General features: G+C 55.6%; 1 protein-coding gene and 1 pseudogene across 1 annotated transcript; both read left to right on the top strand.

Moving 5' to 3' along the window:
* The first annotated feature begins 705 nt into the window (after positions 1-705).
* On the top strand, positions 706-1,508 carry LOC143394887 (methylosome subunit pICln-like; annotated as a pseudogene).
* Positions 1,509-6,968: 5,460 nt separating this feature from the next.
* On the top strand, positions 6,969-40,763 carry Rspo4 (R-spondin 4). The gene is made up of 5 exons (XM_076849456.2): positions 6,969-7,047; positions 33,950-34,138; positions 34,744-34,884; positions 37,544-37,729; positions 40,657-40,763. Exons 1-5 carry the CDS (start codon positions 6,969-6,971, stop codon positions 40,761-40,763), a joined length of 702 nt encoding a protein of 233 aa, XP_076705571.2.
* The last annotated feature ends 25,458 nt before the right edge of the window (positions 40,764-66,221 follow it).

Consider the following 66,221-nt stretch of genomic DNA (forward strand, 5'->3'; position numbering starts at 1 on the left):
CTAAAATTTAGATGTGAAGTCAAAGGAACTAGAAAAGATAGTTAGAAAAAGACATTAAGAATTAATTGAGATGGATTGGCCAAATCAATTTCAAGATTTCATGTTACAATAATAAACAAAGTGTGGTACTGGCAGACAGGAAGATACACAATCCACAGAAAAGAATACATAAACCCCACATAAATCCACAAAAATGGGCCCAACTAATTTTTGACAAAGGAGTAAAAGCAACTCAGTGGATGTAGGGATAACCTCTATATGGAATCCCACTGGAGCAAAGGGACATTCACAGGTAAAAATATGTACCTGGACCTAAACCTCACACCTTACATAAAAGTTAACTGAAAATGGAGAGGAGACTTGAATGTAAACTTATGTAGCTTTTTAGAAAGAAATAGGAGAGAAAGTCTTTGAGACGGAGGAGTGGAAAATGTTCTTGGACTTGACACCAAACCGGGGTTCCATATCAAGAAAAAAAAAAAAAGTGGGCCCCTGCCCCATAGAAATTAAACACCTTTGCTCTGTGAAAGACTCTACTAAGAAGATGAAAAGGAAAATTACAGACCAGGAGAAAATATTCGCAAATCATAAGTTTCTCTATCTAGGGTATGCAGGGAACTCTTAAGGCCCAACTATAAACAAAAACACCAGGGGTATTGCTGTGTCTTAGCTTTCTGAGAACCTGTTTCGATGCTCCCGGGTACAATGAGCTTCCTAAAGAGTTTCCCGCCGCCGGGGCAGGATGAGGGGCTTCGGCAACAGCAGCCAGATACAGAGGCTGTGCTGAACGGAAAGGGCCTCGGTATCGGCACTCCTTACATCACAGAGAGCCGCCTTGGTTAGATGTTTCTGGATTAGGATTCTCACTGGAATACCCCACCATTAGTTTACATGCGGTGCCCAGGGACCTAAATGCTTATCCTCGAGAGCATTTGTATGTTATGGTGAATGCCAAATTTGGAGAAGAATCAAAAGAATCTCTTGTTGCTGATGAAGAGGAGGAAGACAGTGATGATGATGTTGAACCTATTACTGAATTTAGATTCGTGCCTCGTGATAAATCAGCATTGGAGGTGATGTTCACTGCAACGTGTAAAGGCTAGGCTTTGCATCCAGATCCTGAGGATGAAGACTCAGATGATTATGGTGGAGAAGAATATGATGTGGAAGCACATGAACAAGGGCAGGGGGATAGTCCTACATTTTATACCTATGAAGAAGGATTATCCCATTTAACAGCAGAAGGGCAAGCTACACTGGAGAGATCAGAAGGAAGGCTTTCTCAGTCTGTGAGCAGCCAGTATAACATGGCTGGGATCCCCAGGGAAGATTCAATGAGAGATTATGAAGATGGCATGGAGGTAGGCACCACACCAACAGTTGCTGGACAGTTTGAGGATGCGGATGTTGATCCCTGAAAATGATTTATGCTGCTTAAAAGTTCTGCTTATAACTAGGAGAGAACCTGGTGCCTCTTCCACTTTGGAGTGGGGTTGATGAAAGTCTTTCCTTCTCCAAAACTCAACATTTAAACCAGTTCTTTCTCCAGACAGACTCTACTGAGACAGCAAGTTGTCACCAGCAGAAGGAACTACGAACTTTATTAACAAAGGGGAATTAATTCATCCAAGGGGGTACTTGTAGTTTATCATTTACCCCAAAACTTTGTGTTAGGAACCCTATGAGTGAGCCTATAATTCCTGCCTTTGCTGTATGAATCATCTGTACAGTAGCAGGCCTGTGGTAAACATGCTCAGGAGCTTGGAGTGTGGGAAGAAAAGGCAAATATCTCAGAGGGATCAGCCTTTGTTATTCTCCACAGAGTCAAGAGTCTTTTACTGATTTGGGGGCCAAATTAATTAATTCAGGCCTCTGTAGTAGCCTCTTGGGAAATATCCTAGCGACAGATCCTGCCACTGACAAGAGTGTTTCTAGCTACCTTCTGCTCCTTCTGCCCTCTTTTACCAGTCTACCCTGTAGGGCCTCTTAGGTCATATCATTTAATTTCCACCCTCTTAGGTTAGTTTTCTGTAACAGAACAGTGAACTGAAATGAAAATCCTCCAAGTACTTCTAATGATAATTGTTTAGTCTTTGTAATAACATAATAAATAAATCTACATTTTCTATTAAAAAAAATTCTTAGACACAAATTGGTGAATTGATGTCAAAATTCTTTATATACAACCAGAAATATGAAAAATTATGCTGTATATATGTAATGAGAATTGTAATTCATTCTGCTGTCATTTATTTTTTTAAATCAATAAAAAAATCTTAAAATGTGCAAAAAATATGTATACACGCTTCACCAAAGAGAACATACAGAAACTTATACACAAGTATTTAAGGTAGTTTATCCTTTTTTTTTTTTTTTTTTTTTTTAGTAAATGTTGAAGTAAGCACAATTCCACTTTATTGTTAATAGCCAAATATTGGAAATTACCCAGTGCCCTTCACTGGAGGAATGGCTACACAGATATAATGTCTCCATACCCTGGAAGATGACTCAGCACAAAAAAGCAACTAACGACAAATACATGCAAAAAATGGAATGGTTCTCAAGGAAATTATGCTGAGTTAAGAAAGCCAATCTCAAAAGGATACAAACTGCATGATTCCATTATAAAACAAAAACTTGTGTACAACATAATTACAGAGATGGAGAACAGATGAGTGGTTGCTAGGGAGTTAGGGCTGGAGAGGAGAGAGAGCAGAACCATAAACAAGTTGTGTGAGGAGTCTTGTGGTGGTGGTGGAGTTAGGCATCTTGACTTGGTGGTGCTTATAACAAACTCTACGTGAGAGAACTCTGCATCCCAGGAAACCACTCTTCCCTGGGAAATATGAACAGGTCACCTTGGCAGGACCCTCAGGTGGTTCTGGGGAAGAGCTTGGTCTTCATCAGGTGGAAGATCCAGGTTTTCAGGTTGCTTAGCCAAAAGAACTTGTGGGGGCCAGAGAAGACACAGGCAGGCGAAACTGTTATCACTAGGACAAGGAATGAAGGCCCAATGTGACCAATGAGCCAGATGTTCACCAGACTCATTTGCTTTTCCTCTGGGGTAGAGTCCAGCCCACATCTAGACTACATTTCCCAGCTGCCCTTGCGGGTTCACGTGGTCATGTGACTGAGTTCTGGCCAATAGGATGTGGGTAGACCAGCTCTATCCCTTCCACAAGCCCTACCCCTTCTCAGTGAGCTTTAAACCACACAGAAAAACTGCAGATGTGCTGAACTCTTTTTATAATATTTTTTCCTATATATACACACCCATGGTAAAGTTGAATTTATAAGTTAGGCACAGTAGGAGATTAACAATAACTAGTAAAAAAAAAATAGAAGGATTATAACAACATACTATAATAAAAGTTATGTGAATATGATCTCTCTGAAAATTTCTCACCATGCTTCCACCTTTTCTTTTTAAAGGAAGTACTTTACAGGTTCTCTTTTGGCAACATCACTACACTTGCACTTTGAGGCCATTTACTAAGAACAATAAGGGTTATACTGAACATGAGCACTGAGAGATGATAATAGTTGATAATAGTCCGATAACCTAGTCAGCTACTATGTGATTAACGGGCTGGTAGCATATACAGAGTGGACATGCTGGACAAAAGGGTGGTGTGCATCCAGGGCTGGATGGAACAGGCTGTGTGAGATGTCATCACACTGCTCAGAACAGAGCACAATCTTAAACCTATTGTTTGTTTCTGGAATTTTCCATTTAATATTTTCAAATTGCTGTCAATTGCAGTTAACTGAAACTGTGGAAAGTGACACTGTGGATGAGGTGGGGCTCCTGTACTGAAGAGGGTGGAGCACAAGCTGGAGGGAACCCGAGTCCCAGTGATCCCACAGAAGCCTGACCTATCAGGAACACATGCTACAAGCTTCGAGTGCTTGTCCTCCTCTGCTGCCAGTGTCTAGTGTTTCCTTAACTGACATCCCTAAGATGCACGCTTCCTGGGCATGCCATCGGCATCACAAGCCCCAGTGTCCTCCCTGGGGACTGTCATCGGGGAATATTTGGGGTGAAAAGGGAGAAGGGTGAGGCAGGGAGGAGACTGGGTCAGCTTCTCACTCACTCTCCTCAGTTTTGATGTGTTGGGTCCCCTCCCGGAGGGCAGCTGAGAAATCCAAATAGCCCACCGTAGCTCCAGAGAATCCAGCGCCTCTGTGCATCATACGGGAGGGGCTTGAACCCCAGACCTTAGAACCCTAGAAATCAGATTTTGGAAAGACTGGAAGAGGTGCACAAAATTCCATCTGTGCCATTGAACTAAAAGGGAAACGGATCCTGACGTCCCCTAATAAATCAAGGACGCACGTGTTCTCTTCATCCATTCATCTATTCTTTCATTCAATACACCGATATTTATTAATTCCTCATGGATCAGGCACACAGGGATCAAACAGAAGGTTCCTGTCTCGTGGAAGCCACCCACAAGCCCGTTCCCCGCACGAGCAGGCCAGCAGCACTCAGCAGAGAGGAGACTAAGCGAGAGAAGGTGTTAAGGGAAACCGTGTGCTGTTTTCCTGGCGCCATGAGAGGAGGTGTCCCTGAAGAAGCAGCACTGACCCAGACCAAGCCTTGAGGGCCCCTGGGGAAGGGTTTCCCAGGATGAGAGAACAGAAAACCCCTGTGCACACGTAACAGGGGTCTGGGGAATAAGAGGAGGCCAGGTAGCTGGAGCTGAAGGCCTGGGGTGGGGAGGAGAACTGGGAGAAGGGGAGAGGGCTTCATCCTGCAGAGCTGTGTGGCTTGGAGTAGCCCTGGTCTCTGCGTGACTCACTGTCCCTCTTGGACCTGGCTCCTGTGGATGCTGCCCCCCTGGATCAGAAATGACTTGGGGCTGGGGGAGAGACCTCGTCTCTGACTGGGAAGAGTGGACAGTGTAGAGGGAGGGACAGATGCAGCCATAGTTCCCAGCTGGTGGGACCAGAACTGTCAGAAGGCATGGGGGAAGCCCGGAGGTGGTACCAGGCCTGGCCTGAGAACCAGGGAAAGAGCGGGCATTAGAGGACTGGGCCTGAGTGAGTCCCAGGAAGTGGGGCAGGGACTTAGGCCACCATTCTGTGAAAGCCTCAAGGTGAGAGGCCTGAAATACTGCAAGAAGGGGGGGCTCTTTGGGGTGAAAGGGGAGAAGCATGAGGTGGGAGAGAGACTGGGGCCAGAGATGGCAGACCATATGGCCTTGCAGGCCATTGTAGACAGCACACTGGGACACCGTGATGCCCACCCCAGCTCTGACCTGACCGAGGCACCCCCAGGCCTGAAGCCTCTGTGGCTCCATCTGTGAAATGGAACAGTGACCCCTGTTGTCCTCCAGTGTATGTGGTGCCCCAAAGGAAGGATGGCCCAGCTGGGCCGTATCACACACCCTGGGTTTCCCTCTCCCACACATTCTCAACTGTCCTCATTGCACTGTGAAAACTGGAAGAGACACTCTCCTTTTCTTTTGGATCAAGCTACACAAGAGCTGGGTGTGGTGGTGCACACCTGTAATCCCAGTGGCTCGGGAGGCTGAGGCAGGAGGATTGTGAGTTCAAAGCCAGCCTCAGGAAAAGCGAGGTGCTAAGCAACTCAGTGAGACCCTGTCTCTAAATAAAATACAAAATAGGGCTGGGGATGGGGCTCAGTGGTTAAGTGCCCCTAAATTCAATCCCTGGTTAAAAAAAAAAAAAAAAAAATCCACACAGGTAGATTATGCAGCAAGACAGTGTCAAGGGTGAGTTCTTCTGGCCCTCCAAGGCTCTCACTCTTCTGATGGACTGTGCCTTGAGAGTGCCTAGGAGAGGCAAGAACTGCACCCAGGTTGACAGCTGACCTGCTGTGTGGTCTTAGGCAAGTCACTTGGCCTCTGAGTTTCTCTTTCCTCCCCTAAAAAGTAGTTTGTCAAGTCAGAAACAATCTGCGTGTAGAATAACCATCTATAAAGTGTGTCGCCTATCACCAAGCACACAGGGCTTGGAAATGATAGCTAGCATGTTGTTCTCTATTTTGGTGAGAAGACCAATTGGAGGCAGGAGGGAGCTGTTGGGTTGGAGGAGCAATTTGGCACCGACAGGGTTAAAATGGGACCAGCTGCCCCCAGTCCTGGTGATAAGGTTGGAGGAAACACAGTCCAGGTCCTCTGACCTGTCACAAGCGAATTTATGAGGTGCTGGACACTTTGAGTCCAAAAGTGGAGGCGCCCAGCAGCTGCAGCAGGAAACACTCAGGGTCAGTGGCCAGAAGGGGCTCAGGACCCTCTTGAAAGAAAGAGAGAGGAGGGCAGTAGGCGCCGCGCAGACGGCCACCCAACAGGCTGGGAGGTGGAGAGGGATGGGACCCAGGCAGAGCCAGGGCCCTCCAGGTGAAGGAGGGAGACGTGAGGCGGAGAGGGACACGCACACTGGCGAGAGTGAAGTCACCAAGACCGAGTCGGGAAAGGGGCCGATTCGCTCGGGGGAGGAGGCAGATGCAGAAAGAGGAAAGGAAGGAAGGCCACAGGCGAAGAGCGGTCGGGATGCCGCCGGAGGGACTCTGGGGTCCGTGCGTCTGTACCTGCGGGTGCGTGTGCGCGTGGCACGTGTCGGGGGCTCCTGGCTGCGCGGCTGCGTCCACGTGCGGAGGACAGCGGGGGGCATGGGGTGGAGGGAGGGCGGGGACCGGGCGCTGCGATGGGTTGCAGGACAGACCAGGCTCAGGGACCCGCCAGGCGACCCCCCTGCGCCCGGCCCCGCGGACGATCGCACCGCCCCCGCGCGCCGGCTCCTCCCCGCGGGGGCAGTGCCCGCTGAGCCGACGCCCTCCCTCGACCTGGCGGCGGCCCCTGGGCGGACAGCGGGTCCCTGGCGGCGGGAGCCACTCCGCGCCCAGCGGATGCGCCCCGCGCTCTCCGAGCAGCCCCAGCGCCACCGCCGGGGCCGTCGGGTCGCCCGGGGAGCCCGGCGCCCGCCTGGACCAGGCTGCACAGATGCGGGCGCCACTCTGCCTGCTGCTGCTCGTCGCCCACGCGGTGGACATGCTCGCCCTGAACCGAAGGAAGAAGCAAGGTACGAGGCGCGACGGGGCAGGCGCTGCGGGGCGATCGGGGATGTCCCTTGGGGCCTCTGCCTGTTGCCTGGTTTCTGGGCTAGTCACTCCTCTAGGAAGACGTCAGACCCAACTGACAGATGGGGAGAGTGAGGCGCCAGGCATCTGGTAAGAGAGCCATTGAGCAAGCCGGACCTGATGGCTCTCCAAGGAGGAGAGAGACCAGCAGGGCTTGCTCCCTGTCACCCCTGCCCCTCCCCTACCGTAGCGACTCTGAGCCAGCCTGGGGGATCAGGGGCTAGGAGACAGTTAGTGGTTGAGAAGCCATCCTAAGCATTCACGTCGAGTCCGGAGGTGACATCTAGAGCTCTGGTCTGAGAATCCAGATGTCCCGCTCCCAGCCTCATCACACACCCTGTCTCCTGGTGTCACCTCCCAGAAGGCAGTGATCCCGGGTGGGCCTCCTCTGGTGAGCTCAGCCAGACGTGAGACCTGAGTTCAAGTTCACTGATTCTGGGATTGACCTGGAAGGAATTCAGTGCCTCCAAGAGCCTCAGTCTTTCCATCCTTCCTCCCAGGGCCATTAAGAAGAAGGACCAAGGTTCAGATTCTAAATGGGGGCGGGGGCGCTATGTGCAGGGTCACCCCAGGGTCTTATCCCAAATGTCTCACTACTACAGTCAGATCTTCAGGAGGTGGGTGTGAAGCTGCCCCTGCAGGGTGACAATCTGCAGAGTCAATTAGCAGAGGAGAGCGGAGGAGAGCAGAGCAGCAAATGTCACACCTGAGCCCTGGCGCCCCAGGGTGCCTGTCTGAGAATCAGCTGGCAAGTGCCACTGTGCCGAGGGTGTTCCATGCTCTGTTTCGTGGAATCCCCACTGCATCCTGTGTCATAGGTGTCATCTCGTTTTATAAAGCAGGGGACCCGAGGCTCCCCAACACCTGGTGGGATGCCGTGTTTTCTGTCTCTCCAGCTTGGATCTGAGCTGGGGAAGAGGGGGAGACAGTTTGCCCTGGGGGGGGGGGCTTCTCATGCTGTGCAAACTCTGTCACTCCTGGAATGCAGCAGGAAGGAGGGGGCTGTGGAGAGCTGGTGGGGTGCACTGCAGGGGATACACAGAGATGACAGGCAGGGAGTGAAGAGATGGGTGGCCTCAGGGGAGCAGGGGAGACTTGGGAGCTTCTGTGGCATCCTTCTTGAATGGCCTTTGACAGTGACTCAGAGCCATGGACTCTGAAACCTGGGTTCAAATCCCCTTGTCCCCAGCTGCATACCCATGGGGAGGTCACCTTGCTGCTCTGAACCTCAGTTTACCCACCTGAAGGTCCTGTAGGAGATCTCTAAGAACTTTCTCAATTGTAAAAAAATGTTGTTGCTGTTGTTGTTGTTTTTTAAAAAAAAAAAAAAAAAGCTTTCTCCTCCCAGACTCATCTTTAAAATGGGAATAAAAATAATTTTAAGGCCGGGTGCAGTGGCACACACCTGTAATCCCAGCAACTCGGGAGGCTGAGGCAGGAGGATTGCGAGTTCAAAGCCAGCCTCAGCAACCGTGAGTCCCTAAGCAACTCAGTGAGACCCTGACTCTAAATAAAGTGTAGAAGAGCCCTGGGATGTGGCTGAGTGGTTAAGCGCCTCTGGGTTCAATCTCCAGTATTAATAATAATATAATTTTTTAAAGTATTTGACTCATCAGGAAGATGGTGGGTGAGTCTAAACCAGTGAGTGTACATAGTCATTCATTCACTCGTTCATTCAGCAAGTGTGACAGGGCAGCCTCTGTGCCAGGCCCTGTGCTGGAGACCTCGGGGACGCCACGGTGAACACACCCGGGCCTGCTCCGAAGGCTGCCAGGATGCAGGGACAGCCCTGCCCTGGCTTCCCCACTCTCCCCGCAGTGCCACAGTCCGCGACCTCATTCGAGAGGTCAGGGGGAAGGACTTGCAGGACCCGCAGCCTCCCCGTCTGAGCCTTCGCCCTTGGGGCCTGGCTCCCGCAGACCCGAGCCTCCTGGGGTCCCACGTCACTGTTCCTTGATGAAACCCAATTTTTCTGTTTCTAAGACAAAAAAGAATGAAAGAAAAGGCTTGAGAAAGGTTCTTGGATCTCAAGTGTCTCTTACAAAACATTTTGATTAATTAAGTGTAAATGAATCAGAACCAGATGGGGACGTTTCTCTTGAAACGTGCCGGGGTGTCCTGGCTGTGCAACAGGCAAAGTGAGGGGCTCTGGCTTGTATCCCCTCCCCACAGATCTGGAGCTTAATTTAGGTGATGAGGAGAAGCCAGACTGTGACTAGCTTTCCCCAACATGCCAGGCCTGCAGGCGAGAGGTCCCCATGTTCACAGGCGACTTGTGGATCCTTCTAGACTGGAGGCAGCCAGGGGGCAGAGGGAGGAGCCCTGGAATTCAGGTAGATGGGGATTCACACCCTGAGCCCCTCCCGCCCTGGCCCTGTGATCTTGGGGAGGCCCACACCTCTCCATCTGTGAAATGGGAGCCGCTGTATCTGCCTCTGGGCAGTTGGGAAGATTTAGCACCATCCAGAGGGAAGGTTCTAGAAGTCACCCAACAGGAGCTTCACGAGGATTCGGCCACTTCCCATCTGACAGCAGAGTGGGATGCACGTGGCTGGGCGGAGGGGCGTCTCACACGGGTTGAGTCACCTGTGTCTCTGGCTCATTTTGTGACGTCACACAATGCCGCAGTCCAGCTGCAGCAAAATAACCGGAGGGTGACGAACAACTTGTGTACATTGATATAGCAGGAGTGGGAGCCGTTTATTGTAGGACAGGAGGGGTATATATACATTCCACACAGCTTATCTAATTAACATAAACTAGGTACAGCAGTCAACCAATAAGGAATCTCCACACTTAATGGCTCGCTGGCGTTACTTCACAAACCACTCCCCCTGGCAAAATGCCAGGCGCCATCCTGACTTGTTTACAGACCCTAACAACACAAACCTTCATTCTCTCTGAGCTTCTTTTTCATGTACCGCAAAATCACGGGCCTTGGAGGCCTGAGAGGTGGACAGCAGGCGACACTTCTGTGCACAGTGCAGAGCCCGTGTGCAGGGCCCACTGTCAGCTGTGCACAGAGCAGGGGCCGACACCTGGGCAAGCAGGTGTCTAAAGGCCGGACAACAGGTCTTCAGACCAGGCCATGACTGGGCACAGAACGAGGTGTGTCCCCTGGATGCTGACACCCAGACCCAGCCAGGTCCAGGTGCACATCAGCAGCGTGCAGAAGGGAAACGCAGATGGCTACAGGGCTGAGTAGAGGGGGTCACCTGGACAGCAAGGGCTGGGCAGGTGGTCCTGTCCCCTGAGGGTAGGGTTTCTTTATAAATAGGTCCAGTTGAGAGCTGGAAAGCAGATACTCCACGTGGGCGTCCAGCTCCCCCTCCCTCTGAAGCCAAGCAAAGGGGGGGCTGCTTCTACCTCCTGCTGCTGAGCCCTGGGGAGCGCGCCTCCCTCTCCCAGGGATGGAAGCTGTGCAACTCCTGAGCTCCTTGAGTGTGAATCCACACTCGGTCACACCTGGTGTTACACCCATTTCCCCGACGTAAGAAAGGGGCCCTGGCCTGCCCTGGAGCTCACAGCCGCGGAGCTGGGCCATGGATCCAGGGCTTGGGAGGCTCCATGGCTTGTGCCTGGAAATAGAAATGACTCCACAGAGTGGCTGCAAGGGGGGTGTCTCTGACCATGATTTAGCCAGGTAGAGGTGGCAATAGGGTGGGGACTCCTGCAGGACAAGGGGAGAGTCTAGCCACCTAGGAAGAGCCCAAGGGACCCTGTGGCTGGAGGAAGAGGAGGTTCCATGGCAGACGGGGCCAGAGTCCAGTCATGGAGGCTGGAGTGGATCTATCTGCCACTTTCATCATGAAGATCTATTGATTGGGCCTCTCCTCCCCTGAGCGGGGCACTGAAAAGGACAGCAGAGATGGCGCCCCAGGGTCACTGAGAACGTCACCGCAGGACCCTGTTTCTCCTCCACGTAGCCCAGAGAAGCAGGCTGGCCACAGTCCCAGGCTCCGCTGGGGAATCTGAGGCACCAAGAGGACACTCCGCTTGGCTGAAGTGTCACTTGGATAAAGTTTATTCACCCATCTTCCACCTGGGGAAAAAACCGAAGTTCACATTAATCCGAATAGGTTTGAGCTCATCGGCGGGTCAGGGAGATAAACTTAGTCAGTGGCAACCAGGATTTCTGAACCAAGTGGAATGGAGCAGAACAGAGAGAACAGAACAGGATAGACTAGGAGAGGAGGAGAGGATAGAGTAGGTCAGCAAACTTTTTTTGTTGTTTTTTAAACTGGGGCTTTGTGGATCCCTTAGGATGTGTCACATACCCCACTGCCTCAGCTCCTGGGCTTGCAAAACCACCCAGATCTGGCCTATAGGCCTTGGTCCGTGAGCTTGCATTTCAGAAAATATCAGGATGCATCGCAACCGTTAACGCCAATTATCATTTTGAGAAATGTACTTTGGCTTCTGTGTCTATGTGACTGTGTGTGTGAGGGGGTGAGGTGGGTGTGTGTGCACACATCTGTGGATGCCAATGAGTGTGTGAATGGTGCTGTGCGTGTGTGTGCACTGTGTCTGCCCCAGGTGCTGTGTGTGAGCTGACACAAAACTCTAGTTCTCACCATTGTCCAAAAGTGTGGACGCCACTCAGTCACCCTTGCTGCTTCTACACCCCCACGTCCAGCCAGGTGACCAGCGCAGGTCCTCATGAATGCAAGATGCAGGGCCTTGGGAAGGCAGGAGGATCCCCATACTCCAGATGAGGAGACTGAGGCCCAAGCAGGTTACATGGGGACAGGCAGGGAGCTGGGGGTTGAGCCCTTGGTGTCTGTCCCAGGGACGCTGGAGGTACTGAGTTTAGCGGTTTGTTTCTCATCACCCTGAATCTGGCAGCCACATCCTTCCAGCATATTTTAGCCCCTGGAAGGTGGAGGGACTCATCAGGGCCCCCAGTGTCCTCCTGCATCACACACTGCGTGGCACGGTACCTTCACCTGGTCCTCGCCCAGGCCATCTGGTGGCCACAGTTGCCCTTCTCCTGCCTGTGGAAGATGAAGGCCACTGTGGACTTCTCCAGAAGCCCACCAGGGCTGCCACTAACCAGCATCACTTCATAGTTTGAAGACTTCCATGTGGGGAAGGATCATTGACAAGTGGGGTGTTGAGGCCAAAAAGGTCCATTGAGACCCTAAGACCCATCCCTGTCCAGCTGGAGACCCAGACTGTGGCGTGGACACAGAAGACAGCCCTCCAGAGCCCACAGGGAAGGTGGACCTTACAGAACATGTCTCCCCCGCGTGACTCAGGGGGGCTCCGTCTGTTTCACCTCTCCCCCCCCCTTGCCGACCGCGGGACGGGGTAAAAGTCAGACCAAAAAAACGAAAGGGCTTTCTGCAGATCAAGGCTCTCTGTGGAGATGGCCAGGTAGCAGGGGCTGGCCAGGGTCATGGCCTCTTAAGGGCCTCTCCAGTTACCTGAGCCATGTGGAGCCACCGCGGGGTCTGTGGCATAGCTGTGTGGTCCCCAGGAGGGACGGTGCAGAGGCCTGCGCCAGACACAGAGCCATGGTGGCCTCAAGGTGGCCCTTCCCTCAGGTCCTTGGACTGTGGACTCTGCCTGGACACAAGGGCCCCAGGCTTGGTGGTGGACAGCCAGAGGCCCAGGCCTCACCGGTATCTCTATACGCATCTATGTGTTCTTAAAAATGTGTTTTTGTTTAAATTCTTTAAAAAGCTGTCCCTCGGTATCCTTGAGGAATTACCCAATTTATCAACCTACAGGGATGGCAATTTCATGTGCTTCAACCCACACTCCTCTCCCGCAATTCTGTTTCATCCTCTGAAAAATGTGGCTAATAATGGTCTCCTCAAGGTCAAGTAAGGACAGGAGGCCTTTCAGATGACAGATCTGAGGACGCTCAAGTCCCTGGTATAAAACAGTGGAGTCATTTTGCACATAACCTGGGTACAGTCCCCATCTACTTTAAATCTTCTCTGGAATAATTATAAGACCTGATGCAATATAAGATGTCTATAAATAGTTGGCACACTCTATTGTTTTGGGAATGATATCAAGAAAAATGTCTGTTCATGCTCTTTACAGACCCAATTTCCTTTTTTTGTTAATATCTGCAACTGGAGGTTGGTCAAAACCTTGGATGCAGAAACTGACTCTACTTAACTTTCTCTGGCATCGAAAGGGTAAAAGGCTGTTTTTATGGTTGGGCTTTTGCTCTGTGCCAGGTCTTGCCAGCATTATTTTATTCTGTTTGGCAATGTCAGATTCTGTTCTAGGTCCATTCTAAAGTATCAAGTTAATTAAATTCTCTTAATAAACCTGTGAGGTGAGCGCATTATTATGCCTACTTTACAGATGAGGAAACCAGGGCAAAGAGAGGGTAAGTAACTTTACCTAGTCCAATTCTGCCTGGTCCCAGAGCCTGAGCCCTGACTACTGAGATTCACTGCCTGGTGGCCGCCTTTGCCCCTCATTGCTCCCCAGTGAGGGACCGTTATTATCCACATTTTGTAGAAAAGGAAATAGAACTAAGGGAGAGGATTATTCACCGAAGTCTATGAGATTGTCATGTTTGTAAGTTGAAAACAGTCAAATGTTAGCAACTTCATATTTCAAATGCTTGACAGAATGAATTTGGCAAAACCAGAACTTAAATCGATAATCAAGGGCAGGGCTTCTTGGGTCCAAAACTACCATGTCTGGGCTTCTCCCAGTCCATCCACATCACATCACATCCCCTGAGGTGGCTTGATCCTATTATTCTCCCTGTTATTCTACAGATGAGGCCACCCATGCTCAGAGAGGGGAACCAACTTGTGGAGGTCACACAGCCTGGGCGGGGAGAGGTTGGAATGATGGCCCCACATCTCCGTGGGCCACAGGAAAAGGTCCACTTCCTGCCTTGGGATGGGCAAGGCTAGCTCTTCCCAGGCTCTGCTGTCCCAGGCTGGACCGCCGCATCTGCCTGGAATGCTTTCTTGTAGTGAGGTTGTGCAACTCCTAGGGCCACTGCTCTGTGTTCCCCAGGCTCTGATGGCCTGCTGCCGCTGGGGGAATATGATTCAAAAGAAAGGCACCCCGGAGCCAGGGGACCCAGACCACACCGGGAAACTGCTTCCTTTCACCAGAGGACTCCACTTTCCCTGGAGCCTGATGGCAGAGCCACATCCACCAGGGTGGGGACACGAAGAGAAATGTCACAGTGACTCTTCAGAGCCAGCTCTGTTGTAGGGAGTGGGCACAGCTGTCTCAGCACATCCAGACGGGCACTGGGGGACTCTCCACTCACCAGCTGAGTGGCTCTGGGGAGATCATCCGGGCCTCTGTTTGCTGATGTGCAACACGGGACATGAACCGTGTGTTCCCAGCACATAGGAAGTGAAGCATTCGGCCATGACTGTTGGGAGTGCCTGGTGCCAGGCCGGGAGGCTGGGGTTTGGAGTTTGTCAGGCCTGGGCTCAGCTCCCAGCTCCGCTACTGCCCAGGCTTGGGTGAAAATATTTCCCTCTTGAAAGTCAGTGTCGTCCATCAGGATGTGGGCCAAGAACAGCATCTGCTTCCCAGGTCGTCCTGAGGATGAAGGCTGTGCATGTGACCCGTCTGGAAGACAGTGGGTACTTAATTCATGGTCATAATGGTCATGCATCATAGGAGGTTGATTTTTCTCGTGTGCAGAATGTTCAAGCCTGATGTCACACATGGCCCTAGCTGTGTTTGAAGGTCCTCAACAGACCTGACTCATCAAAATGTCATTTTAAGAAGCCTAGATTCCAAGATAAGTGTGGTCCTAAGTGCGGTGCAACTGTGTCATAGTGACCCACCCTCTCTGAGCTTCTGTTCGTTCCTCTGTGAAAATTCCTCTTAAGGATGACAAGGAGGATAGATGGTGCAACGTGGTGTGTGTGTGTGTGTGAGAGAGAGAGAGAGAGAGAGAGAGAGAGAGAGAGAGAGAGAGAGAGACAGAGAGAGACGCTGACACATTACAAAACGTATAAATGATATGATGGCTGTTTGCGGCTGGGGCTACGGTGGGGCCTGACTTCTGCCCGCTGCGCACAGTCAGAAGGATTTATTTGGGACACGCCTTTCCTTCCTCCTCCCCTTTCAACCACCAATCACCTCCAGGCTTCTGAGTCCATCAGGCTCCGCCCACCCCAGGCATTTGAGCCAATCAGGCTCCTTAATGCATAGCACATTATCAGCGTCAGTCCGCCAAGACCTCCGTCTTGTCTTGGGTTTTCATTTTATTTTTCTATATTTTTATAATTGTCACCAGTAGCAGGGTTTTCTTATTTTACTCTTAAGATTTTACTTCGTTTATTTAAAAACTTTTATTTAAACCTATTAAAGTTATTTTTAAAGTTTTAGTTTCTATTAATTTTAAGAATGATTTATTTAAATGTCTTTTGCAGAATTTCTTTTTTATTTCACTCTTACATATTGTTTTTAGGTTTTTATTGCTTGATCTATATTCGATCATTTAACTTTGCTTTGAAATGCTATTTTATTGTAGCATTCTTTTAATTATCCTGATTTCATTTTTAATTCCTCTTATTTTAATATGCTTATTTTTTGTTTTTCTTTAAACTTAATTTAACTTTAATTTTGCCCTTTTAGGGACGACTACTGGGGACTGAACCCAGAAGTGCTTTGCCACTGAGCTACAGTCCCAGCTGAGACAGGGAGGCTGGCCTTGAACTTGGAATCCCCCTGCCTCTGTGGCTGTATAAGGCTTCCCTGGACTGGACGGGGTGGCCGTCGGGGAGAGGGAGAGACCCGCTTCCGTGTTGTCTGTTGAGTTAGATGAAGGACCTCTAGCCCATGCTTGTACTAAATCAATTAATTAGAACAAGGACATAATCGACTTAAGTGTCACTAGATTCAAACCCCTACACAATATGCGCACAACTGATTCATGGTTTGACGCTTAACCTGGAAGAAACATTCTGAACCCCAAAGAGCAAATGATTGACATGGGATTTGACTTCCACATTAAGTTCACCTGGGAATCTGCCCATCGCCCCCACCACCACAAGAAAACTCTTCTCTATAGTCAGAGAGTCAACACTGGGCGGGTCCCTGTGGGGCTCAGCACCCTGCCTTGCGGGGGTGGGGGGGTGGAGGGTGCCTTTGCTTTGATGACCTTTGAGGAGTCCGCTTGGGCCTTGCTTTCAACACATCCTGAAATTGGTGTCAGTCAAGAACCTGCGAAGGCCAAGCTGAAGTCACCGTCCCCTTGGAGCGACCTCATCTGACCCCTGTCCAGTGACAGTATTACCCACGTGCCCAACACCCCGTTATGTTGACATGGACAATGTCTTCCTTCAGTCTGACACCGTCTACTGTCCCTTGGAGAGGAGAAATCACTACATATGACTGGGAATGTGGTCAAAGCCATCGATTTTGCTGTGGGGAGAAGGAAACTGTCCCTTCTGGGACAAAAGTCTGGGATCTTTGATTTAGAACCCAAATCCTTATAAGAAGGTTTAGAAGAACGCCCACTGGATGTGAGTCCCCAGTTTCCCATCCCCGACAGGGACCTCCCTTCTGGGGAGGGGTTCTTCCTGGGCTCTTCCTGGGAGCACCCACGGCTCTCCCTGTGCAGGACCCTGTCCTTGGGGTTCTCAGACTGCGATGGAGGGGCAGGCCCAACAGCAGCGAGTCGGGGTGTGAAAGATCACCACTGGGGGCTCCCTGCCTCCAGAGACAGGGGACCTTGCTGGCCCGCGGCCGCAGGGCTAGGGCATCCAGCTGTGGGCTGTGCACTTCCTGCCGGAGGCGGGTACCTTCTGGCTGAATCACTTCGGTTTGTGATCCCCACCCTTGCTAGCACCCACAGCCTCCCACCCCCACCACAAAAGAAAAAAGAAAGCAACAATGAAAATACACACTGAGGACATTTTCCCACAAAGTGGACTTTATAGAAAGTCTGGGCTTGGCTATTAAGGGCCGCACCCCCAAGTGCAAAAGGTTCCAGAATAAAGATGGCTGTGAGTTGGCCCGTAACCTCCCTCTCCTCCTGGCCTTGGGGGACATAATCTTACATCTCTCCTTGCAGACAATTTGGGGGCACCCCTGGTGGGCCTCAGGCCTGAGAGAGGTTTGGCTTTAAATGCAGTTCCTAGCTTTAGAAAGCCTACCAGGCAGGAGTCAGCGGAGAGAGTGACAGGCCACCAAGCAGGCCGGCCTAGTGTTGGGGGCTGAGGCTCTGCTTTGCCTCTCATGCTGTGCATGCTGGAGCCACCCCTTTGACCTCTCTGAGCGTCAGTTGAGAATGGGGTAAGTGAAGCCCCAACCTTGCAGGACTGTGGGGGCCTGGCCTGGCCAGAGGTCACTGCGAGTCACCACCTGTTCTCAACTTGGAAGGTGACTTAGGGAACCACCTAGACAGGGTCTCGAGTGTCACCCTAGGCTGGGGCAGCAGGTATGCAAGCTGCTTAAAAGCCACCACCAGAGGGAGCCCAGACCAGTACCTGGCCCCAGCAGCACGGGAGGTCAAGGGTCAAGGAGGCGTGGCGGGAACCGTGACAGGGAGAAGCCGAGGCGATTCACGGAGGCTCGGGGAGGCTGGGGTGGACAGTTGTGGACTCAGGTCCCTTTAGTGCAAGGACAGGTCACATCTGCCCAGTGCCTGCTCCCTGTGACGCTGCCGAGGCCATCTGCCCTTCTGTTCTTGCAGTAAGCCACGGGTGACATGTGGCTGTCCTCCTTCCTGGGACCCTGTTTCCCTCACTACCAGCCTCACTCTCAGTGTCCCCGGGCCTCCACCCCGTGGCCCATCCCCCCAGCACCAGAGGGAGCCTTCAGGGTGGCCTTCAGCCTGCTCCCAGGAAGTCCCGGCACCACCAGACTGCTCCAGAGCCACCCTGGGGCCGGCCGTCCACCCGTCCACCCGTCCACCCGCCCAGCGCTGTCCCCTCCACCTGCGCCCCGGGTCTCGGGCCCTCTCTGGGCTGAGCTCTCTCCCGCCTTGGGGCTTTGTGCCTGGTCCCTCCGCCCTGAGCACATCTCAGAGAGGCACTTCTGGTGGCCCAGGCCTCCTGTCACTCTGTTTGCTCTAGTCAGCTCCGTGTCACTGTCTGCAATGACCCTGTCCCTGCTGGGATGGACACTTCCTGAGGGTTGGGGCTGTCGTGTTCACTGGTGTCTCCCTGGTGCCTAGAGCGGAGCCTGGCCCACAGTGATCACCCCTCGATGTCCCCAGGGACGGGCTCCAGCACCCCCATGGGTCCACCAGCCCCAGATGCCCAGTCCCTTTCACAGGTGGCATCAGATCTGTAAAACCCACGCACATCCTCCCCTCTGCTGCGAGGCAAATGACGTGAAAATAGCTGTTCTGTTATTCGGGGGGTGGCAGGAGCGGGCGGGGGTGACAGTGAGAAAAGTCTGTGCATATTCAGTCCCGACTTTTTATTTGTTTTTGTTTTTGTAGTTGTTTGTGGTACAGGGGTTTGAATCCAGGGGCAGCCCACCACCAAAACACAGCTCTAGGTCTGTTTTTGTTTGTTTGTTTGTTTTGTTTTGCTACAGGGCCTCACTAAGTTACTGAGGCTGGTTTCGAAATTGTGATCCTCCTGCCGCAGCCTCTCTAGTCAGTGGGGTTACAAGCGTATGCCTCCTCACCCAGCTAGACTTTTTTTTCCCCAAGTATTTTTGACATGAGCCCCATGGATAGGAGGGATGACTATTGTGAGCCCCCCGTAAGTATTTGTGGAAAGAACAGTCTTCCAGGGTGGGCGATTGTCTCAGTTTCTATATGAGCAAGCTGAGGTTAGGTGACTGTCCCAGGGTTCAGGAGTGGGCTGGGATGGAGAGCAGGTTTATCTGGTCCCAGACCTTGGATTCCCCTTTCTCCCTCTGCCTCACCGCCTCACTCTCTCTGGGGGACGGAGTGGCAGAAGGAGAGACCCCAGCCATCCTCAGTCCCAGAGCAGGGAGCAGCAGTGGGAAGGGCAGACCTGGTCTCCCCAGTCAGGGGAGAGGCCAAGCTGGGTACAGTCCCAGGCAGGAAGGAACAGCCAGAGAGAGAGAGAAGCCCAACACACCCATTCAGAGACCTGAGTCCTCCCCTCACTGTGTGGCTCTGAACACGTTTCTGCCCCTCTCTGAGCTTCAGATCACCACCCATCAAGTGCCATTACTACCCTGTGTGTTCTAGTGAACAGACACTGCCCAAACTCCCTTGTTCAATGGGAGACCCGGATGCTATTCCCCTTTTGGATCCTGCCTATCTTGTGGGCCATATTAATATTTCATTCTTGTTTTCATCTTCAGTTTGGAAAACTAGTGATTTGGAGCAGCTTCTCATGTGGTTACTGGCTGATTTATCTTTCTTTCTTCTTTGAAATATTGGTAATATCTTTGTCCATTCCCACCCTCTTTCTTCTTATTGATTTATAGGAGCTCTTTGTATATTAAGGACAGCTACCCTTGGCTTGCTTTGTGGGTAACTGGCTTAATGATCAGGAAGTTATAAACACTGCATGTGCTTTTTTTCTTCTCCAATTCTTATTTCTAAAACCCAATCTTTAATCACTTTGGCCAGACCTCAGAGCTTTTTGGTAACTTTGAGGCATCAAGTAGCCCAATCCAGTGCTAAAATTTTAAAATATAGGTCTGATCCAAAGCTCTCTCTTCTTCCCTTCACCGCCCTGCCTGTGGGGAGCTGGGCCTCCTCTCTTACTCCATCCCCTCCTCCTCCCAGGCTCCTTCCTCCCCGGTGCTAGGCAGCTTTTGTCACTAGAATGAAATACGGGAGGTAATTAACTTGAAAGAGAAATGTCTTATTTCACTCAAAATTCTGGAAGTTCCACTCCAAACTGGGTGAGCCCATTGCTTTGGGTGCTGGGTGGTAACGTGGGAAGCAAAAGACGAAGAAAGAGAGGACAGGGTCCCATCTCCCCCTTTAAGGGAACTCCCCCCGCCCCCCCACAGCCCTCCAGGCCCCACCTCCCGGGAGGGACAGAGCCTTCAGCACAGGGACCTCTGGGGGACCCTGGTCCCGGCCATGGCACCCTGTGTGTTGGGGAGCAGGAGCAGGATGGGAACAGAGACGGCTGTCACCTACCTCCCGGGTGCTCCTGTGGCCTCCCAACCCGGGCCCCGTCACCAGAGAACAACAGACGGGGCCAGGCCCACGTGTTCGGGTGCCCTCTCCGTGCCCCCTGCCCTCGCCCATCTGGGCTGGGAACCTGCAGCTTGGGACAACCCCAGCTGCCCCCTTCAGTGACCCTTGACTGGGACAGGAAACGGCCCAGGGGTAGTGCCGCTGCCCCAGGACTGGCCTCACCCCTTCTGCATCTCTGCTAAGGCCCCTCATCCTTGAAGGCACAGGGCGGGGCCGCAGGTGTCATCCCGGCAGGTCAGAGTGCCCGCCTGGGGAGGGCCTGCCCCGCCCCCTGGACAGCCCTGAGGTGCTCTGGGCCAGAGCTGCCAGGCTGGGGCGGCCAGGGGGCAGGGGCAAGGAGCAGGAGGAGAGGTTGATCCCCTGCCCCAAAGTCCAGGAGGGGGTATCGGCCCCAGTTTGGGATTCATGAGGCGGCTTCCTTTACCGCATAAGTTGGGAGGGAGGGAGGACTCGGGGCTTTGTTTCCAAGACACAAGTTCTGCAACTGCAAGGTTAGTACCATTCGTTCATTCATTCAACAAACGCTGGCAGGCCCTGTACAAGGTGCTGGAGGGTCAGTGGCGAGCAAGACAGAAGTCCTGGGGAGGTTCATCTTTCCAGTCTAGTATTACTGCATGTATCTTTCCACCCTTTTGTTCCTGGAGTCTAAAACAGAGCCTGGTACGTAGTAGGTATTCAAGAAATATTTGCTGGATGGCTGAGAGATAAGTCTAGTAACACCAAGCTTGGCCGGGCACAATGGCACTCGCCTGTAATCCCAGCAGCTCGGGAGGCTGAGGCAGGAGGATGCAAGTTTGAGGCCCTAAGCAACTTAGTGAGGCCCTGTCTCAAAATAAATAAATAAATAAAAAGGGCTGGGGATGTGGCTCAGTGGTCAAGTGGCCCTGGGTTCAATCCCTGGTACCAAAAAGAAAGAAAGAAAAGAAAAAGTCATGAAACACCCCGAGTGTGACCTTCCATTTGGCAGATGGAGAAACAGAGACCTGGAGACGGGGAGGGAGAGAAGTGGACAGGAGTCCTCCTCCAGGTCTCTCCCTTGTGCTAGGGCTTGAGGGGAGGCACCTGTGTGGACAGACCAGACTCATCATAGGAGCCCTGAGATGCTCACCCACTCCCGAGGTGGCAGTAGGGCTGAACTGGATCCCCAGCTCCCTGACACCTTGGGCCCCATGGGTCCCCAGCGGGTGCTGCCTCAGAGGGGCTGGGGCTGTTCTGACTGACAGGGTCCAGGGCTGAGGCCACCCTGGCGCTACCAGCCCGGCCTTTAGACCAGGCCCCGCCCTGGTGCTTAAAGTGGACCTGTTTGGTGGTCTGTGTTCTTCCTGAGACGGCCTGGCTGGACATCCAGCCACTCAAGGCTGTGTGAACCTGGGTAACTCACCTTCCTTCTCTGTGCCTTACCGTCCCTGTCACTCAGATGAGTTCATAACACCCACTTTCCAGGGTTGCTGGGACAGTGTGGCCCATGTGGGAGCTCACAGCTGCTCACTGCTGTGACCTGCCATCTGCCAGGCTGTTCTGGGGTGAGTCACAAACACCCCGATGCAGTGAACCTTCAGGTCGATGTCTGAAGACAGTTTTATCCCCATTTTACAGACAGGGAAACTGAGGCTCAGGGCGGTTAGGTTAGGTTTGCATCCAGCCTCTCTGTCTCCAGTGCTTCCAGCTGCTCCAATCCTGCAGATGTCCTCTCCTACTGCTGTGACCGCTGTGGGGCTCTGGCGGGTTCCCAGGCCCTCCAGGGCTGCCCTCAGAGGTGGACAAAGGGAGGCCGAGGGACCGGGCACAAGGTCCTCACTGTGACCCCCTCCTTGCCTCAGCCACAGCAGCTCGGCGCTTCTCCGCTTCATTAGTTGAGCTCCCACCCCATATCTGGGCCACGGGGGCTGAGAAAGAGTCCCAAAGCCCTTCATGGAGACAAGCCTTTGTGTTCAGGTGGGGAGACCGAGGGCCAGCGTCACGGGGCTCTGCCGAGGGTCACGGGGTGGCGCGGCTCTGCCAGGACAGGAGTCCTAGCGCTGAGCGCCTGGGAGGAGGGAAGCGGGTGAGCAGACTGCAAAATGGGGGTCTTTCTCGGGCGGGTCTGGGGGCGCCTCGCTCCTGCCTCCAGGGGTCCTGGCCCTGCGTCCTCCCGGGGCTCCTGGGGCTCCCCGGGTTTGGACCCTGGAAACGCCCTCATTCCCTACTTGCAACACGGAGCATCCTGATTGGCCGGACATGTCCTGCCAGGCTCCTGAGAACTGCCAACACCTGCTGTCCCCGACAAAGCTCTGACACTTCTCAAGGAGCCACAGAGACACAAGAGGGGGCTCCACCCTACAGAGCCCGGAATCGGACCCCATGGGGGGGGAAAGGGGTGAGTGGGGGGTGTTTCTTGTCCCCCAGGGCTGCCCGGCCGGGGTCTCACGGTGTTTTCTGACTGCCAAGGTTAGGTGCAGAGAGGATCGAGAGGCAAGGTCACCACCAGGCCACCCTGCTGTGGGACAAAGCCACAATTAGAAAGAGCCAGAACCCGTGGGGATCTCTGTGGCCCTGGAGAGTCACTCAGCAAGTGCTCACTGAGACCCACTGTGACAAGGTGGGTCATTGCAGGAGAAGCTGAGGCTCAGGGCCCAGTAGCCAGTCACTCGGACGTGACAAGGAACAGGCTTCTCGATTATCCCCTGGATGAAGGGCAATGACACCCGCCCGACCATGTCACGACAGTTTTGCCCTCGGGACAAGACGATTCCTTACGTAGTGTCACAAACTCGACCACATGGTGACTCTTTTGCACACCAGACACTTCTGGGACATCTCCAGAGACAGACCGATGCTGTGAGTTTTACACTCAGGACAGCTTGGTGACAGCTCTGGGTTCTTGGATAACCGGGTGCTGCTCTCCGGAGACGCGGCTCTGGCTCCCTCCCCCGGGTCCCAACCTCCTCTGCCTCCAGCAAAGTGCACTAGTGACAGGAATCCCAGGGCAGCCGTCCCCTCCCCTGCCCCCATCCAGTGCCTCTGAAGGACACGGTGGCTGCTCTGGGCTGCTCGCCACCAGGAGCACAAATGTTCTTCCCCTAATGAGGACTCAGCGCCGGCAGTCCATCTGGTAGGTCCAGGGCGGGTCCCTACAGCAAGGGGAAGCGGAGGTCGGCCTGGGAGGGAGGGAGCCGGGTGCCGCAGCTGCTCTGCCTGCCACTGTCCCCACATGGGTCCCAGAAAGGCCTGACAGGGGCAGCTCAGGGCTGGGGTCAGGCCTTCTCGGTGCTTCAGCCCCGGGCACCAGGGTCCTCACCCCACGCCTGCCACTGTCCTGGGGCACTTGGGGACCCGCCAACCCTGTCCTTCCTTCCAGTGACAGCAAGGACTGCAGCCAACTCAAGCCACTTGGGAAAATGACCCTCCCATGGGTGGTGACAGGAGTCAGGTTGCCCTCCCAAATATCAGCCCAACCTGCCCCCCTCCTGCCATCAAAGGACACAAGGGCAAGGCGCCGTGACCTGGTAGAGTCGGGGTCCGGGCAGCGAGGGTCCAGTCTAGCTCCACCACATGCAGTTTCGGTCTTTGAGCCTTTGCTTTCCCAGCTGTGAAGTGGGGAGTCACAATAGTGTCCCACAGCGAGGCCCGGGAGCCACGCCACCCACTTCCCTGGGGCTTGGGAGCAAGGGGGACTGGCAGGCCCGGCCTTCGGTCATCTGCATCAAACCCACCTTTAAACCCTTGGCTCCCGAGCTTACTGTGTGCACATGGCATTGTGGGAAGCCCGATGACCCCTAGAATGATTTTTGAGGATCTCACAAGTTTATGCCCATACACCCCCAGGTACACAGGGTGCTCTTGCTGTTCCACCTGGGCTTAGAGAGGTGGGATGGTGGACGGTCCAGCGAGAGTCTGTCTTTGGACCAGTGATGGAGAGGGCCATGGTAGAGCCAGGGTTCAAACCAACTTCTGCTGCTCTCCAGGCCAACGGTGACCCTCAGATTAACATCACGTCAGAATCACGTGAGGTGCCAGGCGCGGTGGCACACGCCTGCAATCCCAGTGGCTCAGGAGGCTGAGGCAGGAGGATCACGAGTTCAAAACCAGCCTCAACCAAAGGGAGGCCGTAAGCAACTCAGCGAGGCCCTGTCTCTAAATAAAATACAAAATGGGGCTGGGATGTGGCTCGAGTGCCCCTGGGTTCCATCCCTCAGTACCTGGCTGGCTTTGCCCCCCAGGCTTCTCCTGCTGGTGGAATGCACCCTTGACCTCTGCGGGGGGGGGGGGGGAGAATGCAGGAGAAGAAAGGTCAGGGGCCTGTCCTTACTGGGCAGCCTTTCTTGCCTCCGTTAAGATCACGTGGATCCTGAGGGAGGCAGTGGCCTCAGCCCAGCCCCAGGCAGCTGGGCTGGCAAGGCCTGTTGCTCGGCATGGGGATTAAGGGGGCACCCAGGAGGCACTGGCTGGAGGCAGCACGGCTGGAGGTCACACCGTCTGCTGCACATGTGCCCTTCAGGGACCACCAGTCCGGCCCTGGGAAGAGGCCCGTGGCCTAGAGGCCTCGCACTCTGCGTCCTGGAGTCTCCTGGGGGGACTCATCTCCAGGACCCACCCCTGGCTGGGGATGGCGCAATCTGCCCCCACGGCGGGAATGTGGGGGGGGGGCCCTCTGAGCCAGCCCCCAGTGGTGGCGACTGCCTCCAGATGTGGCTGTCTCGCGGGCCTCCAGATGTGGCTGTCTCGCGGGCCTCCAGATGGTGTTCATTTCCCTTGGTCATCAGCGACAGGCGTCCCCACTGCCAGGAGGGAGCCGGGGTGTGCTGCCCGGCGCTGTCTGTGTGGCGCCCTCTTGTGTGGCTCGGCGTCCTTCCCAAGGACAGAGCAGGACGGGGCAGGCAGGGCCACGGCCTCAGGAGGCTCACGCAGGGGTCCTTCTGCCCGCTCCCCCTCTCAGCCCCAGGGAGCCCTTCAGGACAGCTGCGGGACATCCCTAGTCCACCATCACTAACGATGTTCTCATGCAAGACGCGCTTCCCTGGGCACACCCCAATTATGAAGAAACTCTGCCCCCAAAAATGTTGGCTTCAAAGAAAAAGCACTGATTGTCAAAGGCATCCCAGAGTCTCAGCTGCCCCTGGAGGCAGGGCAGGTGGAGAAGGTCGCCGTAGTAACAGTGATGTCATTGAGACCCTCTCAAAGGGTCAGACCATGCCCGGCTCCTCATGCCTCGGAAGCCTGCCAGCAGGGTGACAGACAGGTGGGAAACCTCTGGCCCAGAGAGGTTCACCCAGGAGTACCAGGTCACATGGGCAAGGGCTAAGGGACAGAGCTGGGATTGGAACCCAAACTGTCTGACCTTTAACCCTGCTCCACACTCGTGGTTTCCAAAGTGTGGTTCTGGGATCAACAGCATCGCCATCCCCTGGGAACCCATTAGCAATGCAGACTCCCAGGCTCGGCCCAGTAGCCAGAGCAGCGGGTCTGAGGGAGGCCCAGTGCTTTCCACAAGCTCTGGGTGAATCTGGTGCGTGCCCAAGGCTGAGGACTCCTACCGCCCAGCCCAGTGGCTCACCTGTAGTCCCAGCCACTCGGAGGCCAAGGCAGGAGGACTGCTAGAGCCCAGGAGTTTTAGGCCATGTAGCAAGGCCTGTGTCTTAAGAAAAAGAAAAAAACAAGAATCCCCGCTGGGCAGGATGAGCTCCTAAGGGTGAAGAGGGCGCAGGAGGCAGCTCAGGCAGGAGAACCATCAGCAGTGACCTTTGCCCTCAGCGTCAGGAGCGTAGGAGGGAGTGGGAGGTCTGCGGCTAGCTGGAGCGAGCACCCTCCAGTTATGTAACTGCAGCCAATCCTGCCCTGCGAGGATGCAGCCCAGCAGATGTTCTGGCTTTTTCCAGAGAAATCCAAATTCCAACTTTTTATTTGAAATCTCTTGATTTTATAAATGTTGGCAATCTGTCCAAATTAGTCCTAAAAAAAGTGGGGCTGGAGGCCTTGGCCTGGGCACCGAGGATATGCCCGTCACAGGCTTGCCGGGTGGCAGCGAGGAGCTGTCTGGGGTAACAGGTCATTCACAGGGTCCCGGGTGCCCACCCCCACCCCCCCACCCCCGCCTTTGCAGCCCTCAAGGGAAGGGCTGCAGGGTGGAAGTTCATGTGGCAGCGGTGACTTTAGATCCACCCAAAAGGAAAAGAACACAGAGGTCACTTGCAAACGTTGAGGCACCGATTCCTGGAAAACAAGGTGCTGAGGCCGTTTTCAGGATGTGGCTGACGGGAGGCTGGGGATTTGTCTTAAGAGCAACAATCTTTCCTTGTTCCCAACAGGAGGAATAAACCTAGCCGGGCACAGTGGCCCACGCCTGTAATCCCAACGACTTGGGAGGCTGAGGGAGGAGGATCACAGGTTCAAAGCCAGCCTCAGCAACTTAGCGAGGCTGTGAGCAACCTGGTGAGAGGCTGTCTCTAAAGAATAAAAAGGGCTGGGGATGTGGCTCAGTGGTTAGGCACTCCTGGGTTCAATCCTCAGGACCAAAACCAAACAAAAAGAATAAACCTGTCTCTCACCCAAGACCAACACTGCCCGCAGGGTCTCTGCCAGGGACTCTTCACCCTTCATGTCCTTGGTCCCTGCTGTTCACCTTCCAGCCTCACCAGTGTCTCTGGCCTCTGTGAAAGGAGGGAGTGGACAGAGGGTGGTTCCCAGTCCTACTGTGTGTCATAACAGTGCGGGAGCAGGAAGGGAGTGTGGGTGTATAGAGGAGCACCTACTATGTGCAGGACACTTTCTGAGTCATTGGCAACTGTTGCTGTCACAGTTTTTCACATGGGGAAACTGAGACCTTCAGAGATAAAGGGACTTGTCCAAGGTCACTTGATGAGTGCTGAAGCCACTGGGCACCTGCACCGTGACACCTGTTTTGGATTTTTAAGACCCTTGCAGGCAGGAAACACATTGCCTTCAACATAATATCAATACTCCAATGTGTTGGGTGCCTGCCATGTGCTAGGCTCCAAGAGTTTTCCGTGTACTTCTCCTTTAATCATGACAATCCTGCAAGGTAAGCTTTATTATCCCCATTTTTAAAAATTTTTATCTTTTAGTTGGACACAATACCTTTACCTTTATTTTATTTATTTTTATGTGGTGCTGAGGATCAAACCCAGGGTCTCTCACATGCTAGGCGATTACTCTGCTGTTGAACCACACCCCAGCCCTATTATCCCCATTTTACAGCTTGAAAAACTGAGGCACAGTAGAGTAGCAGTGCCCCAAAAGCCAGGGAGCCTCTAACCCTGAACCTGACCATGATAGAGGTCCAGAACTACTTGTTGAATGAATGAATGATCACTCAACCTGGGGGGTAACCCATGCGGTCAGAGGTGCGGAGCTGACGTTGCTGTGGAAACTGTCAAGTCCGGCATGATTATCATTCTCTAAAATGGACATCCAAGTCTCAGCTCATCCCCCTGGGTGCTTGGGGGAAGACAGAGTGACTCAGATGTCATTCAAGCCTCTGCAGCTGCTGGAGCCATGCAGGGCCATACATAGTGGGCCAACTGGCATCTGGACTTGGAGAAGACGGGCTTGGTTATGGCAGACAGTTGCTAAGTTACATAAGGTGCTGTCGTCTCATGAGGCCCCAAGAAAACTCAGAAGGTTGCAATTAGAGCTTAAAGGCTTTTATCTAGAAACACACATCTGAGTGGGCAAGAGAGCAGTGATGAGGTCAGGATTCCCCTGAGGTAGAGAAGGATCCAGTGGTTTTCAAGGAACCCCCAGGTTCCTTGGGACACTAGGTTAGGTGGGTGAGCTCCAGACCCCTCTATCCTGCAGAAGCAGAGCTGCTCCGCGATGATCTGTTTCCTATCTAGTGAGCTCCATGCATTTGATTGTAAGCTGACAGAACAGAATTAGTTCAAATGGAAAAGTGACTTTCTGTAAAGCCACAGGGCAGGCCAAGCCTTGGGAGGGACTGGAAGGTGTTCAGAAGCTGTGTCTGTCTTTTGGAGCCCGGGAGGTTTCTGGTTGTTGCTTCTCCTTCTGCATCTGATTTGTTTGTTCTCTGCCTCTCTCTGCTTCTGTATTAGTCAGAAATCATTTGGTTGCAAGTGACAGAAAAGCGGCTTGAGGAAAGACAAGCAGGTCTGGGTTGCCTGCGTCAGATCCGCACTCAGATGGCTCCTTCTGGAATCTGTCTTCATTTCCTGGCTCTGCTGCTGCTGTGTGTGTGGCCTCGTTCTTGGGGGGCTCTTACTTAATGTGGTGCCACCTACCACCTCTGATCTGCATCCTCTAGATCCACAGGGTGGACGAGAAACACACACACACACACACACACACACACACACACGCATGTGCAAACATATACACCTACTGACTTAAGCAAAACTTCCAAGACCACCTCTGGTTAAGACACATGCCTGTATCTGAACCTATGCCACTGAGGCCAAGGGGACCTGATGCCCATTTGCCCAGGTACAGTATGCCAGAGTGGAGATGGCCCCACATGAACCTCAAAGTCAGGGAGCATGGAGGATGAGCCTCGGCTAGCCAAGTGAATGGCCTGCTCACTTGGTGCTGGGGCCTGCTGGTGTCTTTTGGCCGCCTTACCTTGGGGAAAATGTGTACAGGCTGTCCTTCCCACCTGGGACTGTCCTTAGGTCAAAAGGCCAGTCCAGATGATTGCCTTATTCATCCTCGAGTCAATCTCAAGACAGATGAACTAACTGGACCAGCCTGGATGAGCCACCAGTCAAAGTCAAGGTCATAAAATACAAGCATGGTTGCTAGTACCAGTTCTCCAGGCAGGGAGACTGATCAGAGAAGACATCTCTCAGATACCTATTACATTTATTTTGAGCTTGTTAAAATGCACATTCCTAGACCCAAACCAGATACTTTGTAAACCTCCCTAGGATTCTGATGCATGATCAAACTGAAGAACGACTGAGTTTGGATCTTTCTAGAGCAGTACTGTACGAATTCTAGTTGTCACCACTTATCAAAATAAAGTAATGACAGCTACACCCTGACCCTGGGCAGATATCATTGCGTTTTCCTAATGAGTTACAGAGATGGAATAAAAGGCCAGAGTAAGGCCATCTTTTGGAGCCCGGGAGGTTTCTGGTTGTTGAATTCAGTTGTCAGAGATGCCATTACAACTTGGTGGCACTAGAGGGCACCCTACCAACTGCCGGGCCAAGGATGCAGCAGGAGACAGCCAACTCCCTTCAAAATGTTAAGATCCATCCCGCGCGCAACACACGCGCGCGCAACACACGCACGCGCAAACTGATACCCTCCGAGGTCAAAGAAAAGTCTTAATTGGTCTCTTGCCTTCAGCACGTTGAGTCATCATTCCATAAATAGTGCTGTCGCCTAACTGGGGCTTCCTTGGGGAAGGCTGCACCCCTTTCAACTGGGTCCCCAGTGAAATTGCAGGGATCAGGCTGAGTGATACTTCACCTCTTAAGCAATGTAACAGTTTTGCCTTGTCCTGATCTCGGGGCCCTTAGCTCAGCCTCTTTGCTATCTCTTCTGTGTCCTGCCCATCGGGTTGTGAGTCTGATGGGTCAGAGGCCCTGGGTGGCTCACCCCTGCTGCCCCAGGCTCTGCCTGAAATGCTCCAGGAGAGCTCCGTGGGGCAGACTGATCTGGGACCCTGCCCCAATTGATTCTGCATGACACAGGGTGGCATTTTACCTCCCTGAGCCTGATTTTCTCAGCTGCAAAAATGGCCAACACACCCATGTCATGGCATCTCGGTCCACGAACTCAGTCTGCAGGAAACACCACCTTGTTTTTTTACAACTGAACGTTAATTTGAACTCCTGTTCTGCGGGGTGACAGGGATCACCTCAAGTCAATCACGGGAACCCTTGCCCGTTGTCAGTGCCCTGGAGCATCTTAGCTCCAGGGGGCATACACACTGCCGAGGCACAGAGGAGGGCACCCTGATCCCCACTGATGGCACTCTGACCTGCCATCAATCATTCTATGTCACAAAGACCCAGTAACCCAAACAGGATGACCACGCTTTCCTCCCAGTGCCATGAAAGAATCTGTGCAGCAGGCAGTACCGGGCTGGTGGAATTGCACCGTGATGTTGTGGCAATCAAATGTCCCTGCTGCTCGCTATTCTTGTAGCGACCAAAACTCCGGGAGCCAGGAGTTGGTGGAAGAAATCGGGTCTTATTCAAAGCCCTGGAGAAGATCGAGGGGCTTGTTTTCACCCCAAATCTCTAACGTTGGGGGCTCAGGGCGCAAAACGCTTTTTAAGAGAAAAAAGAGGTGCCGCGAACAGAAAGGCTCTGTCCTGGGCGGGGCCTCGGTCATCCCGAGGTGGGTGTGTCCTCTTGTGGGGACCTTGGACCCCCTCGGCCAGTTAACTGAAACCTGAGGGAGAGCTTCTCTTCAGCACAAGGAGGGGCGGAAGGCAAAAGGGAGAGGAGGGCGAGGAAGGGACAGTTTCAGACAAAGTTCTGTAAGGCCCTTGAACCCCCAAATCTGCCACGTCTCTGGCTACCGACCCTGCAGCGGGACCGGCAGAGGAAGCTAGGAGCAAAGAGCGCAAAAGTTTCCTGGGGTTGCCCCGACACGCCCACTCGCCTCCCATTGGCCAGAATCAAGACATGTGACTACGTGTAGCTGCAAAGGAGCCTGGGAAATGGAGTCTTTCTTGGACTGCGTGAACCCATCTAGAAATCAGGGTTCCGTTCCTTAGACGGACAGGGAGAAGGAACACAGGGGACACCTAGTGCAGTGCCCACTCTCCAGAATTGGTCCCCTTCCCTTGTCCCAAATCTCAGTTTGAGGACGGGGTAGAGCTTGGCTTGGGGATCTGGGGAAGAAGCGAGAGAAAGAAAGTGGTCCTCCCCCGCTCAAGGGCGTCTGAGGGGCTAAATGCTTTTCCTTTAAGAGGATTTTTATTGTTTCATACCTACAGTGCAGAATAAAAAAAAATTAATGAAAATTCACTGTTGCGTCTGATTTTAAGAAATGAAATATTACAGATAAAACGAAATCCCTAGTCATCTTTCCCATCCCTTACCGGATGCCTGGCCCCACAGGTGCCACCATCCTGAATTCAGTGTGTGTTCGTCCCTTATGTGGTTTTTACTCTCCACGCACATTTCTGTGTCATAAATATTACAAAGTGTGGTTCTGCAGCCGTTTGAATTTGATAGAAATGGTTCTTACTGCGTGATTCATGGTGCAGGTTGCTTTTCCTTTCGGCATGTCTTTGAGTTGGGGCCACAATGATAACTGTAACTCTACCTCAGTCATTTATCATGACTGGGTTGTGTATTCGGCCTTTGGATTGTGGTATGTGACTACACCACCAAGAATTTATTCTTTTGCTGGAGAGTTCATTTTTCACAATTGTTTGCTATTAAACCATTCTGCAGTAAACATCTCTGTACATGTATCTTTGTGCACATATAAGAGTTTCTCCAGCCTAGTGATTCTCAAAGTGTGATTGATCCCTGGACAGTGGATAAGATCACCTGGGATTCTGATACCAATGCATATTCCCAGGCCCCTCTGAAGACCTGCGGAATCAGTGCTCCAGGGTGGAACTCTGTGCTCTGCAGGTAGGAGCTGGCAATGTGCTAAGGGTTATAGCAGATGTAGAATTGCTGTATTTGAAGAGGCAAGTCTTCTAGTTACTAGACACTGCTAGATTTTCCCCCAAAGTTTCCATGCCTATCAGAAGCAGGAGTTCCCCTTGTCCTGAGCCGTCTTTGATATCACAGAATTTAAAATGTGTTGCCAAGTGAGTGGGAAGACTGGGCTCTGTTAAAATCTGTGGATGTGGTTCTCTTGGGTCCTGGGAATCCCTCTTACAAAAGCCTCACACTTTCTCTTTGTCCTCAGGGCCCTGCAGGCCTACAGTTTGGGAGATTAAAAAAACAAAACAAAACAAAAAAACCACTTTACTCTCCTGTTAGAGTTTTCCTTTCTAGAGCAAGAGAATGAAGGTGCATATTAGTTACTGTATGTGTCTGTCTGCCTTAGACAGGCTTCTCAGTTGCAAGCAACAGAAATGAGGTAATCAGCAGCATCAGTTGGAGGGGCTCATGAATTCAGGGGGCTGAAGATCAGGTTTGGGAAGGGCCATGCTCATCCCAGGGACAGAGAGGGGAGACAGAGGTCCCAGACAGGTCTGGGCCCAGAGCCTGGTCTGCCCCCCGCATGGACCCCGTCCCTATGTGTCCTGGCCACAGCCAGGAACCACCCTCTGCTGACTTGAGGAAGGGCCGGGCCTCCTTGGTTCCTGTTCCAGGGACAGGCACCCAGGGGGATGCCTCCACAGGGAAGATGGGGCGCTGGGAGGGACAGGAGAGGGGCTGAGAGTGCAAGAGCTAAGAATGTCCCCTGCTGGGTGGCCATGAGGCTCAGGGAGCCATGGTGTATGATCATTAAACAGTGTGGCCCTGGTGGGGGATGAACGTGAAGCCCTTTAATGTTCCCTCGGTTGCTTCCTATAGGAAGCCACCTGTCCTTTACTTTACCCCATCTCCTACCCCCAGGGGCTTACACTGCTGCCTCTTTCTGCAGGGCACCTGCCAGCCACCATCCCTGTGTGAGGCAGCAGCAGAGGCCATGCAAGCCTGGCTCCTCTAAGGTGCCCTTGCCACCAAGAGCCCCTTTGTGCCTTTCCTGAAGGTCAGGCGGCCTCTGCTGCTGCCGTCTCTGTCTCATCTCTGCCCTTTTCTCCTGGCCACTTTTCTGTGCTCAGGAAGGTGTGGGAAGGAGACAGATCTGAAAGGCTTAGGTCCAGCTGGAGCAGAAGAGGCCAGCACCTCCTTGCAGCTGCCCCACAGTCATGCTGGTACAGGAGTTCTGCCTTCCTCAGGGGTCCAGGCTCTTTTGATCTTGCTTCTCCATCATCCTCAGGGCATGGATTTCACCTTATGATCCAAAATGACGGCTTGTGCTCCAACCACCATGTTCGCAACTCATCATGTTTCTGTTCTCATCATGTTTCTGTTCTCGTGAATAAAAGGCTCAGGGGTCACTCCAGTTAAACCAGGCTGACTGGGCTGCGCAAAATAACCACATGAAAGACACAAATACCTTTTTCTTTTGGGGTCGCTGTGACGGCTCCTCTGACCTTAAGGGTCCGCAGGAAGAGAAAGAGTGAGAGCAAGCAATGACCCCTTTTATTGAGGAGAAGCTATTCAAATGAGGCAAGGGGTCAGGTTTCAGGGGGCTGAGTATCTTCCTGATGTCCACTGTCAGCAGGTTGACTGACACCTGGGTAGGCCACACCCAAGGGCACAGTAAGAGAAGGGGACACACACAAGGCACTTCCATGGAAGATTCTACCCTAAACAGGCCAAGGGGTTAGATTACAAAGGAACAGGTGAGCATAGCTTCACCCATGGGGCTGTAGCAAGACACACCCATGCACGAGACACCGACCCTCTAATCCTAGAAGGGTGGAGAAAGCTCTGCCACATTTCTGGGACTGAGCGCCTTAGCACCCAGCCGGGGAGTGTGACCCAGTCATGTGTAAGGTTGGTCTCCTACGGCATTCCACCCAATAGACAAGATGAGGGGATGTCAAAAGGGCACCCCCCTCATTCTTTAAGGCAGCTTTCTAGATGCACAGTGCTTTACCTTATATTCCACTGGCCACATTTGGGAAGCTAGGAAATGTAGTCTTTTTTTAGGGTACCATGTGCCCAGTTAATACCCCAAGGAGACCGTCTGAGCTGCTCACATATGGCTTGACCATCTCTCTCCCTCTCCTTCTCCTTCCTCCCTGGTCTGGCTGGCAGTGGGCACTGGCCCCGGGGGTAACTGCACGGGCTGTGTCATCTGCTCGGAGGAGAATGGCTGCTCCACCTGCCAGCAGAGGCTCTTCCTGTTCATCCGCCGGGAAGGAATCCGCCAGTATGGCAAGTGCGTGCATGACTGTCCCCTGGGCTTCTTCGGCATCCGCGGCCAGGAGGTCAACAGGTGCAAAAGTACGTGGATCCTCTCTCGTCCTGGGCTGGAGGTGGGCTTCTGGGCAGTGCTGTCCCACCCTGTCCCCCAGCACATCCAGAGGGGAGCTGGAATCTGCCTGAGGCCAAACTTGGATCCCTGCTTGGTTCCAGACACTTCTCTGAGGCCCTAAGAAAGCCAATCCCCTCTCTGTCTTCATCAGCACTCAAGATAGGGAACTATGTTTCCTGCTCTAGTTTGCTGTGTGGCCTTAGGCAATTACTCACCTTCTCTGGGATTAGCTCAAATTGGGAAAGGAGTCCTACCTCTTAACTCTATTTTTGTTGTGACCTGGGACAAATTATCCCTCTCTCCAACCCTTGGTGAAAAGAGAGCCTGGGGGTCCTCAATCCCAGCCTAGATTTGCTGTGTGACTTCAAGCTAGTCGCTAGTCCCTTGAGCCTCAGCTCAGATGAGAAAGGGAAAGCTGCTCACAGGCGGTCCAGGTTGACTTTGCCAAAGCTGAAGTTCAGAGGCCACGCTGAGTCCTGAGCCAGTGTCACCTAACCCGGGGCTGCTCAGGCAGACCCACGAGGTCCCCGGCCCACAGCGGTCCTCACCTGGGTTGTCCCTGACTCTGTTACAGAATGTGGAGCCACCTGTGAGAGCTGCTTCAGCCAGGACTTCTGCATCCGGTGCAAGCGGCGGTTCTACCTGTACAAGGGGAAGTGCCTGCCCAGCTGCCCACCAGGCACCTTGACCCACCAGAACACGCGCGAGTGCCAGGGTGAGTGGGGCCCCTGGAGCAGGAGCGTGGGGAGAGGAGCCCAGACACCAGGAAGCTAACAGGGCAGAAGGCCACGTGGCCATGGGAGCCCAGCACCACTGAGGCGGGTGATCTGGGGAGAGCGACAGTTTGGGAATCAAACAGATCTCCATCAAACGCCGGCTTTAAAACCTGCCCATTAGTGAGCTCAAGCAAGTCACTATGGTCCCTGTCCCTTGATTTCTCCAAAGGTTAAAAAGAAAATCACAGTAGAATCCAGAACCTGCTCCACGGAGAGGGCTGAAGAATCAAATGAGTTAAATGTTATGAACATTAAATGTATTGCTGCGACTTGGGGCTTAACAAGCCCGGTGCATGCTAGTGTCATTATTATCGCTGCTCCGATTACGGACAGCAGCGTATCAAACCCCGCAGTGGTCCGCCCTTACCCCGGGCTGTGCCTTGGCATTCTGACCAGAACCTGGCATCTCTGCCCGCACGTCCCCGGGCACAAGGTCATGGTCCTTCCAGCCGCAGAGGGCTCCCTACTCCCTGTCCCCCTGAGCAGCAGCCCCACAGCCCACCTGCCTCTGGAGGCTCCTCCCCCATTGCCCGCCCCCTGGAGACTCCTCCCCTTGCCCGCCCCTCTGAAGACTCCTCCCCTTGCCCGCCCCTCTGACGACTCCTCCCCTTGCCCGCCCCTCTGGAGGCTCCTCCCCTTGCCCGCCCCTCTGGAGACTCCTCCCCTTGCCCGCCCCTCTGGAGGCTCCTCCCCTTGCCCGCCCCTCTGGAGGCACCTCCCCTTGCCCGCCCCTCTGGAGACTCCTCCCCTTGCCTGCCCCTCTGGAGGCACCTCCTCATTCCCTGTCCCCAGCTTGTGCTTCCCCTGGGTTCCTTCTATCAGTAACCAGCTCCGGAGACTCCTGGGTGGTCACGCCCATGACCCAGGCGTCACCCTCCCCCTCAGCCTAGGAATCACTAGTGCACCTGCCCTGGCCAGGCTCTTTCCTAAGTGATAGGACCTTAGTCAGCAAAGCAGCCTCTGCTCTCATGGGCGGGTCTCTCAGCGGGGAGACAGGAGAATAAGGGCATGATATGTTGGTGGCAGAACTTCAGAGGAAAATATGAAGCAGCAGAAAGCTCCCAAACCCGCCCACCTGTCACCCTTGACCCCCACTCCACCCCCACCTCCCACATCTCCCTGCCTCGGCTCCCTGTCCTGCCAGGGTGACTGTTTCAAGACGTTAGTCTGTTCAGGTTTCTCTCCTGCTCAAGGCCCTTCTGTGGCTCCCATTGACCTTGGGCAGAGCACCCCCGCCCTACCTGGGCAGTCTGGCCCCTTCTGGAGCCTCTCCCCCTCCCTCACTCGACTCCTCTCTGTTCGGGCTCCAGCTTGCCCGTTCTAGGAGAGTCTCCCGGGTGGAATCACCCTGGGGACCTCCCTGGAATTATCCCTCTACCTGGAGCATCTCCTGCCCTCCCTGTGCCTGGACGACCCCACAACGTGCCACTTAATGACTCAGTTCAGGAGTCCCCTCCAGGAAGCCTTCCTGGTCCCCCAGGCTGTGACCTGCGTCCCCTCTGCTGGTTTGTGCCTCCCTGGTGCACTGAGCATGTGGCCCTCCTGGCCTGATGTCTTTGGTGACAGTTTCCAGGAGGCAGACTGGATGTGCCTTGTCTTCAGCTGCCCTCTGCCCACAACGGCACTGGAGTGGCACATGGGCACTCTGGACTTGTCACAGAATGTATCTAGTGTTAGGACCAACATCGTAAGTTCTGGAAACCTGCTTTATGGGCCCCACCGCATCTCAAATCTGCTGTGTGAGAGCCCTACCAAAGCCCTTTACCACTCCAGGCCTCAGTGTCCTCGTCTGCAAAATGGGGGTACTCACAACTACCTCCTGTGTTTCATGTCTCCTCCAAGTCAAATGTGAAAAAAAGAACGCATGCGCGCGTACGTGTGTAAATAAATTACCTCTATTAAGAAGTGCATGTCCGGGCTGGGGATGTGGCTCAAGTGGTAGCGCGCTCACCTGGCATGCGTGCGGCCCGGGTTCGATTCTCAGCACCACATACAAACAAAGATGTTGTGTCCGCCGATAACTAAAAAATAAATATTAAAATTCTCTCTCTCTCTCTCACTCTCTCTTAAAAAAAAAAAAAAAAAAAGAAGTGCATGTCCGTGACCTGACTTTCCCTCACCTCACCGCAGCTTTGGGTAGCTTCTACCTTATGGTTGATGGAAGGCAGGTGATCAGGTGCAAAGCCCGTGTCTCCTTTGGAAGGCTTCCCAGCCAGCCTCCAGCCCCATCTCTGCCCGCCCCTCTGGACCTTCACCCCCACTCTAGCCACCGGCTTCCAGCACGGGGTCAGGGCTTTGCGGACAGGCTTCCCCTCCCTCGCTGGAGGAGCGTGTCACCTCCCCTGGGGGCGCCTCCTTCAAAACCAGAAGGTCCTCTCTCTGGCTTTGGGCCCAGAGCAGGCTCCGAAAGCCTCCACATGCTTCATCCCAGGCTCTTTAGAATAGTGTCCCCTTTTTGAATGTGTCCCTCCATTCCTAGGGACAGACTGAGCCATTGCACGTGGAGATGGTGTCCTCAGAACCCTAGACCCTACCTTGGGCCTGAAGGGCACTCGCTTTCAGAGGCCTCATCTGTCTGTCTCTCCCTTCTCCCCGCAGAGGAGTGTGAACTGGGCCCCTGGGGCAGCTGGAGCCCCTGCACGCACAATGGGAAGACCTGTGGCTCCGCCTGGGGCCTGGAGACCCGAGTGCGAGAGGCTGGCCGGGCCGGGCAGGAGGAGATGGCCACCTGCCAGCTGCTATCTGAGTCAAGGAAATGTCCCCTCCAGAGGCCCTGCCCAGGAGGTGAGTGCAGGGCTGCCTGTGGGTGAGTGCAGGGTGACGTCTAGTGGCCTTGAGACATTGTCCCCACAGATGGGGACAGGTGAAGTCCTCCAGCAGCCACACCTTCCTTAAGATGACTCAGCCCTTCCCCACTGACCACTCCCCTTTCAATCACTCGGACTTTGGAACGTGCTCTTTACTGATCTGAAATGAAATTCATGGATAATGTGACCCACTGACCCAGGTCACTTTTGAAATATCCGCGTAGTTCCCTAACTGGAGTATAAAAGGGAAAGAAAAGAAATTCCATGATGGAAGCACTTTGGCCCCACATACGAGAGGACACTCAGGGAGTAGAATCGAGTGTGGGTATGGCTGTGGCCAGTGTCTCTGGAGGGTGCACTTGGCCATCAGAGTTGTGGCTTCCCAAATGGGGACCAGTGATGAGGAAAGTCACGCTGTCTGATCTCCTGTCTGATGCCACACAGACAGTCCTAGAATATTCCACGAGAGAAAGTATCACAGATGCTCGGCATTCACATGAAGCAGCTCAGCTCTGAGCAACATGAGGGTGGAGCGGATGAAATAGGGGACCACTGTCCCATGCAGCACCCCCATCCTTGTCCACTGAATGCCGTGGGACCCCCTTCATTGGGGCAGCCAACACCCTGCACAGATTTCCAAATACTGGGGGCAGGCATTAAGAACCACGGATTTAAACAGAAGAGAGGGTGCAGGGGTGGAGGGCATATGTGCCAGTGGACACCAATAAGACGGAATTGGCAATGTTAACTGTGCTTATACTACGTACCAGGCCACTGCACTATTTTTTTCTACAGTTGTTGACTCGTTTAATCTACACAATGATGCTATGAGGTAGCTATTATAAATATGCCCCCTTTACAGATGAGGAGATGGAGACCTAGCTAGAGAGGCTGAGTCCCGTGACAGAGGGCCTCACTGTCAGGTAAAGGTAGACCTGGAATTCCAACAGAGATCAGTGGGTGCAAAGAGGAATTTAACATCAAGGTTAAGGGTGAGAGACCCGGTGCAGGCCTCTCAGGGCACACTGCCGGGACAGGGTGGAACCAGGATCCGAACCCCGGGACACCCCTGGTTTCTGAAAGACTTGTGGTGTCTGAGTTGGGAGTGCAGATGTCAGAGAGAGAGCCTCTGGGAGTCATGCCAGGTAGCTGGGGACAGACTGTGAGATGGAGACAGGACCAGAGAAACGAGGATACCCCAGATCCAGGGAAGCAGCCTCACAGACAGACAGACAGACGACCGTTCTGTACAGCACTATGACTGTGGCCAAACCTCACATGGATCTGAGAGCTGACAGCTGATGGGCTATTGGGGCTGCAGACAGAGAGCTCTTCCCCGGATGACCACAGCAGCAGCAGCAGCAGCCTCGGGGACAGAGGCATACCACACTGGCCACATGCTGGGGGCTGCACCTGGTAAATCTGGCTCCCGGGATTCTCATGACCCATGGTGGCTCCCTGCACCATCCGGGTCTTTGCAGAGAGCTCTTCTAGGTCCCCCTCCCAGGAGTCATTTCCCGTCACACACACCAGGGCACAGACACCTTTCTGAAGCAGCCTTGCTGGTTTGGTGGCAGCCTGTGTCCTCCCCAGACCACGGTTTCCAAGGACAGCAAGCCTTTGCCCACTCGCGCACAGACGTCTCTCTTGTGCCTCAAAGGAGGCCTGTAGGTGTCCAGTTAACTTTTGTTGGCTGGCTGGGTGGGGAGGGTCGGGGGATGGGCAGGTGGGTGCATGAACGCATGGGACAGGGGCAGCTGTCAGGCGGGCACAGGAGAGGGATGAGGACCCAAACCAACCACCCAGCTCCCCCCCCTCCAAACCAGCAAGGGTACCCACCACGCCTGTCCCCAGATGCTGTGCTCACCCGAGCCCTAACAGCCTGCAGCGGAGAGTGGGAGCCTGGCTTCAGTGGCCCTGAGCACTCGCAGTGGGTGTGGGAGCTCCAGAAAGGGGCAGCCCAGTCTAAGCGTGTGACCCTGACACTGCCCTGCGGAGAGGGGAGTTGGGGTGGAGCTGTGGCCCTGACTTGGGAGAGGATGGGCACACAGTTGTCACCAAAGGAACATCCTGCCCTCCCCTCATCACTGTCTGCTGTTTGTCCTTGGAAGGGGGCTCCCTTCCAAGGTCAAGGTCATCAAGTTCATCAGCCGGCACTGGGCTGGCCAGGAGGAGAGGAAGCAGAGACGCCCCAACCCTTATGCTCTTAAAGAGCGTGTGCTGGGACTATGTCCGTGTCTCCCACATCTGGTCACTCCGTTTGTCCTCTCTGCCCTAGTGTGCCACCTAGAAGGAAAAGCACGGGACTGGACTCCAGAAACTCCGGTTCAGGGTGTGCTACTGGCCGCCTAGCTGTGCCTCGGCCACCCCACCCCCCAGACAGTTGGATGTTCACATCCAGGGGTGGGACTCAGGGGGTCATGATGCACACCCCTCCCCACGGTGGGAACCGGGGAGGACCAGACCTCCTCCATGCCTGTCAAATGGGGACAAGGGGGCCCTCCCTGACTCTCTTGGCTTCTGTGACTTTAAATCCATGAAGCCTTGGGGCAGCAGCTGGGACCTGAACCAGGAAGCTGCCCCTTTTGGGGGTGACGGGGGACATGGTTACAGGTGCTGTCTCCAGCACACAACCCGTCCTCAGTAGGTGGGCACGAGCGCGAGGGTCATGGGGGCACCCAAAGGCCACCCAGAGGCCACCCTGAGGCCTAACTGGGGACGCCCATGACCCCAGCGCAGGCACTCCCCGCAGGTCAGCCCTCCCCGCCCCGCCCCCAGCCGCTGCGCTGCGGGGACAGCGCCCCCTGCAGGCCGGAGCCCGAGTGTCCCACCCTGGGGCCTGGGCAGGGCGCCCTGTCCATCAGGTCTATCAGACGGACAGACAGCCCCGCGCTTCTTTTGCAGAACGAAGCCCCCGCCAGAAGAAGGGCCGGAAGGACGGGCGGCCGCGCAAGGACCGGAAGCTGGAGCGCAGGCCCGACGGGAGGCCACGCCAGCCCGGGGCGCAGTGACCAGTGACCGGTGCCCGCGCTCCGCAGGCCCTCCCCGCCGCCGCCTCCCCTCCCTGCCCCTGCTCCCTCGGCCACCGCCTCCTTTCCCCGGGGCGACCTCCCTTTTCCCTTGTTTTCTTCCATCCCTGTTTTCCTCTTCCCTCCCTCCTCCTCCCCTCCCCGCTTCTTCCTCTCTCTCTCTTTCCCTTTTTTCCCTGTTCTCCACCATCAACTTCTCCTCCCCCCCCTCACACACACACACACACACACACACACACACACACACACACAGGATTTTAGAGAGAGCTCCGCGCTCTGCCCTCCCCTGGGCGCTCTCTGCATCTCATAGAAGTTTCAAGAAGGTCTTCAAGGTTTCTCTAGATCTTTCCCTGACCCCGTCCTGACCCCACCTTGGCAGAAAGGCAGTTTACAAGGGGCAGCGGGCAGGCCACCTGAGTCCTCACACGTGAGCTTCTACACCAGGGAGCCCCCAGAACCCAGGGTGTGACCCCTCTGTCCCCTGGCCAATCCCAAGAGGCCATTTCCACACCCCTCAGCCACCAGCTCCCACAGGAGGAGGTGGACACCTTCTCCAGCTGGCCTTGGGGGAGCCCCTGGGGCCCCTGCTGCAGCCCACCAGCCCACCAGGGCCTTCCTCAGGGCCCCATCCCTGCCAGCTGACCGCACCCCCAGGGCCTCCAGGGACCCGGCACTGGATCAGCTGGGGCGTCACTGCTGGGGAAATGAGCAGTTCTTACCAGAAGAGCCAACACGGAAGCAGAGTGGGACTCCGACCTCACCCCCACCTCCTGCCGGCTGTACTATGGGGAATCGGAGGCCCAAGGGGACCACATGTTCTGCTCTCTTGGCGGTGGCCCTGCTCGGCACATCTAGAGCTGAGAGGAAACTTGGAGGATCTCTCAGGGAAGAAAGGAGAGAAATTGATGGGTCAGAAGCCAAGGAGACCCCACCTACCCACATTCATAGGATATCCCTGGATACCCCCGAGCCTTTGTGTCTCACAGCGACACCCCACAGCCCAGTGGGGAGGTGGGCTGGGGGAGGCTCCAGGTTAGACCAAGCTCTCACTGCCTGTCAGTCTGTCTCAGCAGGCCCTGCTCCCCAGAACCCCCAGACAGGCCTCCTGGTTAGCACTGGCCACAGGGTCCAGCAGCTGGGAGCAGAGGGGGGCAGAGTCTGAACCCCAAAGGCCCAGGGTGGGGAAGGAAGAGGCTGCAGGTTGGGGTGAAGCCTCGACTGGTGAAACATCACCTCCCCCACCGAAGACAGAGACACCTGCCCTCCACCTAGCACGCGGGGGTCCCCAGCAAGCACTGCTGCTACCTGGCCCTCACTCCCCTCATCTCGCTTCCCTGAGGACAGCTAGAGCCCCTCCTCTCCTGGCCAGGCCACCGGCTTCCCATCTGCAGAAGTGTGTGCCTCTGAAATGCTTTATCATTTTTTGTTTTAAGACCCCAACTTTTTTTTTAAATAAAAGAAAAAATTTGCGTTTGCAAATTTGGGCATCAAGCAGGAGTTACAAAACCATGATGCTGCTGAGTTTGGAGTAGCAGAATCTAAACCATGTGGGGTGGTTTCCGCTGGAATGCTCTGGTGAGAGGGGTCAGGGTGCCTGGGGACAGGGGAGGGTTTAGCTGGAGGAGGGGGGCTGAAAAAGAGGAGGGGCCTGCAGCCGCTCCCAGCCCTTGTCAAAAAGTGGGCTCATCCAGAGGCCAGAGAGGGCGACACCATGTCCCCAGCACCTCTCCGCCCCTTGAATCACAGAAGTGGCTCCAGGAACCCATGTGTGCCCCTTACGGCTTGTCTGAGGGTCAGGCTGGGCCAGGGGATCTAGGAAGTGGACAGTCCCACAAAGCACCAGACGCCCTGGCCACCTGTGACGTGGAAGCCCAGGTGTGAGTCCCAGCCTGCCACCAGCTAGTTGTGAGGTCCAGACAAGTCATTTCCTCTTGGTGTCCCCATTGGATGAACGAAGAGGAGACAAGACTGGATTAAATTTGCTGTCCACATCTGGGAGGCCTCACAGCCTCTCCTGGAGATTTTTTAGAATTTCAGATTCCAGGGCCGCTCCCCTGACCTACTGGTGGTGAGCAAGTTCCCGAGTGGCCCTGGGAGCCAGTGCTCTCCAGGAGGTATGGGGGCAGGGCACCTCCCAGAGCCTCCCCCGCGGAGCTCTGGGACCTGGATTGAGGGCTGCGGCTCCAACATCAGAGTCCCGCGATGTATATTCTATCTTCTGCTAATACTCAGACCCTGGGTGCAGAGGGTCCAAACTCCACAATTCTAAAGAGACCAGGGTAAGGGTAGAAGGTTCCAGTCCTTCCGTTTTCTAGTCGTGTTTCCCCGCCCCCCCCCCCAGGGGAAAGGCCTGGTCCTCTGTCCCAGCTGAAGGCTGTGGACCGGGCATTGGAACGTTCTCACCTAAAGGGTGAGGTCCCTTCAAGGCCCAAGGCCTCGTGTCACCTTGTCACCTTTGGATCCCAGAGGGTCCCTCCTGCCAGGTCCTGACCCTTTCAAATCCCAACTGCTCCCGCTTCTGAGGATCCAGGCACCTTCCTGGGAAGGAGACCCTCTACAGCCAGGTGAACCTGAAGACAGAGAAGCCCGGGAAATGGCGGAGTCACCCGGCCAAATGGAGACAGCCAGGGTGAAGCCCGGAGGGAGGCGGCGGTGGCGACCGAGGGCCCCTCTGGATGCTATTCCCGTGGGAGAGAATAGCTTGGCCTGAGCTGAGGAATTTCTGCCGCCTTACCTCCGGGCCTCCCCTCCATCCCAGCTGAGCCACATCAGGGCCTTTGCGGGGCCCATCCCAGGCTGACCCTTCACCCGGGCGCTGCCTGTTGTTCCCACAGCCACATCTTGCCACTAGAGGGCGCTGCTCCATCAAGAACAGGGCAGCCCCGGGCACTGTGACTTTGTCAAGTGGGACAAGTTGCTGTCCTGGAGGGCTGGGGAGCTTGCCCTGCTCAGGCTGAACAGCAACTGTTGTTGTGACTTCTGGTGAATGGTGTTCACAACAGCACACAGTGTCAGACTCCAAGGTGCAGGACCTCATTGCACAGAACAGAGACCTGAGGAGGACCAGGAGTGCCCAGCAGCCCAGGAAAGTCACCATGACACGAACTTCTGCCAAGACATTAGCCCTGGGTGATGTGAAGCATCACGCCTCTCCATTTTCACCTACAGAAAATTTCCTTCATCCTGTGTGATCCTTCTGATTTGGGAATGTGCATTCTGATAATAATAACAGTGATGAGGAGGAGGAGGAGGATGTCTTCTATTTAGTGAGCACCTACTATGTGCTGGACACTGCAAACAGCCTTGTGCACCTGTCTCCTTTCCCGTGCTTCTTTCTCCTTAGTACCGATCATGGTAACCCCCATTCTGACTTCTGCCTGTGTACCCCACATCTCTGGGTCCCTTGTCTCCACCTGCACAGCCACCCTGCAGGACAACCCACAGAAGAGGAAACTGAGGCTCGCATTAGAGTCATTCACATCCGTCCGTCTCAGCTATTCGCCCCTTCATCAGATATGCATAAAGTGCCCACTGTGTGCCAGGGACTGTGCAGGGTGCTGGTGATAAGGATCCCAGCTTTGTCCCCAGTGTCCCATGTGTAGATGTGAAAGGCCTTTCTCAGAGGACAGGACCTAGGAGGAGGGACAGAAACTCACCCCCAGCCCAGGGGTCAGGGAGCTCCTCCCGCAGGGCCAGAGAGCCCCGAGGTCTGAAGGATGAGGGCACAGATGGGATGGGCGGGAGGGACCATGTTGAAGAGCTGCATGTGTGCAGCCCTGGAGGGGGAGCGTCCAGACCTCAGAGGCTGCTGGTCATGGACCACGGACGCGGCCCTGGGGGCTGCTCCCCACACAGCCTCCACGCCTCCCAGCCTCACCCACAGCCCCCACGCCTCCCAGCCTCACCCACAGCCCTGTCTTCCCAGGCAAACTGCCATCCACGAGGTGGGACAGACCCAGCCAGGCCTCAGGAGCCATCCGGGTGGTGGGTCCCTGGTCCGGCAGCTCCAGCCCCCCCCCTCGTTACAGCAGAGACACGCCACCCCTCCTTGCCCAGTCGGAGCACCCAGTGGTCCTCAGAGCCTGTGAGCATCGTGCAGCGGAGACTGTTCTGTGTAAGGCCAGGAGGGTGGTTTCACAGCTGCTCTGGGGTCCATCCTGGCACCTGTCTCCTAGGGTGAGGGGACAAAAGTGAGATGTGAGGGAGCAGACAGCAGGCCCACGGGTGCCATGTTCATCCTGACCAGCTATGAACCTATGCACAAGATCCTACACGTCTCCCTGAGCCTCAGCTTCCTAATCTGTAAGAGGGAGGAAAAAGAGTTCCATCCTTGGTGTCGCTGTGGGGTTTACATAGGTTAATGCATGAGGAAGGTTTTAGATAATATGTGCTCAATAAAAGTTTTTTAAATCACACATCGTGCATTTATTCATTCAACAAGATTTTCCTAAGCACACAGTCTGAGCAGGGAACTGTGCCAGACACTCAGCATGAAACGCTCAAATCCTTCCTCCCCAGAGCCCTCTGAAGTGAGTTCTGTTATTATTTGCTCTTTTTTTTTTAATTTAAATAAACAGGGGATCCAAGGCTTGGAGAGTGAGTAGTGAATTAGGAACCAAAACCCTGCACTGGAGCCACTTCACACACAGGTGCCCAGAGGGGCGAGTCCCACGCGGCTCAGGGAGAGGGACTCCTGTGGCAGGTCTGCTGTCCCTCCTGCTGACAGCTGGGTACCTCTGCGTCCAGAAGAGGAATCCAAACACCTAGGGGCCTCAGAAGAGATGCTCTGTCCTACCAGAATTAAGTGACAAGAGGACCACACAGAGCCGCCACCTGTCACCTATCTGATTAGTAAAGAGCCCCAACACAGGGCCCTGCTGGGCTGTGGGCCAGCCGCTCTCCTGCCTTCCTGGGGAAGTGACCGGGCCGGCCCTGCAGAAGGCAAGAGGGCAACTGCTGCCAAAATAGCTGTAAGGATCGTGAGTTCAAGGCCAGCCCCAGCAACTCAGAGAGACCCCGTCTCTAAATAAAACATAAAAAGGGCTGGGGACGCGGCTCCGTGGTGAAGTACCCCTGGGTTCAATCCCTGGTACCAAAAAAAAAAAAAAAAAAAAGTCACAAAGAGCGTGACCTTGACCAGACCCAGCAGCCACCTCTACGGATTCGTCCTCCAGTCACCCAGTCCCCGTGCAGTCCTGGGCTCCTGGGTGCCCCGCTGCGCCTGTGTGATCACGAAGCACCCTCCCGTCTGGAGCAGCTGCCTCCTTGCCCTCCAGGGGGCGCCCTGCAGCTGTGAAGCTCCTGGGGAGAGGCGCCCAAAAGGATGCCCCAGAAGGAGGCCCCGAGAGGAGGCCCCAGGGCTCAGGAAGCTGCCCCAGAGGGTGGGGAAGATGGGCACATGTCTGTGGGACTGGCCTGTGTGCCAAGCCTGCGTGTGAGAGGACACCCCGGAAACCAGTGACCTGGCGGCGGCTCTGGGGACAGGGTGCAGGGAGGGCTGGGGGGCAGGGGGTGGAAAGGAGACTGACTTGTCTCCTCGTGCCTTTTGCATTTTAAGCCAAGGAAATATATGACTAAATCAAAAAGAAAAAGAAAAGAAAGGCAGGCTTTGGAGACCTCCTGGAAACCGGTCTTTAAAGACCTTTAAAGACCAGAATGGAGCAATTTTCAGCGTCTTGGAGACATGTCCTTGAGCTTGGGGAGGGAACCACCAGAACCGCCTGCAGGGTGCCCAGCTGCCTGCCAGAGGGCAGAGGCCCAGCCCTGGAGGCCAGTCCCCACACCCTGCCATGGCCAGCTGGTCCATCTCCAGCCCCTGGGCCGTGAAACTGTGCTGAGACATCACCAGACACCCAGACGCAGGGACGGTCTTAACCTGTCTAGAGCCCAGGCCCCCTGGGTTCCTTGGTCCCCCCAACAGTGGGGTGACAGAATGTACTGGCTGTGCCAATCTGGGTGCCTCCCTAGCTGGTTTCCCAGCTGGCTGCTTGACCCTGGGCAAGTCACTTTACCCCAGGGGGCCTCCCTTTCTGCAGCTGCAAGCGAGGCCAAGAGCAATGGATCTGAATCCCCCCTGCTCCTGGATAGCAGAATCAACATTGCCCAAATAGCCCTATTACCAAAAGCACTACACAGATTTAATGCAACCCCTATTAAAATCCCAATGACATTCTTCATAGAAATAGAAAAGGCACTCATGAAATTCATTTGGAAAAACAAGAGACCCAGAAGAGCCAAAGCCATCCTTAGCAAGAAAAGTGAAGCAGGAGGCATCACAATCCCAGACCCTAACTACACTACAGAGCTATAGTAACAAAAATGTCATGGTATTGGCACCAAAACAGACATGTAGACCAAAGGTACAGAATAGAAGGCACAGAGACAAACCCACATAAATACAGTTATCTCATACTAGACAAAGGTGCCAAAAACATACATTGGAGAAAAAGATAGTCTCTTCAATAAATGGTGCTGGGAAAACTGGAAATCCATATACAGCAAAATAAAATTAGAATTCTATCTCTCACCCTGCACAAAACTCAACTCAAAGTGGATCAAGAATTCAGACACTAGAACAGAGACCCTGTGCCTAGCAGAAGAAAAGTAGGCCTCAGTCTCCACCATGTTTAGGAACTGACTTCCTTAACAAGACCCCTAAGGCACAAGAAGTAAATCAAGAATCAAAAAAATAGGATGGAGTCAAACTAAAAATCTTCTTCACAGCAAAGGAAACAATCAAGAATGCGAAGAGAGAGCCTACAGAATGGGAGAGAATCTTTGCCACAGGCACCTCAGATAGAGCATTAGTCTTCAGGATATATAAAGAACTCCAAAAACTCAACACCAAAAAAACAAATAATCCAATCAGTAAATGGGCTAAGGAACTGAACAGATACGTCACAGAAGAAGAAATATAATTGATCAACAAATATATTTTTAAAATGTTCAACATCTCTAGCAATTAGAGAAATGCAAATCAAAACTACACTGAGCCGGGCGCAGTGGTCACACCTGTAATCCCAGCGGCTCAAGAGGCTGAGTCAGGAAGATGACAAGTTCAAAGCCAGCCTCAGCAACAGCCAGGTGCTAAGCAACTCAGTGAGACCCTGTCTCTAAATAAAATACAAAATAGGGCTGGGGAGGTCGAGTGCCCTGAATTCAAGCCCCAGTACAAAAAAAAAAAAAAAAAAAAAAAAAACCTCACTGTGATTTCATCTGACTCCTGTCAGAATGACAATTATCAAGAATATAAGCAATAATAAATGCTGGCAAAGATGTGGGGGAAAGGTACACTGCTACATGGCTGGTGGGACTGCAAATTGGTGCAACTACTATGGACAGCACTATGGAGATGCCTCAGAAAACTGGGAATGGAACCACCCTTGGACCCAGCTATCCCACTCCTCAGTTTATACCCAAAGGACTTAAAATCAGCATACTACAGTGACTCAGCCGCATCAATGTTTATAGAAGTTCAATTCACAATAGCTAAACTATGGAACTAACCTAGCTGCCCTTCAACAGATGAATGGATAAAGAAAATGTGGTATATAGACACAATGGAATAGTACTCAGCCTTAAAGAAGAATAAAATTCAATGGATGAAGCTGGAGAATCTCATGCTAAGCAAAATAAGCCAATTCCAAAAAACCAAAGGCGGAATGTTTTCTCTGATATGCGGATGCCAATTCCCAATGAGGGGTTGGGGGCTAGGGAAGAGTAGAGGTCCTGTGGATTAGACAGAGGGGAGTGAAGGGAGGGGAGGCCAGGGGCGGATTTCCATTCCTCCTGAGCCCTATGACTGCCTCGGCCACCAGGGGGCAGCACTGCCCAGGAAGCCGGAGTTGCCAGCTGGAACTCTCCCTGGGGGCGGCAGGGAGCCCCGCCCACAGCTCCATCTGCGCAGCCCCACTGTGTGCCAGGCCCCTGCCGAGGGCTGGGCTGGCTTCAGCTCACCGGCGCCTCTCTGCTGCCCCTCGAGGAAGGCACTGGTATGGCCGCCTTCCTCCACCTCTTCACCTTCCTTAACGGTGGGTGCCAAGAATCGCAGCGTCCCCTTTCTCAATTCCTTTGAACCCATCTGTTGCTTAATTTAATTAATTTGATTTCCTTCTTGATGCTCCCTGCCGGTCCCTCCCGCCAAGCAGCCACTCTCCTGAGTCTGTTCTGTGTCCTTGAAGATGCGCAGATCCCTTTAACCCAGGTGGGGACGTCGTGCGGGGGCGTGTGGTTTTCCTGCACAGAGGTGGCCTTGCAGGGTGCTCTCCTAGCCCTGCCTCCTCCCCGGCCACTCGGGTTTCTGAAACACCGTGGCTCACATTTCCTGGCATGCCTGCTGCCGCAGTGACCCTGACCCTTACCGTGTCCACCCGCCCAGCAGACTTTCTCTAGGTGGACACCTGGAGACAGCAGGGTCGCTGAATAGCCTCCTGCCTGCGATTCCCAGGGACTGCCCTGGTCCCAGCACCCAGCAGAACCTGGGGTCCGCCTCTCACGCCCCGGCTAGCTGACACTTGGTCATTGGGCGAGGCTGGGCTTCATGGGGAATGCGGCAGTGCATTGGGACAGGTCTGGGGGTGCTAAACCTGTCCATAGATGCTGACAAACACGGGGTGGGGACCAGGAGCCACAGGACCAAGACCCCGGGGGTGCCTGGCCCACACCAGGGCCCGTGCAAGCGGGGTGCTCCTTGGCTTTTGCAATAGCTCCGTCCTTCCTGGGGGCCGAGGGCCTCCTCACCTGCCCCACTCCCTCTCTGGACCTCCCTGCCGCCCACGGCAGCCGCACCACCCTCTTTGGTTCTGTAAGCACATAAGCTTCTCCTGGCTTCAGCCCCTCTGCCGGGAATGCTCTCCCCCTGGATCCCCACATGGCTGGCTCTTTCTCTTCCTCAATGCCACCTCTTCAGAGAGGCCTCCCTAATAAGTCACCTGAATGATCCTGATTCTGTCCAGGTCATTTTCTGTTTAGCACACTTTAATTTTTTTTTTCCAGCCCTTTCTGTGATTTACAATGACCTTGTTGACCTAGCGGCTCACGCCCTGCTTGTCCTCCCCGGGGACCACGCACAGGGGTGAATCTGCCCCATGGACACAGCCCCAGGACCCCGATGAGCACCCGCCGGTGGCGGACCCTCAATCAACAGCCACGGGGTGAAGGAAGGAAGGAAGGAAGGAAGGACTGAGGGGGCACCAGGTCCCTGCTGAGCACCCCCAGGTGACCACCACAGTTCACCCCTCAGACCAACAGAGAAGGACGCGTGGTACAGAATGGGGAACAGGGACACGGGGACTTGGTCCTCCACTGGGCCATGCAGCTCGGGGGGCGGCCGGGCTCTGAAGCTGCGCGGTGTCCTAGTCTGTCCTTCTGTCCTGCACTGAGGAGCCTCTGTCCTCAGCCAGGGTGGCATTGCCCATGAGCCCTTGCCCTTGCAAAGCCCCGTCTCCATCACAAAGGCCCCCGCTTCTGAGCCCGGCTTCTGGCCCGCACCAGGCCTTGGAGGGGCCCTGCACTCGGGCCGGGCCGGGCCGATGAGCAGTGCTCCACGGTCGGTCTGTCCCCGTGAGCAGAGGGTGGCTTCCAGCTGGGCCGATGGGAGGACAGACTTCTGTACAGACGTCTGTGCAGGTTCTTAATGGATTGCGGGTTTCATTTCTCCAGGAAATGTCCTCCTTACAGTGGACAGTGGGTCCCCACGGTAAGTATATGATTGATTTTTTTAAAAATTCCCAAACTGGGGGCTGGGGCTGTGGCTCAGTGGTAGAGCGCTTGCCTGGCATGTGTGAGGCCCTGGGTTCGATTCTCAGCACCACATACACATAAATAAATAAATAAAGGTCCACCAACAACTAAAAAAATATTTTTAAAAATCCCAAACTGTTGTCCAAAGTATGAGTTATTTTTAATGTTTTCCATTCTAATACGGGAGTTGTGGCATCCCATCGTGGCTCTGATTTGCGTTTCTATGATAACTAATAATGTGGACCGTCTCTTCATGTGCTTATTCACCCTCAGACACTTTTCTATTTTAGGGTACAATATATCCTGGGGTTTTTTGTTGTTGTTGTTGTTGTTGTTACTGGGGATTTAACCCAGGGGACAATTTTCCACTGAGTCGCATCCCTAACCCTTTTTCAGCTTTTTTATTTTGAGACAGGGTCTCACTAAGGTGCTTAGGACCATGCGAAGTTGCTGAGGCTGGCCTCAGACTTGCAATCCTCCTACCCCAGCCTCCTGAACAGCCAGGATTACGGGTGTGCACCACCATGCCTGGCTTGGAGCCGTATCTTTTAAACGTCTTGCCCATTTTCCTGGCTTGCTTCTTTTCTGATGACTGAGCCGTGGATGCTCAGTGTCTGTATTCTGGGTGCAGGACTTTGGTCAGACATGGATTTTGCGAATATCTTCTTCCAGACTGGGGCTAATCTTTTCATCACCAGGGTCATTAGAAGAGCAGGACCATTGAATTTTAGGTCAAATTCATCATTTTTTAATGATTCATAGTTTTTATGTCTTTAAAAAAAACCTGCCCCATTCAAAGCTACCAAGATTCTCCTCCTGGGTTTTGTGTGGAATGTGCTGGTGCAAGGGCTCTGGGTCCGCTTCAAGTCAGCCCCTGTGTGCGGCGTGAGGTAGGGGTGGGTTGGTTTCTTTTAACAATTTCACTTCCAGAGAATTCCCTCCATGTCTTGCCCCACAGAGGTATGAAATGGACACTCATCACAGCCTGGACAGAAGGAGAAGACACTGGAAATCAACTGTGGCCTTCCCTCGCGGGCCGGTGGGTCCCTCCGAGAGGCAGAAAACTGCGAGCACAGAGCTGGCGTCCGGCCCTCGGCCCCTGCCCGCCACAGGCTGCGCCCTGCCCGAAGCTGCTCAGCTGACGGGCGTCCAGGCTGAACAGCGGGGACGTTCTGAAGCCTCTTGCTCAGGCAACAGAAGGACACGGCGTGTTCATGGAGCCACGTGGGAGCTCTCGGGAGGATGCCACCAGGTCAGGAAGCCCAGGGCAGGGGCCACCGTCGTCGCGTGCAGCTCCTGGGTGAGGCTCCTTTGCTTGCTGTGGGAAGATGCCCGGGGCCGCGTCGGGGAAGAGGAGCCGGGGGTCTAGAGGGCAGGGATGGGAGAGAGACGGCTTGGCACTGTGTCCCTGTGGTGCCTTTGAGCCCTTTTGCCAAGGACACATATCGCCCACTCTGAAGTCAAGCCTGCCCTGGGCACCTGCGGGTGGGCAGCCCTGCAGCTGGACGACCCACCCGGCTTCCCAGCGGCCAGTGCCTGGAGCAGGCTTCTCTCCCCCACGGGAAGCCGAGGCTGTGAGCACAGGTGACACTCCCAAGGGACGGTGTCAGGCATCCACAGGGCCAGGGGGACTGAGAGCCAGGGGGGGCGCCCGGGGGACCCAGACGGAGTCCCTTGGGGTGCTGCACAGAGCAGAGCCCATCTGGAGGCCATCGCCACCCCACCCAGCTGCAGAGGAGGTGGGTGGGCCGGCCGCGCAGCTGGGGCTCGTCAGGCCGGAGCCGTGGACCGGGGGCCAGCCCTGGAATCCCGTCCCCGCCGCGCTGGGCCACCCTGGGCCCCCTCTCCCCACTGTGCTCCAGCTCCCCCCGGGGCACGGGGAGAGGTGGCCCAGAGAGTGCCCGGCTGGCCCTCACCTCACAGGCTCCCCGCACTGACGCCAGGTTCGCTGGACGGTCAGCGCTCACTGGTGAGAGCAGCTATTGCCTCTAGATGGCCCTGCTGGCCTGGGACCACCCTGCAGGAGACCCCCCTAATACCAACAGCCCACGTGCCCAGGGCGGCCAGTCAAGGAGCGCGGACTAGTCCATCCACACTGCAGCAGTCGTCTGAGCTACATGTTCCTCCCACTTGGTTTTTCTGATGACTTTGCTGAGGCTCAGAGACACTGAGTAACTCATCCAACGTCACACAGCCCAGAGACGGCAGAGGGCACCTGGCTCCGGGCGCCCACTGCAAGGCCCTCCCTGTGCTGCCTTGGTGTTCCCACACCTCTTTCCCCTGGTGCTCGATGCCTGGGGGACCTGTGACAGTGTCCCCTGAATGGAGATGAACACGGGTCTCCACCAGTGTCGCTGGCCAAAGCCGTGGGACAGGGGGACTGTGGCCATTTGGAGAGGACTAGAGCAGCCCAAGACGGAGGGCTGGGGGTCACGGGTGCCTCGCCCCTGGGGGCACAGTTGTCTAGGTCAGCCTGGGGGAGGCGGGACTGGACAGGCCCCACCTGGGGGCCTCCCATGTGGACCTAGAGACACACACACAGGGGCTTTCCTGCAGCCCTGTCAGAACAGAAGGATCCTGGCCACAGCCCAGGTGTCTCTCAGCAGCAGATGGAGCACCGAGGGTGGCCCAGCCACACTGCGGAAAACTATGCAGTGACGAAAAAGGCCTGACGCAGGCCCCTGTGCCGACAGGGCTCCTCCAAGCCCATTGTTCTGAGGACAGAGGAAGCTGCTGGGCAGCGGTGCAGTGTGCAACCAGGGCAACCGTATGCACAGGCAGCTGGGAGCGGGCGGAACACGGGGCCAGGAGGGGAGGGGAGGGGTGGACGCACTTTTAACCCTTCTAGAACGTTTTCCCACAGAATTAACAATTGTTGGATTGAGGTGCAGAGAGTGGGCAGCCCCCGGCCTGGCACCATGGAACAGCCCGAATCCAAGGGAGGCATCTTGAGCCCCTGGTGGCCGAGGCTGGGGCACAGGTGTGGAGGCCCCGTCCCTGGAAGTGGCCCCATGTGCCTCGTTAGGAGCAGTTTTGGTGGAGGAGCTGGGAGCTGGGGCCAGGATCTGGGGACAGTGGGACAGTGGACAGTGCAGTGGGGGGCTGACGTCCCCGGTGGGGCTGCCAAGCACTTGCTCAACAGGCTCGTCCTGCGCGTGGGACTGTCCTTGTCATTCCCATTTTACAGACAAGGGCACTGAAGCCCCGAGGGATCACCCGCCTCACAACAGAAACGTGGGCTGCCTGACACCAACCATGCCCAGCCTTGCCTCCGGGGGGACCCCGGGCTGCCCACCTGCCGTCCACCCCAGGCCTTCCCACCTGGCCTGGACCTGGGGCAGGGAGTCTGCAGCCTGGCTTGTGGTCCACTCTGGCCCCTGCTCCCTCGTCCCTTCCAGAGTTGGAGAAGGGCAGCCAGGAGCCGCCGGCCAGTCAGCCAAGAAGGCTGGGAGTGACCACGGCCGGCAGAGCCAAGCGTCCTGGAGGGGAGAGGCCTCTGCATCTTAATGGACAGGCAGAGAGCCCAGCTCAAGTTGCTGCTCTGCTGGAGACTGGGAGACGGGAGAAGGAGGGGGAGGCTGGGCCCTGGCAGGCGGGGCTGGGAGCTGGAGGAGCAGGGAGGCCGGCTCCTGGAGGCAGTGGGCAGGCGAGGCCTTCTCCTCCTGCCCGGGCCTCCTTCCCTCCAGGCTCCGAAAGCCACTGCTCCCTCCACCTCCATCGGCCCCCGTGGCCTGTTGGGCCTTGGGGACAATTCCCGGCCGTCCCCTCCCTTCCTGGTGGAAACTTTTCCAGGAGTAAACCTTGAGTCGCTGCACAAGTGTCCCCGAGAGCTGGCAGGCAGGACAGGAGAGGTAGATGGACACTGTCCCCAGTACTGACCACGGAACCAGGCCAGTGTGAGAGCCAGAAGGGACCCCAGCCAGGATCTGCATCGATGGCACGACGGGTGACACTAGCAAAGGCCACAGGGCAGCAAGAGGACGAGAGCGACAGGAGTTTCTGTGCTCGCCATAGTTTAACCCCAGGAACCAGGATGCTGACCTTTCACAGATGAGGTTCAGAGAGGTCGATAACTTGCCCAAGAACACACAGCTGGAAACTGACGGTGAGAGACCAGCTCCCCTCCTCAAATAGAGAAGAAAGGGGAGGCCCAGAGAGGGGCAGAGACCAACTCCAAGTCACACAGCGAGTTAGAGGCAAGGCAGGGGCCCTGACTCGCAAGACAGTGCCCTCCCTCTGCTCCATGCCAGGCCCCCTGTTATTCCAAAAGCCTGGACCCAGCCTGAGCCTCATTCTCCCAGGGAATCCAGCCTCTACTCACAGAGGCTTGGGGGACAGAAAAGGAGGGAGAAAGCCTCTTCTGACCTGTTCCTCTTGGGACACTCCCTCCCCACACACCCCACACCTACCCGGGAGCTGGCACACAGATGGGTCCTTACAGGGGCTCCTCCGTGCCTCCCCCACTGGTCACCAAAGCCTGCCCTCTGTGCTGTCCCAGCTCCCCCTGCAACCCACACCCACTGCTCCTCCACTCCAGCCACGCCTCTGTCCTTTCTGCCCCCTCCCCCTGCAGCCTGACAGGCTCATTTCCAGACTCAGGGCCTTTGCACATGCCGCTCCCTCTGCCAGGAATCCTCTCCCCCAGGCCTCCCACGGCTCCCTCCTCGGCTCCAGTGCACTCCCCGCAGCGTCCTCAGGTCTCGTCCTCCTCCGAGTCCTCTTGTCTGTGCAGGTGCCCGAGTGCTCGTTGCCCTGCGCTGGAGGCTCGGCCAAGTCCAGGTGCCACCTGTTCTTCCCACATTGTGCTCAGCCCAGACATGGCCCCGAGGGGCTGAAGGACAGGCCCAAGGCCATGCAGGGAGGCGGCCAGGGAGGCGGCCAGCGGGGCCCTGCCGAGCGGCTCGCGCTCTGGAAATGGCAGCAACTACCATCCTGGACGTGGTTGTTGTCCGAGGCCCGTCGGGGGCTGCGGTCAGGGAGCCCAGTGGGGGCCCGAGGCCAGTCTGGGCTCAGCCCCACTGAGGTCTCCACCGGCCCCAGGGCCTCTCCCCCACTCCCTCTGCCCCGCCCAGTGCTCATCCTGCAAACCTCTCGAGGGTGTCCCCTGCGGTGGCTGCAAGGTGACATTAGTCCACAAAGACACAATGCACCCCGCGCCAGAGTCTTGCTTCTCGTTCACCAGAGTCCAGGCCGGACTCCCAGAGCAGCAGCCTCGGGCAGCGATCTGGCCCCAGCCTCCCTTCACCCCTGTCACCCCACACCTCCCCCCAGGCTCCGGGGTCTCGGGTCCAGTGCTTCAAGCCCGTGGAAGGACTGGACCGTGGGACTCAGTCACATGGCCACAGCAAGGGAGGCTGGGGACGGCCGGGCCACGGGCCGGTGGGTTTGCTCTGGGTCCGGCCTCAGGTGCCAGCAGATGCTCTTTTCTTTTTTGAGATTGAACCCAGGGGCGCTTAACCACGGAGCCACGTCCCCAGCCCTATTCTGTATTTCCTTTAGGGACAGGATCTCTCTGAGTTGCTTAGGGCCTCCTAAATTGCTGAGGCTGGCCCTGAACTTGCGATCCTCCTGCCGCAGCCTCCCTTATGGCTGGGATTACACGCATGAGGAACCACGTCCAGCCGCAGCGATTTAGGGGCCCTGAGACCACAGGGAAGCATTCGCAGAGAAAGTGCCGTCGGTGTTGCTGCTGGCCACAGGGCCCCGGGGTGGTGCTTGGTCCCCCCTTTCTGCTGCCAGCCTCCTGGGCTACAAAAGTGAGTCTCTTGTCCCCACTGTGGAGCCACAGGTGCGATAACGTGCCAGGTCACCCCCTGCCGGCGAGACGGAGGCAGGTTGGGAGGCAGGTGTGCTGGCTGAGACTCTTCCAGACAGGCAGAGGCTGCGGGTGAGGGGGCCTCATCTTCTCGGGGTCGCAGGACAGAGGAGGGTCAGGATGGGCCAGTGTCCTGGCGAGGCCACCGCCGGGCCTGAGCGCGGGGCAGACGGGGCCCAGAGGAGCCTGATGCACTTTTCATGGCTTGTCCTCTGTCCGCAGGACGGTCCCCTTGCTGGATGGCTCCTCCGAATCACCCTTCCCTGTGGGGAGCTGCGGGTAAAGGAGCCACAGGGGTCGCCTCCAACACCAGGGAAAGAAGCTGGCGCATGTCCCCAGTAGGGACAGGAGGGTGCCAAGGGCGTGGGAGGCTGGCCTGAGGGAGAGCGGCCATCGGCGCAGCAGCACTTCCCGGGAGTTACGGGGACTTGGGAGGGAATGGCACATCTCTTGGGGGAGCGACTGAGGAACAGGGACTTAGTGGCTGAAGCAGCAGCGCTTCCTCCCCAGGAGAGTCAGAGGAGGAGGCGGAGCCGCGGGGTCTTGATTTCTGCTTTCTCTTCCTTCGGCTGCCCGTCAGAGCGGACTCCAGGCATCACGCCCGGGAAGCACCCACGGCTGCCCTGGGATCGCAAAGCACAACTGCCACTTCCTCCGGCTTAGGGCTCACTGGTCCACACTTGTCACACGGCAGCTCAGCTGTCTGAGAGACAGAAAGGGGGACATTTGACCACCCAGCTTGGTGACAGGAGGAGGCAGATGGGCTCTGAATTAATCAATCCCCCATGAGGCACTTCTACCCCTGGGTCTTGGTCCTTCAAGGAGGAGGGGGGATTGGAAGAAGCAGTCCACTGTGACACGAGAGCCCCTCTAAGAATGGAATCGATTCTAGTGAGTCCTTAGAGAGCTGGATCCAGCCACACCTGAAGGTCGCCACTCCTGGACAAGCAAAATGATAACGATAATGATTACACGTAGACAGTCCTCTGCTTGAACCACTGAAGCTGGGCCTGACCTCTTCCCCTCGGCAGGAGAGGCCCTGTGGTGGAGAGGCTGGCCCTTGAAGTTTGGAATCTGGCTGTCAGGTCCCAGTCCTCCATGCTGCCAGCAGTTTGCTTTGGGCAGTTTCACCTCCGAATTCCTGATGCTCAACCTCTACAAGGGGCTGCTGTGTGGAGCAGTTGCTGGAGCAGGTGAACCGCCCCATCATGGACGGGCCCTGGTGACTGCCTCCTTGCCCTCACTCATGTGGATAGTTGAGGAGCTGGAGGTGCCAGCTCCAGCCGTGCCCGCTGTGGGGCTCATTAGGATCTCCTCCCTTCACAGCAGTGTTCTGGACGCCGAGGACTCTACCCAAGTATTTCTATGTCCCTAGCCCAAGGCAGGGCGCACAGTAGGTGCTCAGGAAATGCTGGAATGAGAGAGCACAATACTTCCTCCATCTAATCCATAAACATATATTGAGCACCTACTGTATGCAAGGTACACTGAAGGCAAGCGGGATGCAGAGGTGAGGGCTCAGGTGGAGCTCTTGCTCTCCAGAGCTCAGGGCCCCACGGAGGAGAGCTGGGTCTGAACGGCTGACCCCACCCCTGAATTCACGTGCTGCAGCGGAATCCCCAGGGTGACAGTGTTAGGAGGCGGGGCCTCTGGGAGGTGACCGGGCCACCGCAGTGGACACCTCTTGACTAGAAACAGCTCCCTTATGAGAGAGGCCTGAGAGACCCCTGGGCCCCACTGAGGTCCCAGCGAGAAGTCCCCGTGTGGGGACCAGAAGGTGGGTGCGCAGGGGCGCTCTGCCTGCGCCTTTGCCGTGGCTCCCGCAGCCTGGGCACTGAGAGCCGAGCTGCTGTGGTTCCTAGGCCTCCCGGGGGGCGGGGGGGGGGGGGGGAGGGGACCAGCAAACCCGGAGCAGAGGACCTGGGAACAGCGACCGGTGGCCAGGTGGCGCAGAGACGCCAAAGCAAGGATGGGAAAGGGCTCATGGGGGCGCGCCCCTGCAGGGACCTGGGAGCCCCCGGGGGTGGCCAGACGCCAGGAAAGGCTTCCAGGCCCAGGAGAGCCCTGCAGAGCCCCGAGGTGGGCTTCAGGGACGGGGGCTGGGAGATGAGCAGAGAGGTGGGGCAGCTCCGCGGCGCGGCCTCTCCTCCCCCGCGCAGCCTCCACTGCCAACGCTCAGAACCGCTGCGCCCCGCGGGCTCCACTGCGCAGTCCTGCGGGAGGGGAACTGCTGAGTCATGAGGTAACGTTAACTTCACAAGAAGCTGTCCATCGGTCTCCCACAGTGTGGCACCATTTTGCATTTCCACCTGTGATGGGCAACTCCGAGTTCCACTTCCCACCTCCTCCCCAGCACCTATCGCCAGCAACTGAACCTGAGGGTGGTTAACCTCAAGCCCTTTTTATTTGGAAACAGAGTCTCGCCACGTTGTTTAGGGCCTTGCTAAATTGCTGAGGCTGACCTCCAACTTTCCATCCTCCTGCCTCAGCCTCCTGAGCTGCTGGGATTGTAGGCTCACAGCATTTTTCATCAGTCATTTGGTGTGTAGAGTGGCACCTGGCTATGTCTGGGGTTGCATCCGTGTCTCCTGATCCTGAACACCTGTTCACCTGCGTCTTGGCCGTCAGGTCTCTTCTTTCATTGAGCTTTTGTTCAAAACTTCGCCCGTCTTTTCTTTGGGTTGTTTTCTTATTATTGCATGTTGAGATCTCTGTGCGTCTTCCAGACGTACATTATGAAATCTGTGCTTTACAAACAGCTTCTTCTAGTCTGCGGCTTGTTCTTCTCCTTATTGTCTTTTTAGTATCTTCAGAGGAATGCAAATGATTCATTTTGATGACCTTTAATTCACCCATCTTCCATGATTCACAGTCTGATCTGAGAAGCCTCGGCTGAAGTTTTGTGTGTTTTTAAACCTTAATTGTAGACCACGAATCTCTTTGCCCAATATTCTCGCTTTTAACAAACTCTTTAAGATTCCATGCCATGAGCTTGGTGTTTTCCTGCTGTGAAGGAGGAAGTTCTAGGCAGAGGGCCGCCAAGTCCCGAGACTGGACCTGCGGGCCTCCCAGAGGCTCAGCTGACCGCCCGGGGCGCCCGTGGACACGGCCCACCACCGCTCAGTCAGGACAGGCCTGCGGGGAAGTGTCGTTATCCTCCGGAAACAAGCTCAACATTGAGCCTGAGGGTCACAGCCAGGAGCTGGGCCATCAGAGGGGGAGCCGGGCGGGGGGTATCAGCTCTCCCTCTAGCGCTGCCCCAAGGCTGGTGGCTCAAAGCAAAAGTCACCCTTTCTCAGCTCTCTGGGTCCCCGGTCGTTCTTCTGGCCTGGGCAGCTCAGCTGGCCAGAGTCTAGGCTGGCCCTGGGCTGCTGGGTCGGGAGGAGGGATGGAGGCCTCGGGTGCATTCACCTGGTGGTCACGCGCCTCCAGGGAGCATGCGCGGGAGGGTCCCAGCGCAGGACCCTGCCCAAGCCTCGCCTTGGAAAAACGTCGCATGAGCCAAACAGTCCACAGGGCCAAAGCCAGGGCGGAGGGAGGAGGCCCTGCTGCAGAGAGGCTGGCAGGGACCAGCGGGTCTGCGGTGGGGTTCACGTCTCCCACAGAAGCAAACCCTGGTGTCCAACCAGGAGGGATCACGGGGAAGCTCCCGGCAGGCAGCCCCCGCGGGACAGACATTGCGCTGAGGAGGGCAGTTCCTGATCCGAGTCCACGAGAAGAGGTGACTGTCCTGTGAGCTTACCTTTGCTGGCCAGCAGGTTGGCCCCGCGGGAAAGCCAAGTCCCGGGTGGACGGCCACAGCAGCAGGCGAGGAGGAACAGAAGAACCGAACCGGCCCAGGGATCCGTCCGCAGAGGGCGGGGTAAACAAACAGCGGCTAATGATAGATGCCGCGGCCGCAGCAGCGAGATGACCTTGGTCATAAGACCTCTGTGTGTGATTTGGATGAATCTGGAAAACACAGAGTGCAGGCAGAACACTGCAGCCTGCGTAATAGCTTGTATCTAAGCTTTGAAAACACACAAAAAAACCAGGATGCACTGTTGGTGCCCTGAGGGTGTCCCCAGGGGTGGGGGGAGAGGAAGGAGGCCGGCCTCACCTGGAGCCTTTCGTTTCTTTCCAAATCTAGGACAAATAGGCCCAAGGTTGACCCGTGCCCAGTGGGAGGATGGGATGTGGGGATGTTGTACTAACTTGAGCATCTGTCTGATTTCCGGGCGGTGTACCAGGGATTGAACTCAGGGGCACTCCACCACTGAGCCACATCCCCAGCCCTATTTTGTATTTTATTTAGAGACAGGGTCTCACTGAGCTGCTTGGTGTCTCGCCATTGCTGAGGCTGGCTTTGAACTTACGATCCTCTTGTCTCAGCCTCTCCAGTTGCTGGCATTACAGGCATGGGCCACGTGAAATTGTGTCATCTTTTTTCCCAAAAGATAAGTCCAAAATAAGTAAAACAAAATTTAGAAAATGGTAAAATGGTTTACAGCTGTTGCTGCTGCTTCTGCTGCTTCTTCTTCTTCTTCTTCTTCTTCTTCTTCTTCTTTTACTAGAAACCTCACCAAAAAAACCATATGCAATACCAGGCACAATGCATGCCTATAATCCCAGTGGTTCCAGAGGCTGAGGCAGGAGGATCTCGAGTTCAGTGCCTCGCTGTTACTGGGGCGCTAAGCAACTCAGCACCACCCTGTCTCTAAAAAAATATAAAATCGTGCTGGGGATGTGGCTCAGTGGTCGAGAGCCCCTGGGTTCCATCTTTGACACTCCCCTCCCCCCAAAATCCGCCATATGCATCCACAGGCAGCAGGAGGTGGTAGAGGGATGACCCCAGGACCTTAGCTATGCTTCTGCCTCTGGCTATTGGTAGCACAGGCTGCGTTTATTTTCTCCCGCTTGACAATGCGGACTTTCTGACTGTTCCGCGAGGGACACGTCGTGCTTGTTTAATAACAACAAACAAAACACAGAGGGGCTGTTGGTTCTCTGGGTCACAGGCTCCTCTGGGCCTCCACGGGTCCCAGGTTCCAAAATAGACCTGCCCTTCGACCTGGCAGTGAGCGCCAAGGCGGGCTCAGTGGCCGCTGAGCTCCCCAGGCCTGAGAGAGGATGGGCATGGCTGGGGGCCCGGGCTGGGCACGGGAAGGGGGCGCAGATCTTCCACCCGGCTCCCCTGAGGGACCAGCGCCGGGCAGTCCCATGGTGGAGAGGGGAGCCTGAGGCCAGGGAGGACACCTAGAAAGAGGCAGCGTCGCTCACAGCGGAGGCTGCTGAGTCCGAGGCCCGTCTCTGGGACTGGGCGCTGGGACTGGGTGACTTGGGACAAATCCCAACGCACTTATGGGCCAGTTTCTCCGGCAGGCCCAGTGGGAATCGTTCTGCCTCCTCCTGCACCTGCAGCTGTCACGGGGTCTGCGCAAAGAGGCTCCGGGTCCTTCCAGTGACAGCCAGGGGACACTGACACCGTCCGTGGAGGACTCAGGTGCCGAGCACTTGAAGGCCTTTTGAACCCAGCCTCCTCTGGCCGGTGGACCTCTGCAAAGTGGCCCCAGCTGTGTCTCCCGTCCTGCATGCTCCCCATCAGGGCCACCGCCTGCCGCTCCCCTGGACTTGGCCGCGACTCTGACTGCCCCTGGGAATGGGAGGCAGAGGAGCCCTGCGTGACTTGGCGGGTCTTCTGCCGACACTGACCCTGGAGATTCTTGCTCTTGGAGCCCCGGCCACGCGAGGAGGCGGATGTCATTGTCCGGGGGTGACAGTCTGCTCTGTGGGTGAAGGAGCTTCAGTGCCTGGGGACCTCAGCCTGCGAGCTGCTGCTTCAAGGCCGACAGAGCAGAGCTGAGCCTCTGCTGAACCTGTCCGCGGCCACAGAGGCGCGAGCGTTGGGTCGGCGGATTTGTCACTGTGACCCAAAGACCCGACAGGCACAACCGAGAGGAGGAAAGGTTCATTTGGGCTCCTGGTTTCTGAGGTTCAGCCCACGGTCGGCCGACTCCATGGCTCTGGGCCCAAGTGAGGCAGGACGTCACAGGTGGGGGGACAGCCGCCCTGGTGTGGCACCGGGGAGCAGAGAGGAGAGCGCTCCACTCACCAGGGGCCCAGCATGAAGCCCACGGCACGTCCCCAGGGACCACTTCCTCCAGCCACACCTGAGGACGGTCACCCGCAGTTCACCCTCCTCAGTGGGTTGATCCGCTGACTGGGTCCCGGCTGTCACCGCCCCCGCGCTCCCACTCCAGCACCTCTGCGCGCTCACCCCTGAGCCGCGGGGGACGTCACAGTGCGCGGAGTTGGGTGCCTTGCGACCCAGTGCAGGGACCTAGCCCCCCGGGCCCCGCCCACGGAGGACCCTTCTCCCCGCAGACACGGAAGCCGGGTCTCACCTGCCAAAGGAGCAGGATCAGGGTTCAGCCCCGGGGCCTCCTGAGCGCTGGGTCCGGCTCGCAGCGGAGGCCACGTCCGGCCCGGCTCGTCCTGAGGCTCTGGGTCTGGGGGTGGAGGCAGAGAGGGGACAGGACAGATTGTTGTTTGGCTGGACACTGATTACTTGTTTCAAAGATTCACATCTGGCCTCCTGGGGACTCTGACAGTCTGGCCCCCGGGGTTGTCCTCAGCCCCGGGGCTTCCTGCCAGGACCTCACCACACGCCTGTCAATGGCTGTGGGGGTGCCAGGCGGTGGCCTCGGGGACCTAACAGCGCGGTACAGAGGCCTGGGGTCTGCCTAAGCTGACCAGTTTACAACCCTCCACATCCACCATGGGCCCTGAGATGTGGGGCCAGAGAAGCATCGGACGGCAGGAAACTGGTGTCCAACTGATGGCAGCCAGCTAGCAGTGGGGACCCAGGCTGGTGACAATCCTCTTCTGAATCCAGATACCTGATGAGCCCAGATCGGCTTGTGGTCCTGCCTCATTCCCAGGAACAGATCAGTTTCTTTCAGGACAAGAGATCCTGGCGTGGCTCTGGGCTGTGGCCTCCCCGGTGGACATGAGTTTCCTGGTGACCTAAATGAGCCCTGAGGACCCTGGAACCCCCAGTGACTCTGAAACTCCCTTGGTTCATGGGGGGAAATGGATCCACTTGGCAAATGGCCAGGCTGGGCAGGCAGTGGGCAGGGGACAGGTGCTTTGTGCCCACCAACGTCCAACCCCCTCTGGCCACTTCACCCCATATTCAGTCCCTTTGGATCCCACGAGGTTGACCTGAACCCACAGCTCCAGGCCTGGATCCATGGCCCAGTCTGATGAACCCAATTATTCCATTCTTCTGGCTATAGTGACCAGTCCAGGAATGGCCTCGTGACCTAAAGTGGAACTTTCCCTAGAGGTATCAGGAAACAGGCAATCCATTTCAGGGGACGTTGGGAATTGATAGATTGCAGCTGCTGCTACCAGTGGTGGTAACTGTCAGAGGGTGAAGCCCACAGAGGAAAATCAGGGCCTGGGCCGGGGGAGCGGGAATCCCAGTAGCATTTAAACACCTAGATCCAACCATATCTGAAGCCAGACCCCTTGAACTTTTCAGTTACACTGGCCAATAAGCTCCCATTTCCCACGAGCTGAGCAACAGTGAAAGTCTTCAGATGTCATTAGTGTATTCTCCAGGCTCTGTCTCCATGGGAGCCACAGGCTGGCAGAGTAAAGGAACCTGGCCTCCAGCTCCAGCTCCCCGCCCCCCTCAGGAGTGGGGATTATTCATTCCATAAACGCTCGTGGAAACTGCAGTGAGCCTGAGCACAGGACCGGCGACACTCAGATCCTAGCAGAGGGGAATGGAGACAGCTGTCATTTATTGAGCACATAGTGTGCAGCAGGCTCTGCGTTAACCCCTTTCCGGGGATGAGCTTTTTAACCTCTTAGGCAACATTACTAGGCAATGAAGAAGAAACTGAGGGTCAGAGGGAGGTTAAGCAAATTGGGCAAAACCACACCCAACAGGCACAATCAGGATTCCAGTCCAGACAGACTGGCTCCAGTCCACCCTCCACAGTGAGGAGAGGGCAGGGGAAAGAAACGTTTGAAGGGCCAGAGGTCTGATGGGACAGCAGGGACAGGGACAGGGGAAGGGAGAAGCTCTCCTGGGCAGAGCTAGCCCCGTAATCTATGGGCCCAGTACAGAATACAAGTGGCTTCTGAATAGGTCCTGAACGATGATACCGTCTCCTCCTGGCTCCCGGTGGAGCACCTTTGTAGCCCTCTTCCCTGTGAGACACCCAGCTGCCTGAAGCCACCAGGGCAGCCCAGGTGCTACAGGGGAAGGAGGAAATGACACTAAGCACAGAGGTGATCTGTCAGCAGCCACAGTGACTGGAGCAATAAGGAAACAAGGAACAGCGCTGGGTGGACCGCAAAGCTCTGGAAAGGGAGAGCAGCGTGTGCAAAGGTCCTGAGGCAAAGCACTGAGAAGGCAGAGCTGAAGGGAAGGCACAGAGGTGAGCAGGGCTGGCTTGGAGACTCTGGGGCCCAGGGTGGGGCCCAAGCAGGCGGGGCACACCACCACACCCACGGGGCACTGTGTTCCTGCCTACATCCCTCCTGCAAAGGGGTGAAGCTGCTTCCCCATGTGACTTTGGGCAAATCACTCAGTTGTTCTGGGTGGAGGTCAGTTTTTCCATTTTATAAAATGAGGAGAATAAAGCTCTGGCCTAACTGGGATCATCAACCTGCTCCGCCAGCACCGTTGTAGTGACAGCGCCACTGGGCTGGGCTGCACCCGGCTCTGGGGTGCGTGCGTCTGGCCCTGTAGCAGTGCGCTTCCCCCTCCCGGGGCCTCGTCCACCCTGGAGGGAACTGAGGCAGCGCTGGCCCTGCGCACACAGGAAGGCCAGGCCCTGCTGGTGGCTGATCCAGCTGTGGCTGCTCTTCCTGCCAGAGCCCTACACCTGGCTCAGTGTCCCCAGGCCCCCGGGTGAGCCCTGTTCAGGAGGACCGCTGTCCGTTCAAAACTCCACCAGGATTCCGGAAAACACAGCACAGCACAGCCCAGCCCGGCGGGCGGCGGGAAAGAGGCAGGGAGAGAGGCCCAAAGGCCACCCACTCCCGAGAGCCCACTGACCTGGCCATGTTGGCCTGGCAACTGTGGCCCCAGGGACACATCCCTGCCCTCTTGGGATCTGAACTCCGTGGGCTGGGGGCGGAAGACACACAGACATGGAACAGAAAACACTGACTTTGTGCTCACCTGGTGCCAGCACTTCCCAGACTCATTTGATGATTTTCATGCACCATGAAGGCACAGAAAGGTTAAGTGACCTTCCAAAGTCACACAGCTGATAGGTAGTGGAGCCAGATTGTGACCGACAAACAGAATTCCTCAGTCTCCACACTGCACACTCACACGCCCTCCCCACGGGAGAAACGGGGGTCACACCAGTCTACAGTCAGGGGGCGGAGGCCCAGAGCTGCCCACCCCAGGTGTCCCGGCCAAGCGTGGAGGGGGGAATTTAGTTCTAGCCTCCCCTGGTTCTGGGGGGCGGGAGTGTGGGGCTGGGCCAAGACACTTCAGCACCCCAAGCTCTTCTCCCCACAGTCCACCGCCTCACCCCAGCCCCAGGCAGCCCCAGGACAGCCTAGCCCAGGACATGACAACTCATTATGTCACAGCGGCTGAGCCAGGGCGCCCCAGGGCATGACATCCCCCAGGCCCAGGGAAAAGCGAGGACAGGAGCCAGCACCCAGGGGCACCCACTTCTCTGGCCTCGCCCCACCCCCTTCCCCTTTTGCTCTGGGATTGGGGCGGGGTCACTCCCTGGAGTTCAGCTGTCGCATGGAACCAGAGGGGACGGTGGAGGGGCTGGGAAGGGGGAGGCGCTGGGGCCTGGGGGTGCAGGGGGGCCGAGGGCCGGCCGCGGTGCGAGCGCGTGTCTGTGTCTCCCCTCCCCTCT

Source organism: Callospermophilus lateralis, chromosome 3 (assembly GCF_048772815.1).
Source record: "Callospermophilus lateralis isolate mCalLat2 chromosome 3, mCalLat2.hap1, whole genome shotgun sequence".
In the NCBI taxonomy this organism is placed as follows: domain Eukaryota; kingdom Metazoa; phylum Chordata; class Mammalia; order Rodentia; family Sciuridae; genus Callospermophilus; species Callospermophilus lateralis.

Coding starts and splice junctions, on each gene's coding strand:
- Rspo4 (XM_076849456.2), top strand. CDS start 6,969: ATGCGGGCGCCACTCTGCCTGCTGCTGCTCGTCGCCCACGCGGTGGAC. Junction 34,139..34,743: donor GGAGGTCAACAGGTGCAAAA/GTACGTGGATCC, acceptor ACTCTGTTACAG/AATGTGGAGCCACCTGTGAG. Junction 37,730..40,656: donor CCAGAGGCCCTGCCCAGGAG/GTGAGTGCAGGG, acceptor CTTCTTTTGCAG/AACGAAGCCCCCGCCAGAAG.